The following is a 60948-nucleotide window of genomic DNA, read 5'->3' as shown; positions in this document are numbered from 1 at the left end:
GGATCAAATACTTTTTTCCCCTCACTGTATTTTAGAATAAGGCTGTAACAAAAATGTGTAAAAAGTCAAGGGGTCTGAATACTTTCCGAGAGCATTGTATGTACAGTACTACTCAAACGTTAGGACACAGCACATGCTTTTCCAACAGTCTTGAAGGAGTTCCCACATATGCTGAGCACTTGTTGGCTGCTTTTCCTTCACTCTGCGGTCCATCTCATCCCAAACCATCTCAATTGGGTTGAGGTCGGGGGATTGTGCAGGCCAGGTCATCTGATGCAGCGCTCCATCACTCTCCTTCTTGGTAACATAGCCCTTACACAGCCTGGAGATGTGTTGGGTCATTGTCTTGTTGAAAAACAAATGATAGTCCCACTGAGCCCAAACCAGATGTGATGGCGTATCGCTGCAGAATTCTGTGGTAGCCATGCTGGTTAAGTGTGCCTTGAATTCTAAATATATCACAGACAGTTTCACCAGCAAAGCACCCCCACACCATCACACCACCTCCGTGCTTTACGGTGGGAAATACACATGCAGAGATCATCCGTTCACCCACACCGTGTCTCACGAAGACATGGCGGTTTGAACCAAAAATCTCCAATTTGGACTCCAGACCAAAGGATACATTTCCACCGGTCTAATGTCCATTGCTCGTGTTTCTTGGCCCAAGCAAGTCTCTTCTTCTTATTGGTGTCCTTTAGTAGTGGTTTCTTTGCAGCAATTCGACCATGACGGCCTGATTCAAACAGTCTCCTCTGAACAGTTGATGTTGAGATGTGTCTGTTACTTGAACTCTGTGAAGCATTTATTTGGGCTGCTATTTCTGAGGCTGGTAACTCTAATGAACTTATCCTCTGCAGCAGAGGTAACTCTGGGTCTTCCATTCCTGTGGCGGTCCTCATGAGAGCCAGTTTCATCATAGCGCTTGATGGTTTTTGTGACTGCACTTGAAGAAACTTTAAAAGTTCTTGAAATGTTCCGAATTGACTGACCTTCATGTCGTAAAGTAATGATGGACTGTTGTTTCTCATTGCTTATTTGAGCTGTTCTTGCCGTAATAGGGTTGTCTTCTGTATACCCCCCCTACCTTGTCACAACACAACTGATTGGCTCAAACGCATTAAGAAGGAAATAAATTGCACAAATAAACTTTTAAGAAGGTACACCTGTTAATTGAAATGCATTCCAGGTGACTACTTCATGAAGCTGGATGAGAGAATGCCAAGAGTGTGCAAAGCTGTCATCAAGGCAAAGGGAGGCTATTTGAAGAATCTCAAATATAAAAAATATACTTTGATTTCTTAAAAACTTTTTGGGTTACTACATGATTCCATATGTGTTATTTCATAGTTTTGATATCTTCACTATTATTCTATAATGAAGTTAATATTAAAAATAAATAATTAACCCAGGAAAGAGTAGGTGTTCTAAATCTTTTGACCGGTAGTGTATATTTATTGAACAAAAATATAAATGCAACAATTTCAACGATTTACAGTTCATATAAGCCAACCCTCTTCCTGGAGATCTACTGTCCTGTAGGTTTTCAGTCCAACTCTAATTTAGCATATCTGATTCAGTGTGTTAAGGTCTTGTTGAGCAGCTAATAAGTGGAATCAGGTGTGTTAAATTAGAGCTGGCCTGATAACCCACAGGACGGTACATCTCCAGGAAGAGGGGGGTTGGGCAGCCTTGATATAAGCAAATCAGTCAGTGTAAATAAATTCATTAGGCACTAATCTATGGACTTAACATGACTGGGCAGGGGCACAGCCATTGGTGGGCCTTTTAATATGACTGGGCAGGGGCACAGCCATTGGTGGGCCTTTTAATATGACTGGGCAGGGGCACAGCCATTGGTGGGCCTTTTAATATGACTGGGCAGGGGCACAGCCATTGGTGGGCCTTTTAATATGACTGGGCAGGGGCACAAATTAGTGCACAACATTTGAGAAATAAGCTTTCGTGCGCTTGTAAAAATTCAGGGATCTTTTTTTTCAGCTCATGAAAGATTGGACCAACACTTGCGTTTTATATTTTTAGGAACAAAATATTTCACATTCTTTTTGACTTTACCTAAAATATAATGACATTAGTGATCGTCAAAATGTCAAAAATGTGTGAATGTCTAAATCAGAAAAATTGCCATTTAAAACAGCACGTGTCGGACCCTTTCGACAACAGGGAGATGTTACTGATGTGTCTGTCTCCAATGTAAAAAAAACACAATTACTTTTTAACTTATTTTAGGTTTAAGGAAATGTGTAGGTCGCATTCTGTATCATACCGCTATTAAGGTTATAAATGTAAAACCACCTGGTATCATACCGCTATTAAGGTTATAAATGTAAAACCACCTGGTATCATACAACTATTAAGGTTATAAATGTAAAACCACCTGGTATCATACAACTATTAAGGTTATAAATGTAAAACCACCTGGTATCATACAACTATTAAGGTTATAAATGTAAAACCACCTGGTATCATACCAGGTACAACCGAAAAAGAAAAGCCGCACACTCTAGGAGCTCAGATGCAATAATTGAATATCCTAATAACCAACTGCGAGCAGTGTGGAAAGAGTTTTATCTGTTTAGGAAGCCTGAAAGGTCATGAACGAATACACACAGGGGAAAAGCCTTACCACTGCTCCCATTGTGGAAAGAGTTTTAGCCATTTAGAAAGCCTGGAAAGACATGAGAGGAAACACAGGGGAGAAGTCTTACCACTGCTCCCGTTGTGGAAAGAGTTTTAATCGGTTAGACAACCTGAAAAGACGAGCAAATACACATAGAAGCGAAGCCACACCACTGCTCCCAGTGTGGAAAGACTTTTAACCAGTTAAGAAAGCTGAAAGAACACAAGAGAATTCACACAGGGGAGAAGCCTTACAAATGTTCAGACTGTGGGAAGAGATATTACTCATCACAGTCACATAAAAAGTATGTGAGAATCCACACAGGAGAGAAGAAGCCTTACTTCTCCTAGTGTGTAAATTGATATTTCACATCACATTGACTTAATTACTTCTCCTAGTGTGTAACATTGACTTAATTACTTCTCCTAGTGTGTAAATTGATATTTAACATCGACTTAAAGTTAATCAGAGAACATACACAGTGCTCCCATTGTCTTATATTGTTGACATGAGAATGTGTTTACTTGTTTATACCATATTAAATGTAATTGTACAAAGTATACTCAAAAATATATTTGTATGTGTTTATTAGAAAACATGAATTGAATATGGAGTGTGTCAGTTTGAATATAGAGTAGATCAGATGTGTTTAAATTGTCATTTTTTAAACTCTGACTGTGTGTGTTTATCTGGGTGTGTCATTCCTCCAGCTCTACAGGTAATCAAGTGATATTTGGATGTGATGCATTTGGCTCCATTGTTTACATTTGCATTGTTGGCCCACTGATGATTTAATGAAATGGAAATGTTCACGGACTCTGTAATGGAATTGTTTTATTGTATGTGTCCACATAACTGAGTCCACATAACTGAGTATGTGACTAACCTTGTGAAACTGTCCTATTATAATCTTCTGTTCTTGTGAGTATCATCCTGTGTTAAAAACCAGCTTGCACCTGCGTCCTTGTATAAATAAAGTCCGGCCCAGGAACAGGAAACTATAAAGATATGTGCTCATCACCCAATGCTTTGGAATTCATACTGTCTACACTGCACTGTGTAACGCTGTTATTCTCTCTGAGATCAGAAATAAAGAATCTTGGTTTGACAGGGGGGTTCGGGAGACACTGTGGCCCCATCCGATGATACCCCCAGACAGGGCCAACCAGGCAGGATATAACCCCACCCACTTTGCCAAAGCACAGCCCCCACACCACCAGAGGGATATCAACAGACCACCAACCTACTACCCTGAGACAAGGCTGAGTATAGCCCACGAAGATCTCCTCCACTGCACGAGCCCGAGGGAGCGACAAACCGGACAGGAAGATAATGTCAGTTACTCAACCCAATCAAGTGATGCACCCCTCCTAGGGACGGCATGGAAAGCACCAGTAAGCCAGGGAAACAGCCCCGTAATAGGGTCAGAGGCAGAGAATCCCAATGGAGAGACAGGAACCTAAATCTAAATATTAATATTAAGCTTCTACGTCTGTGTACAGGAAAGTATTATTTGTAAGACGTAGGAGAAAATATATCAGCTTATTGTTAAATTATTACGACATTCTTTGCCAATACGAACGATGTAGTAAATATTGTTTCCAAACTGCGTTACCCACTCCAGTCAGCAGATGGCGATGTGCGTCTCTCAGGTGATGATTCTTGCGTGACGTATAATGGACTGGACAAAACACTTCTTCAGCGACAACCACACGGCTACTCTTTCAACCACCTCGGTAGCTTGCTAGCCAACATAAAACCGAAAGATTGACGCTTTAGACCATGTTTATGTACATTAGCTAATCTCAGTGTCTTAAACACATTTATTTTGACGTAACATTATCTACTGGGTAACTTTAACCTAATTTGCAAACTTGTTAAAGATTGATACTGAGCCTAGCACTAGGCTAGTCGCTAATGCTAACTAGCTAGCTAACTAGCTAACATCCCTGACCATGAGCTCACTAAACTACTCCTCCCCTGCTAAAGAAGAAGAGGTCTGGTGTATGGAGAAAGAAGCTCTGGGGCTGAACATTGCCGTGAAACAAGAAGAGGAGGATGTTACAGTGACAGGAGAGAAAGATCCGTTTGGAGAGGAAGAGGGGATAGAGGCTGTTACAGTGAAAGGAGAGGAAGAAGCTTTCAGAATGATAAAGGAGGAAGAGGAGGCTGTTACACTGAAAGAAGAAGAGGATGTTACAGTGAAAGGAGAGAAAGATCCGTATGGAGTGAAAGAGGAAGAGGGGATAGAGCCTGTCACAGTGGAAGAGGAGGAGGTAGAAGCTTTCAGAATGATAAAGGAGGAAGAGGACGCTGGTATATTGAAAGAAGAAGAGGAGGATGTTATAGTGAAAGAAGAGGAAGAACCTTTTAGAGAGGAAGAGGATGGTATCTCAATAAAGTTGAAGAAGGAAGACGTTTTTGGAGTGAAAGAGCAGGAAGAGGAGACTGGAGATCAGATTAACACCAGTGAGTACTGTCTTAAAAACAGGGGCACACACTCTGCTGTTGTTGAACTAATGTGTGTTTTTAAGGGGCATTCTACTGAAGTTATATACTTCAATATGTTGTTCAGTACTGTATAAATTGTTAAAGGTTCAATCTGCAATTAGTACATATATTTTGAGGACTTTTAAATTAACTTTAATGAATTCGCCATGTGGTCTACATTAAAGTGCACCTCATCTAATATAACAGGCTTTTCAAATTTAATATTGGTGCTTAATTTCTACTTAAAATATCAAATGGACGCAAAAGGCACCCAATTTGTGGAACTACCTTTTAACATTTGCATCAAACAATATTTTATAAAATAATGACTAAAGTGACCGTTTTAGGGCCTGTTTAGATATATGAATGCCTCTTGTAAGACCCTATGATTGCAATAGAAGATAATACGTTTACCATCTGTTTGATGTTCTCGTTCACACAGGAGGGAGACATGACTATCATGGATCCTCTGGGGAGCCTCAACAACATCCTGATGCTGACGAGGCAGAGAAGAGTCTCTCCAGATCAGAACACCAGATGGTACAGCTTGGTCTGGTCTAGCATACAGCTTGCTCTATCGGGGGCTGGTCTGGGTTTCTGTAAAGTACTTTATGACAACAGTGACATCAGCATCCATAATGATATGTGTCTGTGTCCCCTCTTTATGGTTACCAGGACAACGCTAGCCCTTCCTCCCTCCCAGAGTCCCCGTGTCGTACCTCTCCCAGTAGCACCTTACTGCTGGGTCTGAAGAGGTTGTCTGTGCGGCTGGTGGACTGCAGGAAAACAACGGGGCTGAGTGGAACTGTGAGAGGAGGAGAAGAGAAGAAAGGAGCAGATTTGACTCATCAAAGTAAGTGCTGTAGTTTAGTTTGAACAAATAAAATAGATCTGCCCACTGGTATCTGTTACCAGGACAACCAGCAGAGTTCTGTTAGTTGACATGAAGATACACTGGTATCTGTTCCCAGGACAACCAGCAGAGTTCTGTTAGTTGACATGAAGATAGACTGGTATCTGTTACCAGGACAACCAGAGAGTTATGTTAGTTGACATGAAGATAGACTGGTATCTGTTACCAGGACAACCAGTAGAGTTATGTTAGTTGACATGAAGATACACTGGTATCTGTTACCAGGACAACCACCAGATTTCTGTTAGTTGACATGAAGATAGACTGGTATCTGTTACCAGGACAACCACCAGATTTCTGTTAGTTGACATGAAGATAGACTGGTAGATATGGATGTTATGAATATCATAACACTGAAAAAGGATTCTGCCAATGAAAAGAGAGAAACCAATAGACTATATAAAACCTTGATGGAAGTTAGATTTAGAGAGAAAGTTTCAAGATGATCTGATGTATGGTGCATGTTTTACATATACTTTTCCTAAAAACATAATGTACATGTAGGTACAGTTAAAGTGACTATGCATGGATAACGTTACGTATGTATTATTATACATTGTGGTCTAAAGGCAAACAAAACTCAAGATTTTTCCATTTTGAGTCTTAAAGGAGTCTTAAAGGAGGACTGTAGCATCTAATGATGAAACATTATGGAGTCTTAAAGGAGGACTGTAGCATCTAATGATGAAACATTATGGAGTATTAAAGGAGGACTGTAGCATCTAATGATGAAACATTATGGAGTCATAAAGGAGGACTGTAGCATCTAATGATGAAACATTATGGAGTCTTAAAGGAGGACTGTAGCATCTAATGATGAAACATTATGGAGTCTTAAAGGAGGACTGGAGCATCTAATGATGAAACATTATGGAGTCTTAAAGGAGGACTGTAGCATCTAATGATGAAACATTATGGAGTCTTAAAGGAGGACTGGGATGAAAATGGAAAGGAAAGGGGATATCTAGTCAGTCACAGCTGAATGCATTCACCCTAAATGTGTCTTCCTCAATGAACCCAACCCTTCTGAATCAGAGAGGTGCGGGGGCTGCCTTAATCGACGTTCCACGTCATCAGCGTCCGGAGAGCAGTTGTTGTTAGGGGATAACTGCTTTGCTCAAGTGTAGAACGGCAGACCTTTCCACCTTGCGGGCGTGGGGATTTGAACCAGCGACCTTTCGGTTACTGGCCCAACAGTCTTAACCTCTAGTCTACAAATGTTCCAACTTCAATTAATTATTTCTCAATGATGCTTTAAAGGTGACGTTTACCCAAAATCCAGAAACTCTGAAGTGATTCCAATTCCATACTATGAAACCAGTCCAGTGGAGTTTTCCCTCTCTCCCTGTAGTGCTGTACTGAAACAGCTGCAAAAACGTGACTCGTGACGTTGCTGAATGCAGGCCAAGCTCTGCTGCTTTGCCATTTAAACACGTATCACAAAACGATTTTCAATCAATAAAACATATACAAATATGATGATATCATAGTTAATTCATGACATCTGAGCTGAGATGCGTCATGTTTCCATTGATCCTTGAGATGTTTCTAGAACTTACCTGTGGTAAATTCAATTGATTTGACATGATTTGAAAAGGCACACACCTGTCTATAAAAGGTCCCACAGTTGACAGACGCATGTCAGAGCAAAAACCAAACCATGAGTTTGAAGGAATGATCCTTACAGATTGTTTCACGGCAAAACATTTATGCAGCAGTGAAGGTCCCCAAGAACACAGTGGCCAACATCCTTCTTAAAAGGAAGACCTTTGGAACCACCAAGACTCTTCCTAGTGCTGGCCGCCCGGCCAAACTGAGCAATCGGGGGAGAAGGGCCTTGGTCAGGGAGGTGAACAAGAACCTGATGGTCACTCTGACAGAACTCCAGAGTTCCTCTGTGGAGATGAGAGAACCTTCCGGAAGGACAACCATCTCTGTAGCACTCCGTCAATCAGGCCTTTATGGTAGAGTGGCCAGACGGAATCCACTCCTCAGTAAAGAACATGACAGCCCGCTTGGAGTTTGCCAAAAGGCACCTAAAGGATTCTCAGACCATGAGAAACAAGATTCTCTGGTCTGATGAAACCAAGATTGAACTCTTTGCCTGAATGCCAAGCGTCACGTCTGGAGGAAACCTGTCATCATCTCTACGGTGAAGCATGGGGGTGGCAGCATCAAGCTGTGGGGATGTATTTCAGCGGCAGGGACTTGGAGACTAGTCAGGATCGAGGGAAAGATGAACAGAGAAAAGTACAGAGAGATCCTTGATCCAGAGAACTCAACACCTCACTGGGGCAAAGGTTCCCCTTCCAACAGGACAACGAACAAAAGCACATAGCCAAGATAATGCAGGAGTGGCTTCGGGACATTACTTCCTTGAGTGGCCCATTCAGTGCCCGGACTTGAACCCGATCGATCATCTCTGGAGAGACCTGAAAATAGCTGTGAAACAATGCTCCCCATCCAACCTGACAGAGCTTGAGAGGACAAGTGTGCCAAGCTTGTAGCGTCATACCCAAGAAAACTCTAGGGTGTAATCGCTGCTAAAGGTGCTTCAACAAAGTACTGAGTAAAGGTCTCAATATTTACATGAATGTGACATTTAAGGTTTTCTTTTTGAAAACATTTGCTAAAATTCATACAAACCTGTTTTTGCTTTGACATTATGGGGTATTGTGTATAGATTGATGAGGGGGAAATTAAAAATATATCAATTTTAGAATAAGGCCATAACGTAACAAAATGTGTAAAAAGTAAAGGGGTCTGAATACTTTCCGAGCTTTATGTACAGTACTACACAAACGTTTGGACACACCTACTCATTCAAGGCTTTTTCTTTATTTTTTACTGTTTTCTACATTGTAGAATAATAGTGAAGACATCAAAACTATGAAATAACACATGGAATCATATAGTATCCTACAAAGTGTTAAACAAGTCAAATATATTTTATATGGGTTTCTTCAAAGTAGTCACCCTTTGCCTTGATGACAACTTTGCACACTCTTAGCATTCTCTCAACCAGCTTCATGAGGTAGTCACTTGGAATGCTTTTCCAACAGTCTTGAAGGAGTTCCCACAAATGCTGAGGACTGGTTGACTGCTTTTCCTTCACTCTGCGGTCCAACTCATCCCAAACCATCTCAATTGGGGTTGAGGTCGGGTGATTGTGGAGGCCAGGTCATCTGATGCACCACTTCATCCCTCTCCTTCTTCGTTAAATAGCCCTTACACAGCCTGGAGTTGTGTTGGGTCATTGTCCTGTTGAAAAACAAATGATAGTCCCATTAAACCCAAACCAGATGGGATGGCGTATTGATGCAGAATGCTATGGTAGCCATGCTGGTTAAGTGTGCCTTGAATTCTAAATAAATCACAGACAGTGTCACCAGCAAAGCACCCCCGCACCATAACACCTCCTCCATGCTTTACGGTGGGAAATACACATGCGGAGATCATCCGTTCACCCACACCGCGTCTCCCAAAGACACGGCGGTTGGAACCAGAAATCTCCAATTTGGACTCCAGACCAAAGGACACATTTCCACAGGTCTAATGTCCATTGCTCGTGTTTCTTGGCCCAAGCAAGTCTCTTCTTCTTATTGGTGTCCTTTAGTAGTGGTTTCTTTGCAGCAATTCGACCATGACGGTGTGATTCAAACAGTCTCCTCTGAACAGTTGCTGTTGAGATGTGTCTGTTACTTGAACTCTGTGAAGCATTTTATTTGGGCTGCAATTTCTGAGGCTGGTAATTCTAATGAACTTTTCCTCTGCAGCAGAGGTAACACTGGGTCTTCCATTCCTGTGGTGGTCCTCATGAGAGCCAGTTTCATCATAGCACTTGATGGTTTTTGTGACTGCACTTGAAGAAACGTTCAAAGTTATTGAAATGTCCATATTGACTGACCTTCATGTCTTAAAGTAATGATGGACTGTTGTTTCTCTTTGCTTATTTGAGGTGTTCTTGCCGTAATATGGACTTGTTTTTTTACAAAATAGGGCTGTCTTCTGTATACCCCCCCCTACCTTGTCACAACACAACTGATTTGCTCAAACGTATTAAGAAGGAAATAAATTGCACAAATTAACTTTTAAGAAGGCACACCTGTTAATTGAAATGCATTTCAGGTGACTACCTCATGAAGCTGGTTGAGAGAATGCCAATAGTGTGCAAAGTTGTCATCAAGGCAAAGGGTGGCTATTTGAAGAATCTCAAATATAGTGGGGAGAACAAGTATTTCATACACTGCCGATTTTGCAGGTTTTCTTACTTACAAAGCATGTAGAGGTCTGTAATTGTTATCATAGGTACACTTCAACTGTGAGAGACAGAATCTAAAACAAAAATCCAGAAAACCACTTTGTATGATTTTTAAGTAATTAATTTGCATTTTATTGCATGACAAGTATTTGATCACCTACCAACCAGTAATAATTCCGGCTCTCACAGACCTGTTAGTTTTTCTTTAAGAAGCCCTCCTGTTCTCCACTCATTACCTGTATTAACTGCACCTGTTTGAACTCATTACCTGTATAAATGGGGCGGCAGGTAGCTTAGTGGGTAAGAGCGTTGTGCCAGTAACCGAAAGGTCGCTGGTTCTAATCCCCGAGCCGACTAGGTGAAAAATCTGTCGATGTGCCCTTGAGCAAGGCACTTAACCCTAATTGCTCCTGTAAGTCGCTCTGGATAAGAGCGTCTGCTAAATGACAAAAAATAAAATAAATAAATAAAATAAAAGACACCTGTCCACACACTCAATCAAACAGACTCCAACCTCTCCACAATGGCCAAGACCAGAGAGCTGTGTAAGGACATCAGGGATAAAATTGTAGACCTGCACAAGGCTGTGATGGGCTACAGGACAATAGGCAAGCAGCTTGGTGAGAAGGCAACAACTGTTGGCGCAATTATTAGAAAATGGAAGTTCAAGATGACGGTCAATCACCCTCGGTCTGGGGCTCCATGCAATATCTCACCTCGTGGGGCATCAATGATCATGAGGAAGGTGAGGGATCAGCCTAGAACTACACGGCAGGACCTGGTCAATGACCTGAAGAGAGCTGGGGCCACAGTCTCAAAGAAAACCATTAGTAACACACTACGCCGTCATGGATTAAAATCCTGCAGCGCACGCAAGGTCCCCCTGCTCAAGCCAGCGCATGTCCAGGCCGTCTGCCAATGACCATCTGGATGATCCAGAGGAGGAATGGGAGAAGGTCATGTGGTCTGATGAGACAAAAATATAGCTTTTTGGTCTAAACTCCTCTCGCCATGTTTGGAGGAAGAAGAAGGATGAGTACAACCCCAAGAACACCATCCCAACCGTGAAGCATGGAGGTGGAAACATCATTCTTTGGGGATGCTTTTCTGCAAAGGGGACAGGACGACTGCACCGTATTGAGGGGAGGAAGGATGGGGCCATGTATCGCAAGATCTTGGCCAACAACCTCCTTCCCTCAGTAAGAGCATTGAAGATGGGTCGTGGCTGGGTCTTCCAGCATGACAACAACCCGAAACACACAGCCAGGGCAACTAAGGAGTGGCTCCGTAAGAAGCATCTCAAGTTCCTGGAGTGGCCTAGCCAGTCTCCAGACCTGAACCCAATAGAACATCTTTTGGAGGGAGCTGAAAGTCTTTATTGCCCAGCGACAGCCCCGAAACCTGAAGGATCTGGAGAAGGTCTGTATGGAGGAGTGGTCCAAAATCCCTGCTGCAGTGTGTGCAAACCTGGTCAAGACCTACAGGAAACGTATGATCTCTGTAATTGCAAACAAAGGTTTCTGTACCAAATATTAAGCTCTGCTTTTCTGATGTATTAAATACTTATGTCATGCAATAAAATGCAAATTAATTACTTAAAAATCATACAAAGTGATTTTCCGGATTTTTGTTTTAGATTCCGTCTCTCACAGTTGAAGTGTACCTATGATAGAAATTACAGACCTCTACATGCTTTGTAAGTAGGAAAACCTGCAAAATCGGCAGTGTATCAAATACTTGTTCTCCCCACTGTATATAATATATTTGTTTAACACTTTTATGGTTACTACATGATTCCATATGTATTATTTCATAGTTTTGATGTCTTCACTATTATTCTACAATGTAGGAAATAGTCCAAATAAAGAAAGACCCTTGAATAAGTAGGTGTTCTAAAACCTAAACAAAAATATAAACGCAACAACTTCAACGATTTACAGTTCATATAAGCCAGGGCTGCCCAACCCTCTTCCTGTAGGTTTTCAGTCCAACTCTAATTTAGCATATCTGATTCAGCTTGTTAAGGTCTTGTTGAGCAGCTAATAAGTAGAATCAGGTGTGTTAAATTAGAGCTGGACTGATAACCCACAGGACGGTACATCTCCAGGAAGAGGGGGGTTGGGCAGCCTTGATATAAGCAAATCAGTCAATGTAAATAAATTCATTAGGCACTAATCTATGGACTTAACATGACTGGGCAGGGGGCGCAGCCATTGGTGGGCCTGGGAGGGCATAAGCCCACCCACTTGGGAGGCAGGCCCAGCCAATCAGAATACATTTTTTTCCCCACAAAAAGGGCTGTATTACAGAGAGAAATACTCCTCAGTTTCATCAGCTGTCGGGATGGCTGGTCTCAGACGATATGGAGGTCCTGGGCTGGCGTTGTTATACGTGGTCTGCGGTTGTGAGGCCGGTTGGATGCACTGCCAAATTCTCTAAAAAGACGGAGTTACATCTCCTGTGGATATTCCTGCAGTCAGCATGCCAATTGCACACTCCCTCAAAAGTTGAGACATCTGTGGCATTGTGTGACACAACTGCATATTTTAATGGCCTTTTATTGTCCCCAGCACAAGATGCACCCTTGTAATGATCATGTTGTTTAATCAGCTTCTTGATATGCCACACTGTCAGGTGGATGGATTATCTTGGCAAAGGAGAAATGTTCACTAACAAGGATGTAAACAAATTTGTGCACAAGATTTGAGAGAAATAAGCTTTAGTGCTCTTGGATTTCTGGGATCTTTTATTTCAGCTCATGAAACATGGGACCAACACTTTACATGTTGCGTTTATATTTTTAGGAACAAAATATTTCACATTCTTTTTGACTTTATCCAAAATATCATGACATTAGTGATAGTCTAAATCAGAAGAATTGCCATTTAAACAGCAGTGTCGGACTCTTTCGACAACGGGTAGATGTTACTGATGTGCTTTGTGTCTGTCTCCAATGTAAAAAAAAAAAGTTTGGGACTTCCACACAAAATTACTTATTTTAGGTTTAAGGAAATGTGTAGGTCTCATTCTGTATCATACAGCTATTAAGGTTATACATTTACAACCACCTGCACGATAGGAATCCAGAGATGTCTGTGTCTTGAGTGTCCTAGAACTGTGTCGTTTTTGGGTTCTGACTCATAAAACAGAATGAATATAAATGTATCAGTAATTACCAGGAAGCTCTACAACATCATTTGTTTTGAAATCACACCAAGATTGTTTTAATTGATGAAATGTTTCAAAACTGTCCTCAGGTTATTGAGGGATCTGATTTGGATTAAATGTCATAGCAAGGTGGTTTTATCAAGTGGAGGTTTCATTCAGGTCTCTCTTTAAATAAACACTGTCTTTGGCAGGAGAAAAACCAAAGTCGGAGGAACCAGAGACGTCCAAACCAGCAAGACGACACCTCTGCTCCCAGTGTGGAAAGAGTTTTACCAAGTTAGGACGCCTGAAAAGACATGAGAAGGCACACAGAGGAGCAAAGCCACACCATTGCGCCCAGTGTGGAAAGAGTTTTAACCACTTAGGAAACATGAAAGCTCATGAGATAATACACAAAGAGGAGAAGCCTTTCCATTGCTCCCAGTGTGGAAAGAGTTTTAAACGTTTACACACCCTGAAAATACATGAGAAGGCACACACAGGAGCGAAGCCACACCATTGCGCCCAGTGTGGAAAGAGTTTTAACCACTTAGGCAACCTGAAAGCTCATGAGATAATACACAAAGAGGAGAAGCCTTTCCATTGCTCCCAGTGTGGAAAGAGTTTTAAACGATTAGACCACCTGAAATCTCATCAGCAAATACACACAGTGGAGAAGCCTTACCACTGCTCCCATTGTGGAAAGAGTTTTAAACTGTTTGACTACCTGAAATCTCATCAGAAAGTACACACAGTGGAGAAGCCTTACCACTGCTCCCACTGTGGAAAGCGTTTTAACTGGTTAGGAAACATGAAAGCTCATGAGCAAATACACACAGTGGAGAAGTCTTACCACTGCTCCCATTGTGGAAAGAGTTTTAACCGTTTACACACCCTGAAAATACATGAGAAGGCACACACAGGAGCGAAGCCACACCATTGCGCCCAGTGTGGAAAGAGTTTTAACCACTTAGGAAACATGAAAGCTCACGAGAAAATACACACAGTGGAGAAGCCTTACCACTGCTCCCACTGTGGGAAGTCTTTTAACTGTTTACACACCCTGAAAATACATGAGAAGGCACACACAGGAGCTAAGCCACACCATTGCGCCCAGTGTGGAAAGAGTTTTAATGACTTAGGAAACATGAAAGCTCATGAGAAAATACACAAAGAGGAGAAGCCTTACCACTGCTCCCATTGTGGAAAGAGTTTTAAACGGTTAGAGTACCTGAAATCTCATCAGAAAGTACACACATTGGAGAAGCCTTACCACTGTTCCCATTGTGGAAAGAGTTTTAACAGTTTAGGCAACCTGAAAAGACATGAGAGGACACACACAATGGATAAGCCTTACCACTGCTCCCATTGTGGAAAGAGTTTTAACCGGTTAGACAACCTGAAATCTCACCAGAAAGTACACACAGTGGAGAAGCCTTACCACTGCTCCCATTGTGGAAAGAGTTTTAACCGGTTAGGAAACATGAAAGCTCATGAGCGGACACACACAGGAGAGAAGAATTACTTATCCTAGTGTGTAAGTTGATATTTCACATCACATTGACTTAAAGTTAATCAGAGGACATACACAGTGCTCCCATTGTCTTATATTGTTGACTGACTGAGATTGTGTTTACTTGTTTATACCATATGAAATGTGTTTATACAAAGTATACTTAAACATTTATTTGTATGTTTCTATTAGAAAACATGAATTGAACATGGAGTTTGTCAGTTTCAATAAAGAGTAGATCAGATTCCATGTGTTTAAATGGTCCTTTTTTTAAACTCTGACTATGTGTGTGTTTATCTGGGTATGTCATTCCTCCAGCTCCACAGATAATCAAATTATATTTGGATGTGATGCATTTGCTCCATTGTTTATATTGTTGGCCCACTGATGATTTTTCTTTAAGAGGCTCCTCTGTCCTCCACTCGTTACCTGTATTAATGGCACCTGTTTGAACTTATCAGTATAAAAGACACCTGTCCACAACCTCAGTCACACTCCAAACTCCACTATGGCCAAGACCAAAGAGCTGTCAAAGGACACCAGAAACAAAATTGTAGACCTGCACCAGGCTGGGAAGACTGAATCTGCAATAGGTAAGCAGCTTGGTTTGAAGAAATCAACTGTGGGAGCAATTATTAGGAAATGGAAGACATACAAGACCACTGATAATCTCCCTCGGTCTGGGGCTCCACGCAAGATCTCACCCCGTGGGGTCAAAATGATCACAAGAACGGTGAGCAAAAATCCCAGAACCACACGGGGGGACCTAGTGAATTACCTGCAGAGAGCTGGGACCAAAGTAACAAAGCCTACCATCAGTAACACACTACACCGCCAGGGACTCAAATCCTGCAGTGCAAGACGTGTCCCCCTGCTGAAGTTTGCTAGAGTGCATTTGTATGATCCAGAAGAGGATTTGGAGAATGTCATATGGTCAGAAGAAACAAAAAAATATAACTTTTTGGTAAAAACTCAACTCGTCGTGTTTGGAGGACAAAGAATGCTGAGTTGCATCCAAAGAACACCATACCTACTGTGAAGCATGGGGGTGGAAACATCATGCTTTGGGGCTGTTTTTCTGCAAAGGGACCAGGACGACTGATCCGTGTAAAGGAAAGAATGAATGGGGCCATGTATCGTGAGATTTTGAGTGAAAACCTCCTTCCATCAGCAAGGGCATTGAAGATGAAACGTGGCTGGGTCTTTCAGCATGACAATGATCCCAAACACACCGCCCGGGCAACGAAGGAGTTGCTTCGTAAGAAGCATTTCAAGGTCCTGGAGTGGCCTAGCCAGTCTCCAGATCTCAACGCCATAGAAAATCTTTGGAGGGAGTTGAAAGTCTGTGTTGCCCAGCGACAGCTCCAAAACATCACTGCTCTAGAGGAGATCTGCATGGAGGAATGGGCCAAAATACCAGCAACAGTGTGTGAAAACCTTGTGAAGACTTACAGAAAACGTTTGACCTGTGTCATTGCCAACAAAGGGTATATAACAAAGTATTGAGAAATGTTTGTTATTGACCAAATACTTATTTTCCACCATAATTTGCAAATAAATTCATTAAAAATCCTACAATGTGATTTTCTGGATTTTTTTTCTCATTTTGTCTGTCATAGTTGACGTGTACCTATGATGAAAATTACAGGCCTCTCTCATCTTTTTAAGTGGGAGAACTTGCACAATTGGTGGCTGACTAAATACTTTTTCCCCCCACTGTAATTGGTTAAATAAAATTGTGATAAATAAAAAAGTAGCTTTGCAGCTCCTTCAGGGTTATTTTTGCCTCTGATTAATGCCCTCCTTGCCTGGTCCATGAGTTTTGGTGGGTGGCCCTCTCTTGGCAGGTTTGTTGTGGTGCCATATTCTTTCAATTTTTTTTAAAAATGGATTTAATGGTGCTCCGTGGGATGTTCAATGTTTCAGATATTTTTTTACAACCCAATCCTGATCTGTACTTCTCCACAACTTTGTCCCTGACCTGTTTGGAGAGCTCCTTGGTCTTCATGGTGCCACTCTGGGGCCTTTCAGAACAGGTGTATATATAGAGAGATCATGTGACAGATCGTGTGACACTTAGATTGCACACAGGTAGACTTTATTTAACTAATTATGTGACTTCTGAAGGTAATTGGTTGCACCAGATCTTATTTATGGGCTTCATAGCAAAGGGGGTGAATACATATGTACGCACCACTTTTCCGTTATTTCTTTCTTAGACATTTTTGAAACAAGTTATTTTTTTCATTTAACTTCACCAAATTTGGACATTAAATCCAAATAAAAATCAATTTAAATTACAGGTTGTAATGCAACAAAATAGGAAAAACGCCAAGGGGGGTGAATACTTTTGCAAGGCACTGTATATACACTGATTATACCAAACATTTGGAACAACTTCCTAATATTGAGTTGCAACCTCCCCCTTTTCCCTCAGAACAGCCTCAATTCGTCGGGACATGGTCTCTACAAGGTGTGGAAAGCGTTCCACAGGGATGCTGGCCCATGTTGACTCCAATGCTTCCCACAATTGTTTCATGTTGGCTTGATGTCGTTTGGGTGCAGTGGAGGCTCCTCATGAGGAGGAAGGGTAGGACCATCCTTCTGAGTGATTTTCAGAAGAAAAAAAAATTGTAAAACATTTAAAAAGTTCTCCTTTTTAGATAAAACTATACTAAATATAATCATGTCACCAAAAAATTGATTCAAACATACTATTTTGCAATGAAGGTCTACAGTAGCCACAGCAGCACTCTGTAGGGTAGCCCCATGGTATAGCACGGAGGACAGCTAGCGTCCGTCCTCCTCTGGGTACATTGACTTCAACACAAAACCTAGGAAGCTCGTGGTTCTCAAGCCCTTCCATAGACTTACACAGTAATCATGACAACTTCCGGAAGACTCCCTCCAACCTATCAGAGCTCTTGCAGCATGAACTGACATGTTGTCCACCCAATCAAAGGATCAGAGAATGAATCTAGTACTGAAAGCATAAGCTGCAGCTAGCTAGCACTGCAGTGAATATAATGTGGTGAGTAATTGACACAAAGAGAGAAAAATACAATAGTTGAACAGTTTTGAACAAATTCATTTCTTCCAAAATGAAGGAGAAGCAAGAGAGAGAGAGATTTTGTCATTTCTTTTCCACTTTCAGTTTCACTTACTTAGCAAATGCAGCTGGCTAGTTTAATTACTCAAACACCCGGCTCAAACAGAGGGATGCTATGTTAGCTAGCTGGCTATGACTATCCAACACAACACTGGAACTCTTCCAAGTCAAGGTAAGCTTTTGGTTTTATTAATTTATTGCGTCCAGGCCCACCGGTGTAAGTGCTAAACTGCTTACTGACTGTACACTGTAACGTTATTGCATGATTATAGCAGATATACTCATGCGTTAGTTCTATTTTTTATTGTAATAAAAAAAAAAAAAATCTTTATTTAACTAGGCAAGTCAGTTAAGAACAAATTCTTATTTACAATGACGGCCTACACCGGCCAACCCCGGACGACGCTGGGCCAATTGTGCGCCGCCCTATGGGACTTCCAATCACGGCCGGTTGTGATACAGCCTGGAATCGAACCAGGGGGTCTGTAGTGACTTCTCAAGCTTAGACCGCTGCGGCACTCTTGAGCCCATTATTATCTATGTTGACTATGACTTTACTTTAGCTAATATGGTGACAACGATGAAGGCTGTGTGTAGCAGTTATGATATGGTTTGGCTTGGAAAGGTTTTTTCGCATTGTCACATACAGCTGATGTGGTTTGCAATGAAGTCCAGAAGCGAAGGGAAAATGTGAGAGGAGGAGAGCGTATGGATGCAAGAAGGAATACAACGTGGCTGTTATGAAAGTGAACTGTGTTTACGCGAAAGTGAACTGTGTTTACGCGTGATCAGGGATTCTGTTGAAAAACGTTTCTTAAACGGAACAAAACCGGGATAAACTTACCTGAATTTGTCCAATAGAAACTCTCTTGTCACTGTCTGTCACCTCAAATTTTTATCTCGACCTGTGTGCACCTACATTCTAAACTTTCATTCATAGGCTAGGTTGTAGTAACCTCATGATGGGTATAGGGAAAAGTATCATGTAGTAGCATAAACCTATCGCTGTTACATTGAACAGGGTGAATGGAATATGAATGACAGTCATCCAATGTGGTGTAATAGAAATAAGGCCATGCTCATGATTTAGTTTTTTGTCCTCCCTCATCTTAAACGGCACCAACCGCCACTGTTTGGGTGGTGGACCATTCTTGGTACACGTGGGAAACTGCTGAGCTGGAAAAACATAGCAGCGGTGCAGTTCTTGACACAAACAGGTGCGCTTGGCACCTACTACCTTACCCCGTTCAAAGGCACTTAAATATTTTGTCTCCCCCATTCACCCTCTGAATGGCACACATACACAATCCATGTCTCAATTGTCTCAAGGCTTAAACATCCTTCTTTAACCGGTCTCCTCCCCTTCATCTACACTGATTTAAGTGGATTTAACAAGTGACATCAATAGTTGGATCATAGCTTTCAACTGGATTCACCTAGTCAGTCTATGTCATGGAAGGAGAAGGTATTCTTTAATGTTTTGTATGCTCAGTGTATATCACTACAGATAATCAAGTGCTATTTGCATGTGATGCATTTGCTCTATTGTTTACAGGATGATTTGTATCTTATAGAGCGTGGCTTTAAGGGAATAGTATGGTCACATCTAGATAAAAATGAATGTGAAAAATGAACAGAGAATGTGTATTAACACACTACCTATTCATAGAAGTATTTATTAATCAAATTCAATCAATCAAATTTTATTTATAAAGTCCTATTTACATCAGCAGATGTCACAAAGTGCTATACATAAACCCAGCCTAAAACCCCAAACAGCAAGCAATGCAGATGTAGAAGCACGGTGGCTAGGAAAAACTCCCTAGACAGGCAGAAACCTAGGAAGAAACCTAGAGAGGAACCAGGCTCTGAGGGGTGGCCAGTCCCCTTCTGGCTCTGCCTGGTGGAGATTATAACAGTACATGGCCATTAATGCAAGATTTTTCTCCAAGATGTTAAAACGTTCATAGATGACCAGCAGGGTCAAATAATAATCACAGTAGCTGTAGATGTTGCAACAGGTCAGTACATCAGGAGTAAACATCACTTGGCTTTTCATAGCCGGGCATTTAGAGGTTGAAATAGCAGGTGCGGTAGAGACAGAGAGTTGAAAACAGCAGGTCTGGGACAAGGTAGCACGTCCGGTGAACAGGTCAGGGTTCCATAGCCGCAGGCGGAAGAGTGGAAACTGGAGCAGCAGCACGACCAGGTGGACTGGGGACAGCAAGGAGTCATCAGGACAGGTAGTCCTGAGGCATGGTCCTAGGGCTCAGGTCCTCCGGGATGGGAGGGAGAGAGGGAGAGAGAGATAATTAGAGGGAGCATACTTAAATTCACACAGGACACCGGATAAGACAGGAGAATAACACCAGATATAAGAGACTGAACCTAGCCCCCCAGCACATAGACTATTGGAGCATAGATACTGGAGGCTGAGACAGGGAGGTTCGGGAGACACTGTGGCCCCATCCGATGATACCCCCAGACAGTGCCAACCAGGCAGGATATAACCCCACCCACTTTGCCAAAGCACAGCCCCCACACCACCAGAGGGATATCAACAGACCACCAACCTACTACCATGAGACAAGGCTGAGTATAGCCCACAAAGATCTCCTCCACTGCACGAGCCCGAGGGAGCAACAAACCGGACAGGAAGATAATGTCAGTGACTCAACCCACTCAAGTGATGCACCCCTCCTAGGGACGGCATGGAAAGCACCAGTAAGCCAGGGAAACAGCCCCGTAATAGGGTTAGAGGCAGAGAATCCCAATGGAGAGACAGGAACCTAAATCTAAATATTCATATTAAGCTTCTACGTCTGTGTACAGGAAAGTCTTATTTGTAAGACGTAGGAGAAAATATATCAACTTATTGTTAAATTATTACGACATTCTTTGCCAATACGAACGATGTAGTAAATATTGTTTCCAAACTGCGTTACCCACTCCAGTCAGCAGATGGCGATGTGCCTCTTTCAGGTGATGATTCTAGCGTGACGTACAATGGACTGGACGGGACTCTTCTTCAGCAACAACCACACGGCTACTCTTTCAACCACCTCGGTAGCTTGCTAGCCAACATAAAACCGAAAGATTGAGGCTTAAAACCATGTTTATGTACATTAGCTAATCTCAGTGTTTTAAACACATTTATGTTGACGTAACATTATCTACTGGGTAACTTTAACCTAATTTGCAAACGTGTTAAAGATTGATACTGAGCCTAGCACTAGGCTAGTCGCTAATGCTAACTAGCTAGCTAACTAGCTAACATCCCTGACCATGAGCTCACTAAACTACTCCTCCCCTGCTAAAGAAGAGGAGGTCTGCTGTATGGAGAAAGAAGCTCTGGGGCTGAACATTGCCGTGAAACAAGAAGAGGAGGGTGTTACAGTGAAATTAGAGGAAGAAGCTTTCAGAATGATAATGGAGGAAGAGGAGGCTGTTACACTGAAAGAAGAAGAGGGTGTTACAGTGAAAGAAGAGAAAGATCCGTTTGGAGTGAAAGAGGAAGAGGGGATAGAGGCTGTCACAGTGGAAGAGGAGGAGGTAGAAGCTTTCAGAATGATAAAGGAGGAAGAGGATGCTGGTGTATTGAAAGAAGAAGAGGAGGATGTTATAGTGAAAAAAGAGGAAGAACCTTTTAGAGAGGAAGAGGATGGTATCTCAATAAAGGTGAAGAAGGAAGACGTTTTTGGAGTGAAAGAGCAGGAGGAGGAGACAGAAGATCAGATTAACACCAGTGAGTACTGTCTTAAAAACAGGGGCACAAACTATGCAGTTCTTGAACTAATGTGTGGTTTTTAAGGGCCATTCTACTGAAGTTATATACATCAATATGTTGTTCAGTACTGTATAAATTGTTAAAGGTTCAATCTGCAATTAGTACATATATTTTTGGGACTTTTAAATGAGCTTTAATGAATTCTCCATGTGGTCTACATTAAAGTGCACCTCATCTAATATAACAGGCTTTTCAAATTCAATATTGGTGCTTAATTTCTACTTAAAATATCAAATGGACGCAAAAGGCACCCAATTTGTGGAACTACCTTTTCACATTTGCATCATAAACAATATTTTATAAAATCATGATGAAAGTGACCATTTTAGGCCCTGTTTAGATATATTAATGCCTCTTGTAAGACCCTGTGATTGTAATAGACGGTCATAAGTTTACCATCTGTTTGATGTTCTCGTTCACACAGGAGGGAGACATTACTATCATGGATCCTCTGGGGAGCCTCAACAACATCCTGATGCTGACGAGGCAGAGAAGAGTCTCTCCAGATCAGAACCCTTGATGGTACAGCTTGGTCTGGTCTAGCATACAGCTTGCTCTATCGGGGTCTGGGTTTCTGTAAAGCACTTTATGACAACAGTGACATCAGCATCCATAATGATATGTGTCTGTGTCCCCTCTATATGGTTACCAGGACAACGCTAGCCCTTCCTCCCTCCCAGAGTCCCAGTGTCGTACCTCTCCCAGTAGCAGCTTATTGCTGGGTCTGAAGAGGTTGTCTGTGCGGCTGGTGGACTGCAGGAAAACAACGGGGCTGAGTGGAACTGTGAGAGGAGGAGAAGAGAAGAAAGGAGCAAATTTGACTCATCAAAGTAAGTGCTGTAGTTTAGTTTGAACAAATAAAATAGATCTACCCACTGGTATCTGTTACCAGGACAACCAGCAGAGTTCTGTTTGTTGAGATGACAATAAACTGGTACAGTTGAAGTCGGAAGTTTACATACACCTTAGCCAAATACATTTAAACTCAGTTTTTCACAATTCCTGACATTTAATCCTAGAAAAAAATCCCTGTCTTAGGTCAGTTAGGATCACCACTTTATTTTAAGAATGTGAAATGTCCAAATAATAGTAGAGAATGATTTATTTAAGCTTTTATTTCTTTCATCACATTCCCTGTGGGTCAGAAGTTTACATACACTCAATTAGTATTTGGTAGCATTGCCTTTCAATTGTTTAACTTGGGTCAAACGTTTCGGGTAGCCTTCCACAAGCTTCCCACAATAAGTTGGGAAAGTGTAGCTCAGTTGGTAGAGCATGGCGCTTGCAACGCCAGGGTTGTGGGTTCGAGTCCCACGGGGGGCCTGTATGAGAAGAAAAAAAATTTATGCACTCACTAACTGTAAGGTGCTCTGGATAAGAGCGTCTGCTAAATGACTAAAATGTAAAATGTGAATTTTGGCCCATTCCTCCTGACAGAGCTGGTGTAACTGAGTCAGGTTTGTAGCCCTCCTTGCTCGCACACACCGTTTCAGTTCTGCCCACACATTTTCTATAGGATTGAGGTCAGGGCTTTGTGATGGCCACTCCAATACCTTGACTTTGTTGTCCTTAAGCCATTTTGCCACAACTTTGGAAGTATGCTTGGGGTCATTGTCCATTTGGAAGACCGATTTGCGACCAAGCTTTAACTTCCTGACTGATGTATTGAGATGTTGCTTCAATATATCCACATCATTTTCCTTCCTCATGATGCCATCTATTTTCTGAAGTGCGTCCTTCCTGCAGCAAAGCACCCCCACAGCATGATGCTGCCACCCCCGTTCTTCACGGTTTGGATGGTGTTCTTCAGCTTGCAAGTTACCCCCTTTTTCCTCTAAACATAATGATGGTCATTATGGCCAAACAGTTCTATTTTTGTTTCATCAGAACAGAGGACATTTCTCCAAAAACTACGATCTTTGTCCCCATGTGCAATTGCAAACCGTATTCTGGCTTTTTTAGGGCGGTTTTGGAGCAGTGGCTTCTTCCTTGCCGAGCGGCCTTTCAGGTTTTTAATTTTTTAATTTTTTAAATTTTTTTATTTCACCTTTATTTAACCAGGTAAGCCAGTTGAGAACAGGTTCTCATTTACAACTGCGACCTGGCCAAGATAAAGCAAAGCAGTGCAATAAAAACAACACAGAGTTACATATGGGGTAAAAAACATAGTCAAAAATACAACAGAAAATATATATATACAGTGTGTGCAAATGTAGCAAGTTATGGAGGTAAGGCAATAAATAGGCTATAGTGCAAAATAATTACAATAGTATTAACACTGGAATGCTAGATGTGCAAGAGATTATGTGCAAATAGAGATACTGGGGTGCAAAAGAGCAAAATAAATAACAATATAGGGATGAGGTAGTTGGGTGGGCTAATTTCAGATGGGCTGTGTACAGGTGCAGTGATCGGTAAGGTGCTCTGACAACTGATGCTTAAAGTTATTGAGGGAGATAAGAGTCTCCAGCTTCAGAGATTTTTGCAATTCCTTCCAGTCATTGGCAGCAGAGAACTGGAAGGAATGGCGGCCAAAGGAGGTGTTGGCTTTGGGAATGACCAGTGAGATATACCTGCTGGAGCGCAGACTACGGGTGGGTGCTGCTATGGTGACCAATGAGCTAAGATAAGGCGGGGATTTGCCTAGCAGTGATTTATAGATGGCCTGGAGCCAGTGGGTTTGACGACGAACATGTAGTGAGGACCAGCCAACAAGAGCGTACACGTCACAGTGGTGGGTAGTGTATGGGGCTTTGGAGACAAAACGGATGGCACTGTGATAGACTACATCCAATTTGCTGAGTAGAGTGTTGGAGGCTATTTTGTAAATGACATCACCGAAGTCAAGGATCGGTAGGATAGTCCGTTTTACGAGGGCATGTTTGGCAGCATGAGTGAAGGAGGCTTTGTTGCGAAATAGGAAGCCGATTCTAGATTTAACTTTGGATTGGAGATTCTTTATGTGAGTCTGGAAGTTGAGTTTACAGTCTAACCAGACACCTAGGTATTTGTAGTTGTCCACATACTCTAGGTCAGACCCGTCGAGAGTGGTGATTCTAGTCGGGTGGGCGGGTGCCAGCAGCGTTCGATTGAAAAGCATGCATTTAGTTTTACTAGTGTTTAAGAGCAGTTGGAGGCTACTGAAGGAGTGTTGTATGGCATTGAAGCTCGTTTGGAGGTTTGTTAACACAGTGTCCAATGAAAGGCCAGATGTATACAAAATGGTGTCGTCTGCGTAGAGGTGGATCTGAGAGTCACCAGCAGCAAGAGCGACATCATTGATATACACGGAGAAAAGTGTCGGCCCAAGAATTGAACCCTGTGGCATCCCCATAGAGACTGCCATAGGTCCAGACAACAGGCCCTCCGATTTGACACACTGAACTCTATCTGAGAAGTAGTTGGTGAACCAGGCGAGGCAGTCATTTGAGAAACCAAGGCTATTTAGTCTGCCAATAAGAATGCGGTGGTTGACAGAGTCGAAAGCCTTGGCCAGGTCGATGAAGACGGCTGCACAGTACTGTCTATTATCAATCGCGGTTATAATATCGTTTAGGACCTTGAGCGTGGCTGAAGTGCACCCATGACCAGCTCGGAAACCGGATTGCATAGCGGAGAAGGTACGGTGGTATTCGAAATGGTCGGTGATCTGTTTGTTAACTTGGCTTTCAAATACTTTCGAAAGGCAGGGCAGGATGGATATAGGTCTGTAGCAGTTTGGATCTAGGGTGTCACCCCCTTTGAAGAGGGGGATGACCGCGGCAGCTTTCCAATCTCTGGGGATCTCAGACGTTATGAAAGAGAGGTTGAACAGACTAGTAATAGGGGTTGCGACAATTTCGTCGGCTAGTTTTAGAAAGAAAGGGTCCAGATTGTCTAGCCCAGCTGATTTGTAGGGGTCCAGATTTTGCAGCGCTTTCAAAACATCAGCTGTCTGAGTTTGTGTGAAGGAGAAGCGGGGTGGGCATGGGCAAGTTGCAGCAGAGGGTGCAGAGTTGGTGGCCGGGGTAGTGGTAGCCAGATGGAAAGCATGGCCAGCTGTAGCAAAATGCTTGTTGAAATTCTCGATTATTGTAGATTTATCGGTGGTGATAGTGTTTCCTAGCCTCAGTGCAGTGGGCAGCTGGGAGGAAGTGCTCTTATTCTCCATGGACTTTACAGTGTCCCAAAACTTTTTGGAGTTAGTGCTACAGGATGCAAATTTCTGTTTGAAAAAGTTAGCCTTTGCTTTCCTAACTTCCCTGAAAAGTTGCATATCGCGGGGGCTATTTGATGCTAATGCTGTACGCCACAGGATGTTTTTGTGCTGGTCAAGGGTAGTCAAGTCTGAGGAGAACCAGGGGCTATATCGGTTCTTAGTTCTGTATTTTTTGAATGGGGCATGTTTATTTAAGATTGAGAGGAAATTACTTTTAAGGAACAACCAGGCATCCTCTACTGACGGAATGAGATCTATATCCATCCAGGATACCTGGGCCAGGTCAATTAGGAAGGCCTGCTCGCTAAAGTGTTTGACAGTGATGAGGGGTGGTCGTTTGACCGCGGACCCGTTACGGACGCAGGCAATAAGGCAGTGATCGCTGAGATCCTGGTTGAAGACAGCTGAGGTGTATTTAGAGGGTATGTTAGTCAGGATGCTATCTATGAGGGTACCCATGTTTACGGATTTAGGGTTGTACCTGGTAGGTTCGTTGATAATTTGCGTGAGGTTGAGGGCATCTAGTTTGGATTGTAGGATGGCTGGGGGATTAAGCATATCCCAATTTAGGTCACCAAGCAGTACGAACTCTGAGGATAAATGGGGGGCAATCAATTCACATATGGTGTCCAGGGCACAGCTGGGGGCTGAGGGGGGTCTGTAGCAAGCGGCAACAGTGAGAGACTTATTTCTGGAAAGGTGGATTTTTAGAAGTAGAAGCTCAAACTGTTTGGGCACAGACCTGGATAGTATGATAGAGCTCTGCAGGCTATCTCTACAGTAGATTGCAACTCCACCCCCTTTGGCAGTTCTATCTAGACGGAAAATGTTATAGTTGGGGATGGAAATTTCAGAATTTTTGGTGGCCTTCCTGAGCCAGGATTCAGACACTGCTAGAACATCAGGGTTGGCGGAGTGTGCTAACGCAGTGAATAATTCAAACTTAGGAAGTAGACTTCTGATATTTATGTGCAAGAAACCAAGACTTTTGCGATTACAGAAGTCAGCAAATGATAGCGCCTGGGGAGTAGGAGTGATACTGAGGGCTGCAGGGCCTGGGTTAGCCTCTACATCACCGGAGGAACAGAGGAGGACTAGAATAAGGATACGGCTAAAGGCTTTAAGAACTGGTCTTCTAGTGCGTTGGGTACATAGAATAAAGGGGGCAGATTTCCGGGTGTTATAGAAAAGATTCAGGGCATTATGTACAGACAAGGATATGGAAGGATATGAGTAAAGTGGGGGTAAACCTAAGCGTTGGGTAACAATGAAAGAGATAGCATCGCTGGAGGCATCAATTGAGTCGGTCTCCGCGTGTATAGGGGGTGGGACAAAGGAGCTATCTAATGCAGGTTTAGCTGGGCTGGGGGGTCTACAGTGAAATAGCACAATTAGAAATAACCGAAACAACAATATGCTAACCATGTTTGGGCTGAGGCTAAACATAAACAGGATGTAGTACCGTAAAAAGGAACAGTCCAGCAGACATCAGCTGTATAGCTGAGTTATCATAAGGTCCGGTGAACAGCAATAGGATAGTTCGAGTAAGAGGCCACGGCTAGCGTGTGCTAGCGGGCCGGGGCTAGCAGATGGAATCTTCGTGGTTAACGTCATAACCACATCAGACGATTTCGTCGGCAGACCAGTCGTGTAGGATCGGCGGGGCTCCGTGTCAACACTAGGTGGTCCCGTCCGGTTGACAGAGAGGTAGATAGCCGGGAGATGGGCCTAGTAGCGATGAATCCGGAGTTAAAGGTCCAGTGATTCAGTGATTCCGGCGGAAAAACCGATATGTTCTGGGTCGACAACGCGCTGTGCAGACTAGCCGAATATCCGGTGATTCATGTCCAGTGACCAAATCAATCCCGCAGAAAAAAATCCAATGCTCTGGGTGAAATACCGCCAGCTGTGGCTAATAGCAAGTAGCCAGTCAGCTGGCTAGCTAGTTTCAACTGGAGACTCCAGATAAAGGTAAGTCAATAATAGAATCCGTTCCACATTGAGTGAGGCGGGTTGCAGGAAAGTATATTTTGTAGAAGGATGAAAAGTCTGATAGGGAAATATGTACGAAAAATACAAAAAAAACAGGGTATTTACAGGCTATTTACAGACACGACAAAAACAGAACTGCACTACTACGCCATCTTGGATCAGTAAGGTTATGTCGATATAGGACTCATTTTACTATGGATATAGATACTTTTGTACCTGTTTCCTCCAGCATCTTCACAAGGTCCTTTGCTGTTGTTCTGGGATTGATTTGCACTTTTTGCAACTACGTATGTTCATCTCTAGGAGACAGAATGTGTCCTTCCTGAGCGGTATGACGGCTGCGTGGTCCCATGGTGTTTATACTTGTGTACTATTGATTGTGGTACCTTCAGGCGTTTGGAAATTGCTCCCAATGATGAACCAGACTTGTGGAGGTCTACAATTTTTCTTTGAGGTCTTGGCTGATTTCCTTTGATTTTCCCATGATGTCAAACAAAGAGGCACTGAGTTTGAAGGTAGGCCTTGAAATACATCCACAGGTACACCTCCAATTGACGCAAATGATGTCAATTAGCCTATCAGAAGCTTCTAAAGCCATGACATCATTTTCTGGAATTTCCAAGCTGTTTAAAGCACAGTCAACTTAGTGTATGTAAACGTCTGTCCCACTGGAATTGTGATACACTGAATTCTAAGTGAAATAATCTGTCTGTAAACAATTGTTGGAAAAATTACTTGTGTCATGCACAAAGTAGATGTCCTAACCGACTTGCCAAAACTATAGTTTGTTAATAAGAAATTTGTGGAGTGGTTGAAAAACAATTTTTAATGATTCCAACCTAAGTGTATGTAAACTTCCGACCTCAACTGCATATTTCCACCACAGTAGACAGTTCTGTTAGTTGACATGAAGATAGACAGGTATATTTCCACCACAGTAGACAGTTCTGTTAGTTGACATGAAGATAGACTGGTATCTGTTACCAGGACAACCAGCAGAGTTCTGTTAGTTGACATGAAGATAGACTGGTGGATATGGATGTTATGAATATCATAACACTGAAAAAGGATTCTGCCAATGAAAAGAGAGAAACCAATAGACTATATAAAACCTTGATGAAAGTTAGATTTAGAAATAAAGTTTCAAGATGATCTGATGTATGGTGCATGTTTTACATACATTACATTTTAGTCATTTAGCAGACGCTCTTATCCAGAGCGACTTACAGGAGCAATTAGGGTTAAGTGCCTTGCTCAAGGGCACATTTACGTCATTTAGCAGACGCTCTTATCCAGAGCGACTCACCAATTGGTGCGTTCACCCTATAGCCAGTGGGATAACCACTTTACAATTTTGGGGGGGGGGGGGGGGGGGGAGAAGGATTACTTTATCCTATCCCAGGTATTCCTTAAAGAGGTGGGGTTTCAAATGCCTCCGGAAGGTGGTGAGTGACTCCGCTTCCCTGGCGTCGTGAGGGAGCTTGTTCCACCATTGGGGTGCCAGAGCAGCGAACAGTTTTGACTGGGCTGAGCGGGAACTATGCTTCCGCAGAGGAAGGGGAGCCAGCAGGCCAGAGGTGGATGAACGCAATGCCCTCGTTTGGGTGTAGGGACTGATCAGAGCCCGAAGGTACAGAGGTGCCGTTCCCCTCACTGCTCCATAGGCAAGCACCATGGTCTTGTAGCGGATGCGAGCTTCAACTGGAAGCCAGTGGAGTGTGCGGAGGAGGGGGGTGACGTGAGAGAACTTGGGAAGGTTGAACACCAGACGGGCTGCGGCATTCTGGATGAGTTGTAGGGGTTTAATGGCACAGGCAGGGAGGCCAGCCAACAGCGAGTTGCAGTAGTCCAGACGGGAGATGACAAGTGCCTGGATTAGGACCTGTGCCGCTTCCTGTGTAAGGCAGGGTCGTACTCTCCGAATGTTGTAGAGCATGAACCTGCAGGAGCGGGTCACCGCCTTGATGTTGGCGGAGAACGACAGGGTGTTGTCCAGGGTCACGCCTAGGCTCTTCGCACTCTGGGAGGAGGACACAGCGGAGTTGTCAACCGTGATGGCGAGATCATGGAACGGGCAGTCCTTCCCCGGGAGGAAGAGCAGCTCCGTCTTGCCAGGGTTCAGCTTGAGGTGGTGATCCGTCATCCATACTGATATGTCTGCCAGACATGCAGAGATGCGATTCGCCACCTGGTTATCAGAAGGGGGAAAGGAGAAGATTAGTTGTGTATCGTCAGCCTAGCAATGATAGGAGAGGCCATGTGAGGATATGACAGAGCCAAGTGACTTGGTGTATAGGGAGAAAAGGAGAGGGCCTAGAACTGAGCCCTGGGGGACACCAGTGGTGAGAGCACGTGGTGCTGAGACAGCTTCTCGCCACGCCACTTGGTAGGAGCGACCGGTCAGGTAGGACGCAATCCAGGAGTGAGCCGCGCCGGAGATGCCCAGCTCGGAGAGGGTGGAGAGGAGGATCTGATGGTTCACAGTATCAAAGGCAGCAGACAGGTCTAGAAGGACAAGAGCAGAGGAGAGAGAGTTAGCTTTAGCAGTGCGGAGAGCCTCTGTGACACATAGAAGAGCAGTCTCAGTTGAATGACCAGTCCTGAAACCTGACTGGTTTGGATCAAGAAGGTCATTCTGAGAGAGATAGCAAGAGAGTTGGCTAAAGACGGCACGCTCAATAGTTTTGGAAAGAAAAGAAAGAAGGGATACTGGTCTGTAGTTGTTGATTTCAGTGGGATCGAGTGTTGGTTTCTTGAGAAGGGGAGCAACTCTCGCTCTCTTGAAGACGGAAGGGACATGGCCAGCGGTCAAGGATGAGTTGATCAGCGAGGTGAGGTAGGGGAGAAGGTCACCGGAGATGGTCTGGAGAAGAGAGGAGGGGATGGGGTCAAGCGGGCAGGTTGTTGGGCGGCCTGCAGTCACAAGTCGCAGGATTTTATCTGGAGAGAGAGGGGAGAAAGAAGTCAAAGCATAGGGTAGGGCAGTGTGAGTAGGACCAGCAGTGTCATTAGACTTAACAAACGAGGATCGAATGTCGTCAACCTTCTTTTCAAAGTGGTTGACGAAGTCATCCACAGAGAGAGAGGAGGGGGGGGCGGGGGGGGGGAGGATTCAGGAGGGAGGAAAATGTGGCAAAGAGCTTCCTAGGGTTAGAGGCAGATGCTTGGAATTTAGAGTGGTAGAAAGTGGCCTTAGCAGCGGAAACAGATGAAGAAAATGTAGAGAGGAGGGAGTGAAAAGATGCCAGGTCGGCAGGGAGTTTAGTTTTCTTCCATTTCCGCTCCGCTGCCCGGAGCTCTGTTCTGTGAGCTCGCAATGAGTCATCAAGCCACGGAGCTGGAGGGGAGGACCGAGCCGGCCGGGAGGATAGGGGACACAGAGAGTCAAAGGATGCAGAAAGGGAGGAGAGGAGGGTTGAGGAGGCAGAATCAGGAGATTGGAGGGAGAAGGATTGAGCAGAGGGAAGAGATGATAGGATGGAAGAGGAGAGAGTAGTGGGAGAGAGAGAGCGAAGGTTGCGGCGGCGCATTACCATCTGTGTAGGGGCAGAGTGAGTAGTGTGGGAGGAGAGCGAGAGAGAAAAGGAAACAAAGTAGTGGTCGGAGACATGGAGGGGAGTTGCAGTGAGATTAGTAGAAGAGCAGCATCTAGTAAAGATGAGGTCAAGCGTATTGCCTGCCTTGTGAGTAGGGGGGGACGGTGAGTGGGTGAGGTCAAAAGAGGAGAGAAGTGGAAAGAAGGAGGCAGAGAGAAATGAGTCAAATGTGGACATAGGGAGGTTGAAATCCCCCAAAACTGTGAGGGGTGAGCCATCCTCAGGAAAGGAACTTATCAAGGCGTCAAGCTCATTGATGAACTCTCCAAGGGAACCTGGAGGGCGATAGATGACAAGGATATTAAGCTTAAATGGGCTAGTGACTGTGACAGCATGGAATTCAAATGAGGAGATAGACAGATGGGTTAGGGGAAAAATTGAGAATGTCCACTTGGGAGGATTCCTGTGCCACCACCCCTCTGACCAGATGCTCTCGGGGTATGCGAGAACACATGGTCAGATGAGGAGAGAGCAGTAGGAGTAGCAGTGTTTTCAGTGGTAATCCATGTTTCCGTCAGCGCCAGGAAGTCGAGGGACTGGAGATTAGCATAGGCTGGGATGAAGTCAGCTTTGTTGGCAGCAGAACGGCAGTTCCAGAGGCTGCCTGAGACCTGGAACTCCAGGTGTGGGGTGCGTGCAGGGACCACCAGGTTAGAGAGGCAGCAGCCACGCGGTGTGGGGCGTTTTTGTAGCCTGTGCGGAGAGGAGAGAACAGGGATAGGCAGAGGCATAGTTGACAGGCTGCAACAGATGGCTACAATAATGCAGAGGAGATCGGGATGAAATGCACTGAACATCAGGGAAAGGAGAGAGCAGGCCTCCCTCACCAAAAAATAAATAAATATATAACTCTCCCAACTTCCACCTCAGAAACTATGATTGTTTCACTGAACCACCCGAATAAAACTCTCCCAACTTCCACTTTAGAAATTAGAATTGTTGTAAGCTACAGCAGACTGTTATCAGTAGCTGTAATTAAGTACAGCAGCTACCAACCACCTAACGTTAATGCCTCGGATGAGGTTAGAAAAACAGCTGAATGGTAGCAGCTAGCTGGCTCAATCACAGGTACTTTCAAGCATGAAATAACATTGGAAACAGCTAACCACAGTTGCTAAAAGTTACCGGTAGCTACCCTCTAGCTAGCTAGCTTTGTTGGTCCAGGTAGTGGGTAAGCTAGCCTCGTGCTTCGCCTGGGCTCCGCCGAATAAAATCCTTACCTACAATAATTACCTACAATAATAACCTACAATAACTACCGGAGTAAGCTACCTATAATACCAGACTACAATACCTACCTACAAACTAAATACATGGTTTAAGCTTAACTCAACACCATATAAGAAGCCAAGCTTACCTTTCATAACGCAGCAATGATTAAACGTTGGGTAGCTAGCACAAAGATATTGTATTTAGCTACCACAGCCTGCTGGTAGTGTTGGCTAGCTAGCAATGGCTACTGTGTTGACTTTGTTTGAAAAACGGCGTCGCTGTGAGCGAATGTAGCTGGCTAAAAGGATATTGTTTTTAGTTGCTACCGTTGCTAATAGCTACTCGCCAGCTAATCCAGGAGGTGAGTTAGCTAGCAAGCTTCGTGCTACATCCGGCACCGCCGAATACAAAAGTAACCTACAATAACTACACAACAGCTACCCACAACAGCCCTCGATGCCTACCTATACTACTTAATAATATACAGCCCACGATGCCTACCTATAGTACCTAACTACAATCTAAATACATAGTTTAAGCCTTACTCGACAAAGCCCAAGCTATGAATAAAGCCAAACTGGCAGACTGCAATCAGTAGCCGAAGTTAATGATAATGAGGTTAGAAAAAAACAGCTGAAGGTGGCAGCTAGCTGGCTCAATTACAGGTACTCTTAAGCGTGAAATAACATTGGAAACAGCTAACCACAGTTGCTAAAAGATACCGGTAGCTACCCTCTAGCTAGCTAGCTTTGTTGGTCCAGGTAGTGGGTAAGCTAGCCTCGTGCTTCGCCTGGGCTCCGCCGAATAAAATCCTTACCTACAATAATTACCTACAATAATAACCTACAATAACTACCGGAGTAAGCTACCTATAATACCAGACTACAATACCTACCTACAAACTAAATACATGGTTTAAGCTTAACTCAACACCATAAACGAAGCCAAGCTTACCTCTCCTGCTAGAGAAAACACAACCTCTCCCGTCAGCAACACCAACCAAAAAACAACACCAACACCAACACCAACCAAAAAACCTTTCCTAAAAACATTATGGATGTTACATGCCTGGTGCGGGGGCACCGGTTAGTCGAGGTAATTGAGGTAATATGGACATGTAGGTGGAGGTAAAGTGAATATGCATGGATAATAAACAGAGAGTAGCAGCAGTGTAAAAATGGGGGTGGGGTGGGAACAATGCAAATAGTCCAGGTAGCAATTTGATTAACTGTTCAAGAGTCTTATGGCTTGGGGGTAGAAGCTGTTAAGACGCCTTTCTTACCTTGACTTGGTGCTCCGGTACCGCTTGCCGTGCGGTAGGAGAGAGAACAGTGTATGACTAGGGTGGCTGGAGTCCTTTGCAATGTTTTGGGCCTTCCTCTGACACCGCCTGGTATAGAGGTCCTGGATGGCAGGAAGCTTGGCCCCAGTGATGTACTGGGCCGTACGTACTACCCTCTGTAGCCCTCTTCACGACTGTCTTGGTGTGTTTGGACCACGATAGTTTGTTGCTGCCCCACTACAGCCCCGTCAACGAGAAGGGGGGCGTGGCTCGGTCCTCCTTTTTCTGTAGTCCACAATCATCTCCTTTGTCTTGGTCACGTTGAGGGAGAGGTTGTTATCCTGGCACCACACTGCCAGGTCTCTGACCTCCTCCCTATAGGCTGTCTCATCGTTGTCGGTGATCAGGCCTACCACTGTTGTGTCGTCAGCAAACTCAATGATGGTGTTGAAGTCGTGCTTGGCCATGCAGTCATGGATGAAAAGGGAGTACAGGAGGGGACTGATCACACACCCCTGAGTGGCCCCTGTGTTGAGCATCAGCGTGGCAGATGTGTTGTTACCTACCCTTACCACCTGGGGGCGGCCCATCAGGAAGTCCAGGATCCAGTTGCAGAGGGAGGTGTTTAGTCCCAGGTTCCTTAGCTGAGTGATGAGCTTTGAGGGCACTATGGTGTTGAACGCTGAGCTGTAGTCAATGAATAGCATTCTCACGTAGGTGTTCCTTTTGTCCAGGTGGGAAAGGACAGTGTGGAGTGCAATAGAGATTGCACCATCTGTGGATCTTTTGGGGCGGTATGCAAATTGGAGTGGGTCTAGGGTTTCTGGGATAATGGTGTTGATGTGAGCCATGACAAGCCTTTCAAAGCACTTTATTTCTACAGACGTGAGTGCTACGGGTCGGTAGTCATTTAGGCAGGTTACCTTGGCGTTCTTGGGCACAGGGACTATGGTGATCTGCTTGAAACATGTTGGTATTATGGACTCGGTCAGGGACAGGTTGAAAATGTCAGTGAAGACACTTGCCAGTTGGTCAGCGTATGCTCAGAGTATACGTCCTGGTAATCCATCTGGCCCTGCGGTCTTGTGAATGTTGACCTGTTTAAAGGTCTTACTCACATCGGCTGCGGGGAGCGTGATCACACAATCATCCGGAACAGCTGATGCTCTCATGCATGCTTCAGTGTTGCTTGCCTCGAAGCGAGCTTATAAGTTATTTAGCTCGTCTGGTAGGCTCGTGTCACTGGGCAGCTCGCGGCTGTGCTTCCCTTTGTAGTCCGTAATAGTTTGCAAGCCCTGCCACATCCGACGAGCATCGGAGCCGGTGTAGTATAAATCAATCTTAGTCCTGGATTGACACTTTGTCTGTTTGATGCTTCGTCAGAGGTCATTGCGGGATTTCTTATAAACGTCCGGGTTAGAGTCCTGCTCCTTGAAAACGGCAGCTCTACCCTTTAGCTCAGTGCGAATGTTGCCTGTAATCCATTGCTTCTGGTTGGGGTGCGTATGGTCTCTGTGGGGACGACGTCATCGATGCACTTATTGATGAAGCCAGTGACTGATGTGGTGTACTCCTCAATGCTATCGGAATAATCCCCAACATATTCCAGTCTGTGCTAGCAAAACAGTCCTGTAGCTTAGCATCTGTGTCCTCTGACCACTTCCTTATTGAGCGAGTCACTGGTACTTTCTGCTTTAGTTTTTGCTTGTTAGCAGGAATCAGGAGGATGGAGTTATGGTGAGATTTGCCAAATGGAGGGCGAGCGAGAGCTTTGTACGCGTCTCTGTGTGTGGAGTAAAGGTGGTCTAAAGTTTTATTTCATCTGGTTGCACATGTGACATGCTTGTAGAAATGACATAAAACATATGTAAGTTTCCCTGCATTAAAACTATACAGGTGGTTGAGTGCCGTCTTAGTGCCAGCATCGGTTTGTGGTGGTAAACAGACATCTACGAAAAATATAGATGAAAACACTCTTGATAAATAGTGTGGTCTACAGGCAAACAAAACTCAAGATAGTTCAATTTTGAGTCTTAAATGAGGACTGTAGCATCTAATGATGAAACATTATGGAGTCTTAAAGGAGGACTGTAGCATCTAATGATGAAACATTATGGAGTCTTAAAGGAGGACTGTAGCATCTAATGATGAAACATTATGGAGTCTTAAAGGAGGACTGGGATGAAAAGGGAAAGGAAAGGGGATATCTAGTCAGTCACAGCTGAATGCATTCACTCTAAATGTGTCTTCCTCATTTAACCCAACCCATCTGAATCAGAGAGGTGAGGGGGCTGCCTTAATCGACGTTCCACGTCATCCGCGTCCGAGGAGCAGTTGTTGTTGGGGGATAACTGCTTTGCTCAAGTGCAGAACGGCAGACCTTTCCACCTTGCGGGCGTGGGGATTCGAACCAGTGACCTTTCGGTTACTGGCCCAACACTCTTAACCGCTAGTCTACAAATGTTCCAACTTCAATTAATTATTTCTCAATGATGCTTTAAAGGAGACGTTTACCCAAAATCCAGAAACTCTGAAGTGATTCCATACTGTGAAACCAGTCCAGTGGAGTTTGCCCTCTCTCCCTGTAGTGCTGTACTGAAACAGCTTCAAACACGTATCATGTGACGTTGCTGAATGCAGGCCAAGCTCTGCTGCTTGGCCAGTTAATTTGTTATTTTATTAAAGCTATGGCCTTTGGCTTTCACCTAGAATTGTTTATTTATGTCTGAGAAATAAACTTTTTTCAATCAATAAAACATATACAAATATGATGATATCATAGTTAATTCATGACATCTGAATGAACAAACCTTTTCATACTTCAGACCCCTTGACCTTTTCCATATTTTGTTATGTTACAGCCTGATTCTAAAATGAATTAAAAAATAAATGTCCCTCATCAGTCTACACACAATAATCCTTAATGACAAAAACAAAACAGGTTTTTATAAATTTTTGCAAATGTATTAAAAATAAAAAACAGATACCTTCTTTAAATAAGTATTCAGACGCTTTTCTATGAGACTCAAATTGAGCTGAGATGCATCATGTTTCCATTGATCCTTGAGATGTTTCTAGAACTTACCTGTGGTAAATTCAATTGATTTGACATGATTTGGAAAGGCACACACCTGTCTATAAAAGGTCCCACAGTTGACAGACGCATGTCAGAGCAAAAACCAAACCATGAGTTTGAAGGAATGATCCTTACAGATTGTTTCACGGCAAAACATTTCTGCAGCAGTGAAGGTCCCCAAGAACACAGTGGCCAACATCCTTCTTAAAAGGAAGACCTTTGGAACCACCAAGACTCTTCCTAGTGCTGGCCGCCCGGCCAAACAGAGCAATCGGGGGAGAAGGGCCTTGGTCAGGGAGGTGAACAAGAACCTGATGGTCACTCTGACAGAACTCCAGAGTTCCTCTGTGGAGATGAGAGAACCTTCCAGAAGGACAACCATCTCTGTAGCACTCCGTCAATCAGGCCTTTATGGTAGAGTGGCCAGACGGAATCCACTCCTCAGTAAAGCACATGACAGCCCGCTTGGAGTTTGCCAAAAGGCACCTAAAGGATTCTCAGACCATGAGAAACAAGATTCTCTGGTCTGATGAAACCAAGATTGAACTCTTTGCCTGAATGCCAAGCGTCACGTCTGGAGAAAACCTGTCATCATCTCTACGGTGAAGCATGGGGGTGGCAGCATCAAGCTGTGGGGATGTATTTCAGCGGCAGGGACTTGGAGACTAGTCAGGATCGAGGGAAAGATGAACAGAGAAAAGTACAGAGAGATCCTTGATCCAGACATCAACATTATGAAATAACACATGGAATCATGTAGTATCCTACAAAGTGTTAAACAAGTCAAATATATTTTATATGGGTTTCTTCAAAGTAGTCACCCTTTGCCTTGACGACAGCTTTGCACACTCTTGGCATTCTTTCAACCAGCTTCATGAGGTAGTCACCTGGAATGCTTTTCCAACAGTCTTGAAGGAGTTCCCACAAATGCTGAGCACTTGTTGACTGCTTTTCTTTCACTCTGCGGTCCAACTCATCCCAAACCATCTCAATTTGGTTGAGGTCGGGGTATTGTGGAGGCCAGGTCATCTGATGCAGCACTCCATCCCTCTCCTTCTTCGTTAAATAGCCCTTACACAGCCTGGAGGTGTGTTGGGTCATTGTCCTGTTGAAAAACAAATGATAGTCCCATTAAGCCCAAACCAGATGGGATGGCGTATTGCTGCAGAATGCTATGGTAGCCATGCTGGTTAAGTGTGCCTTGAATTCTAAATAAATCAGACGGTGTCACCAGCAAAGCACCATCACCCCTTCTACTCCATGCTTCACGGGGGGGAACCACACATGCGGAGATCATCCGTTCACCTACTCTGCGTCTCACGAAGACACGGCGGTTGGAGCCAAAAATCTCACATTTGGACTCATCAGACCAAAGGACACATTCCCACAGGTCTAATGTCCATTGCTCGTGTTTCTTGGCCCAAGCAAGTCTCTTCTTCTTATTGGTGTCCTTTAGTAGTGGTTTCTTTGCAGCAATTCGACCATGACGGTGTGATTCAAACAGTCTCCTCTGAACAGTTGCTGTTGAGATGTCTGTTACTTGAACTCTGTGAAGCATTTTATTTGGGCTGCAATTTCTGAGGCTGGTAACTCTAATGAACTTTTCCTCTGCAGCAGAGGTAACACTGGGTCTTCCATTCCTGTGGTGGTCCTCATGAGAGCCAGTTTCATCATAGCACTTGATGGTTTTTGTGACTGCACTTGAAGAAACGTTCAAAGTTATTGAAATGTCCGTATTGACTGACTTTCATGTCTTAAAGTAATGATGGACTGTTGTTTCTCTTTGCTTATTTGAGGTGTTCTTGCCGTAATATGGACTTGTTTTTTTACAAAATAGGGCTGTCTTCTGTATACCCCCCCCCTACCTTGTCACAACACAACTGATTTGCTCAAACGTATTAAGAAGGAAATAAATTGCACAAATTAACTTTTAAGAAGGCACACCTGTTAATTTAAATGCATTTCAGGTGACTTGAAGCTGGTTGAGAGAATGCCAATAGTGTGCAAAGCTGTCATCAAGGCAAAGGGTGGCTATTTGAAGAATCTCAAATATAGTGGGGAGAACAAGTATTTGATACACTGCCGATTTTGCAGGTTTTCTTACTTACAAAGCATGTAGAGGTCTGTAATTGTTATCATAGGTACACTTCAACTGTGAGAGACGTAATCTAAAATCACATTGTATGATTTTTAAGTAATTAATTTGCATTTTATTGCATGACATAAGTATTTGATCACCTACCAACCAGTAAGAATTCCGGCTCTCACAGACCTGTTAGTTTTTCTTTAAGAAGCCCTCCTGTTCTCCACTCATTACCTGTATTAACTGCACCTGTTTGAACTCATTACCTGTATAAAAGACACCTGTCCACACACTCAATCAAACAGACTCCAACCTCTCCACAATGGCCAAGACCAGAGAGCTGTGTAAGGACATCAGGGATAAAATTGTAGACCTGCACAAGGCTGTGATGGGCTACAGGACAATAGGCAAGCAGCTTGGTGAGAAGGCAACAACTGCTGGCGCAATTATTAGAAAATGGAAGTTCAAGATGACGGTCAATCACCCTCGGTCTGGGGCTCCATGCAAGATCTCACCTCGTGGGGCATCAATGATCATGAGGAAGGTGAGGGATCAGCCTAGAACTACACGGCAGGACCTGGTCAATGACCTGAAGAGAGCTGGGACCACAGTCTCAAAGAAAACCATTAGTAACACACTACGCCGTCATGGATTAAAATCCTGCAGCGCACGCAAGGTCCCCCTGCTCAAGCCAGCGCATGTCCAGGCCGTCTGCCAATGACCATCTGGATGATCCAGAGGAGGAATGGGAGAAGGTCATGTGGTCTGATGAGACAAAAATATAGCTTTTTGGTCTAAACTCCACTCGCCATGTTTGGAGGAAGAAGAAGGATGAGTACAACCCCAAGAACACCATCCCAACCGTGAAGCATGGAGGTGGAAACATCATTCTTTGGGGATGCTTTTCTGCAAAGGGGACAGGACGACTGCACCGTATTGAAGGGAGGATGGATGGGGCCATGTATCGCGAGATCTTGGCCAACAACCTCCTTCCCTCAGTAAGAGCATTGAAGATGGGTCGTGGCTGGGTCTTCCAGCATGACAACAACCCGAAACACACAGCCAGGGCAACTAAGGAGTGGCTCCGTAAGAAGCATCTCAAGTTCCTGGAGTGGCCTAGCCAGTCTCCAGACCTGAACCCAATAGAACATCTTTTGGAGGGAGCTGAAAGTCTGTATTGCCCAGCGACAGCCCCGAAACCTGAAGGATCTGGAGAAGGTCTGTATGGAGGAGTGGTCCATATCCCTGCTGCAGTGTGTGCAAACCTGTTCAAGACCTACAGGAAACGTATGATCTCTGTAATTGCAAACAAAGGTTTCTGTACCAAATATTAAGTTCTGCTTTTCTGATGTATTAAATACTTATGTCATGCAATAAAATGCAAATGAATTACTTAAAAATCATACAATGTGATTTTCTGGATTTTTGTTTTAGATTCCGTCTCACAGTTGAAGTGTACCTATGATAGAAATTACAGACCTCTACATGCTTTGTAAGTAGGAAAACCTGCAAAATCGTCAGTGTATCAAATACTTGTTCTCCCCACTGTATATAATATATTTGTTTAACACTTTTTTGGTTACTACATGATTCCATATGTATTATTTCATAGTTTTGATGTCTTCACTATTATTCTACAATGTAGGAAATAGTCCAAATAAAGAAAGACCCTTGAATAAGTAGGTGTTCTAAAACCTAAACAAAAATATAAACGCAACAACTTCAACGATTTACAGTTCATATAAGCCAGGGCTGCCCAACCCTCTTCCTGTAGGTTTTCAGTCCAGCTCTAATTTAACACACCTGATTCTACTTATTAGCTGCTCAACAAGACCTTAACAAGCTGAATCAGATATGCTAAATTAGAGTTGGACTGAAAACCTACAGGAAGAGGGTTGGGCAGCCCTGGCTTATATGAACTGTATTGAGCAGCTAATAAGTAGAATCAGGTGTGTTAAATTAGAGCTGGACTGATAACCCACAGGACGGTACATCTCCAGGAAGAGGGGGGTTGGGCAGCCTTGATATAAGCAAATCAGTCAATGTAAATAAATTCATTAGGCACTAATCTATGGACTTAACATGACTGGGCAGGAGCGCAGCCATTGGTGGGCCTGGGAGGGCATAAGCCCACCCACTTGGGAGGCAGGCCCAGCCAATCAGAATAAATTTTTCCCCACAAAAGGGCTGTATTACAGAGAGAAATACTCCTCAGTTTCATCAGCTGTCGGGATGGCTGGTCTCAGACGATATGGAGGTCCTGGGCTGGCGTTGTTATACGTGGTCTGCGGTTGTGAGGCCGGTTGGATGCACTGCCAAATTCTCTAAAAAGACGGAGTTACATCTCCAGTGGATATTCCTGCAGTCAGCATGCCAATTGCACACTCCCTCAAAACTTGAGACATCTGTGGCATTGTGTTGTGACAAAACTGCACATTTTAGAGTGGCCTTTTATTGTCCCCAGCACAAGGTGCACCTGTGTAATGATCATGCTGTTTAATCAGCTTCTTGATATGCCACACTGTCAGGTGGATGAATTATCTTGGCAAAGGAGAAATGTTCACTAACAAGGATGTAAACAAATTTGTGCACAAGATTTGAGAGAAATAAGCTTTAGTGCTCTTGGATTTCTGGGATCTTTTATTTCAGCTCATGAAACATGGGACCAACACTTTACATGTTGCGTTTATATTTTTAGGAACAAAATATTTCACATTCTTTTTGACTTTATCCAAAATATCATGACATTAGTGATAGTCTAAATCAGAAGAATTGCCATTTAAACAGCAGTGTCGGACTCTTTCCACAATGGGGAGATTTTACTGATGTGCTTTGTGTCTGTCTCCAATGTAAAAAAAAAAAAGTTTGGGACTTCCAAACAAAATTACTTATTTTAGGTTAAAGGAAATGTGTAGGTCTCATTCTGTATCATACAGCTATTAAGGTTATACATTTACAACCACCTGCACGATAGGAATCCAGAGATGTCTGTGTCTTGAGTGTCCTAGAACTGTGTCGTTTTTGGGTTCTGACTTATAAAACAGAATGAATAAAAATGTATCAGTAATTACCAGGAAGCTCTACAACATCATTTGTTTTGAAATCACACCAAGATTGTTTTAATTGATGAAATGTTTCAAAACTGTCCTCAGGTTATTGAGGGATCTGATTTGGATTAAATGTCATAGCAAGGTGGTTTTATCAAGTGGAGGTTTCATTCAGGTCTCTCTTTAAATAAACACTGTCTTTGGCAGGAGAAAAACCAAAGTCGGAGGAACCAGAGACGTCCAAACCAGCAAGACGACACTGCTCCCAGTGTGGAAAGAGTTTTACCCGGTTAGAGAACCTGAAAATACATGAGAAGGCACACAGAGGAGCAAAGCCACACCATTGCGCCCAGTGTGGAAAGAGTTTTAACCACTTAGGAAACATGAAAGCTCATGAGATAATACACAAAGAGGAGAAGCCTTTCCATTGCTCCCAGTGTGGAAAGAGTTTTAAACGTTTACACACCCTGAAAATACATGAGAAGGCACACACAGGAGCGAAGCCACACCATTGCGCCCAGTGTGGAAAGAGTTTTAATGACTTAGGAAACATGAAAGCTCATGAGACAATACACAAAGAGGAGAAGCCTTACCACTGCTCCCATTGTGGAAAGAGTTTTAAACGGTTAGACTACCTGAAATCTCATCAGAAAGTACACACATTGGAGAAGTCTTACCACTGCTCCCATTGTGGAAAGAGTTTTAAACTGTTAGACTACCTGAAATCTCATCAGAAAGTACACACAGTGGAGAAGCCTTACCACTGCTCCCATTGTGGAAAGCGTTTTAACCGGTTAGGAAGCATGAAAGCTCATGAGCAAATACACACAGTGGAGAAGTCTTACCACTGCTCCCATTGTGGAAAGAGTTTTAACCGTTTACACACCCTGAAAATACATGAGAAGGCACACACAGGAGCGAAGCCACACCATTGCGCCCAGTGTGGAAAGAGTTTTAATGACTTAGGAAACATGAAAGCTCATGAGAAAATACACAAAGAGGAGAAGCCTTACCACTGCTCCCATTGTGGAAAGAGTTTTAAACGGTTAGACTACCTGAAATCTCATCAGAAAGTACACAGTGTGGAGAAGCCTTACCACTGCTCCCATTGTGGAAAGAGTTTTAACATTTTAGGCAACCTGAAAAGACACGAGAGGACACACACAATGGATAAGCCTTACCACTGCTCCCATTGTGGAAAGAGTTTTAAACTGTTAGACTACCTGAAATCTCACCAGAAAGTACACAGTGTGGAGAAGCCTTACCACTGCTCCCATTGTGGAAAGAGTTTTAACCGGTTAGGAAACATGAAAAGTCATGAGCGGACACACACAGGAGAGAAGAATTACTTATCCTAGTGTGTAAGTTGATATTTCACATCACATTGACTTAAAGTTAATCAGAGGACATACACAGTGCTCCCATTGTCTTATATTGTTGACTGACTGAGATTGTGTTTATTTGTTTATACCATATGAAATGTGTTTATACAAAGTATACTTAAACATTTATTTGTATGTTTCTATTAGAAAACATGAATTGAACATGGAGTTTGTCAGTTTCAATATAGAGTAGATCAGATTCCATGTGTTTAAATGGTCCTTGTTTTAAACTCTGACTATGTGTGTGTTTATCTGGGTATGTCATTCCTCCAGCACTACAGGTAATCAAGTGATATTTGGATGTGATGCATTTGGCTCCATTGTTTACATTTGCATTGTTGGCCCACTGATGATTTAATGAAATGGAAATGTTCACGGACTCTGTAATGGAATTGTTTAATTGTATGTGTCCACATAACTGAGTATGTGACTAACCTTGTGAAACTGTCCTATTATAAACTTCTGTTCTTGGGAGTATCATCCTGTGTTGCAAACAAGCTTCCACCTGCGTTCTTGTATAAATAAAGTCCTGTCTACACTGCGATGTGTAACTCTGTTATTCTCTCTGAGATCAGAAATAAAGAATCTTGGTTTGACTTAGACTCCAGCAGATCCTTATTTTATAATATCCACCACAATTTGGCACCCCAGACAGGACTGACGTGTCGTTGACCGGCTGCTACTGAGGCTCCCAGTGTAAACTGCCTGCGGAGGCTCCCAGTGTAAACTGCCTGCGGAGGCTCCCAGTGTAAACTGCCTGCGGAGGCTCCCTGCGCTGTGAGTCTCGGGTAAATTCCTCCTCGTCCAAGGAGGGAATGGAGAGACCGCGTAAATTGTTGGTCAGCGATCACTCAGTCGTTGTTATAGTCCCACTAAGCGCAAACCAGATGGGATGGCGTATTGCTGCAGAACGCTGTAGTAGCCATGCTGGTTAAGTGCGCCTTGAATTCTAAATAAATAAACGACAGTGTCACGATCACACCTCCTCCTCCATGTGAGACAGAGCAGGAAGAGTTGGCAATAGGTTGTGTGTATGAAGGAATTTTGGGTGTGGTAGCTGATGTGAACTTAACCATTGAACAGCAACAGTTTTTCTCTGTGCACCAAACAGTTCCCCATATCTCTATCTCCGAAATAGAGGGAAACCAAATGGGAAGAATTTTGTGCATGGGGCGTGAGGTTGGCAACAGACTGGGAGGCTCAGCCAGACGGGAGAGAATTATCCTCTGTGATTGGGGGATCACAGCACGCCGTGCACAGAGGGGACAATGAAGTCCCTGTTCCTGTTTCCTGTTGCGCCTAACCAGCCCTCGCCCTGACAGCTGTTGTCTCAGGTTCCAGACCGTTCATGGACAAAGGATAAATATGACATAGGGGAGATGAGAGGAGCAACGCCTGTGACCGTCTCTCCTAAAGGCTCATATCGGCCCCACAAAGCACAGTACCCCTTGCGTAAGGAGGAGGCGGAGGCAGGAATTGGCAAAATCCTGACCTCTCTGCTGAGCAGGGGGGCTGTTGTCACCTGTACGTCATCACCTGGCAACACGCCAATTTGACCTGTTAGGAAAGCATCTGGTGAATGGAGAATGGTACAAGATCTTAGAGCTGTTAACGAGGCAGTGTATGCCATGGCTCCAGTTAGAGCTGTTAACGAGGCAGTGTATGCCATGGCCCCAGTTAGAGCTGTTAACGAGGCAGTGTATGCCATGGCTCCAGTTAGAGCTGTTAACGAGGCAGTGTATGCCATGGCTCCAGTTAGAGCTGTTAACGAGGCAGTGTATGCCATGGCTCCAGTTAGAGCTGTTAACGAGGCAGTGTATGCCATGGCCCCAGTTAGAGCTGTTAACGAGGCAGTGTATGCCATGGCCCCAGTTAGAGCTGTTAACGAGGCAGTGTATGCCATGGCTCCAGTTAGAGCTGTTAACGATGCAGTGTATGCCATGGCCCCAGTTAGAGCTGTTAACAAGGCAGTGTATGCCATGGCCCCAGTTAGAGCTGTTAACGATGCAGTGTATGCCATGGCCCCAGTTAGAGCTGTTAACGAGGCAGTGTATGCCATGGCTCCAGTTAGAGCTGTTAACGAGGCAGTGTGTGCCATGGCCCCAGTTAGAGCTGTTAACGAGGCAGTGTATGCCATGGCCCCAGTTAGAGCTGTTAACGAGGCAGTGTATGCCATGGCTCCAGTTAGAGCTGTTAACGAGGCAGTGTATGCCATGGCTCCAGTTAGAGCTGTTAACGAGGCAGTGTATGCCATGGCTCCAGTTAGAGCTGGTAACGATGCAGTGTATGCCATGGCCCCAGTTAGAGCTGTTAACGAGGCAGTGTATGCCATGGCCCCAGTTAGAGCTGTTAACGATGCAGTGTATGCCATGGCCCCAGTTAGAGCTGTTAACGAGGCAGTGTATGCCATGGCTCCAGTTAGAGCTGTTAACGAGGCAGTGTATGCCATGGCCCCAGTTAGAGCTGTTAACGAGGCAGTGTATGCCATGGCTCCAGTTAGAGCTGTTAACGAGGCAGTGTATGCCATGGCTCCAGTTGTGCCAAACCCCTAAAAATTGTGAAGAAGCGCAAATTTGGCTTAAACAGGCACTCTCGTTGATGCATTTTTTAAATTTTAAATTTTAGTCATTTAGCAGACGCTCTTATCCAGAGCGACTTACAGGAGCAATTAGGGTTAAGTGCCTTGCTCAAGGGCACATTTACGTCATTTAGCAGACGCTCTTATCCAGAGCGACTTACAAATTGGTGCATTCACCCTATAGCCAGTGGGATAACCACTTTACAATTTTAATTTTAATTTTAATTTATTTTTTTTTTTGGGGGGGGGGGGGTAGAAGGATTACTTTATCCTATCCCAGGTGTTCCTTAAAGAGGTGGGGTTTCAAATGTCTCCGGAAGGTGGTGAGTGACTCCGCTGTCCTGGCGTCGTGAGGGAGCTTGGTCCACCATTGGGGTGCCAGAGCAGCGAACAGTTTTGACTGGGCTGAGCGGGAGCTATGCTTCCGCAGAGGAAGGGGAGCCAGCAGGCCAGAGGTGGATGAACGCAATGCCCTCGATTGGGTGTAGGGACTGATCAGAGCCTGAAGGTACGGAGGTGCCGTTCCCCTCACTGCTCCATAGGCAAGCACCATGGTCTTGTAACGGATGCGAGCTTCAACTGGAAGCCAGTGGAGTGTGCGGAGGAGGGGGGTGACGTGAGAGAACTTGGGAAGGTTGAACACCAGACGGGCTGCGGCATTCTGGATGAGTTGTAGGGGTTTAATGGCACAGGCAGGGAGCCCAGCCAACAGCGAGTTGCAGTAATCCAGACGGGAGATGACAAGTGCCTGGATTAGGACCTGTGCCGCTTCCTGTGTAAGGCAGGGTCGTACTCTCCGAATGTTGTAGAGCATGAACCTGCAGGATCGGGTCACCGCCTTGATGTTAGCGGAGAACGACAGGGTGTTGTCCAGGGTCACGCCAAGGCTCTTCGCACTCTGGGAGGAGGACACAACGGAGTTGTCAACCGTGATGGCGAGATCATGGAACGGGCAGTCCTTCCCTGGGAGGAAGAGCAGCTCCGTCTTGCCAGGGTTCAGCTTGAGGTGGTGATCCGTCATCCATACTGATATGTCTGCCAGACATGCAGAGATGCGATTCGCCACCTGGTTATCAGAAGGGGGAAAGGAGAAGATTAGTTGTGTATCGTCAGCGTAGCAATGATAGGAGAGGCCATGTGAGGATATGACAGAGCCAAGTGACTTGGTGTATAGGGAGAATAGGAGAGGGCCTAGAACTGAGCCCTGGGGGACACCAGTGGTGAGAGCACGTGGTGCGGAGACATCTTCTCGCCACGCCACTTGGTAGGAGCGACCGGTCAGGTAGGACGCAATCCAGGAGTGAGCCGCGCCGGAGATGCCCAGCTCGGAGAGGGTGGAGAGGAGGATCTGATGGTTCACAGTATCAAAGGCAGCAGACAGGTCTAGAAGGACAAGAGCAGAGGAGATAGAGTTAGCTTTAGCAGTGCGGAGAGCCTCCGTGACACAGAGAAGAGCAGTCTCAGTTGAATGACCAGTCCTGAAACCTGACTGGTTTGGATCAAGAAGGTCATTCTGAGAGAGATAGCAAGAGAGTTGGCTAAAGACGGCACGCTCAATAGTTTTGGAAAGAAAAGAAAGAAGGGATACTGGTCTGTAGTTGTTGACATCAGTGGGATCGAGTGTTGGTTTTTTGAGAAGGGGTGCAACTCTCGCTCTCTTGAAGACGGAAGGGACATAGCCAGCGGTCAAGGATGAGTTGATCAGCGAGGTGAGGTAGGGGAGAAGGTCACCGGAGATGGTCTGGAGAAGAGAGGAGGGGATGGGGTCAAGCGGGCAGGTTGTTGGGCGGCCTGCAGTCACAAGTCGCAGGATTTTATCTGGAGAGAGAGGGGAGAAAGAAGTCAAAGCATAGGGTAGGGCAGTGTGAGTAGGACCAGCAGTGTCATTAGACTTAACAAACGAGGATCGGATGTCGTCAACCTTCTTTTCAAAGTGGTTGACGAAGTCATCCACAGAGAGAGAGGAGGGGGGGGGGGGGATTCAGCAGGGAGGAGAATGTGGCAAAGAGCTTCCTAGGGTTAGTTTAGTTTTCTTCCATTTCCGCTCCGCTGCCCGGAGCTCTGTTCTGTGAGCTCGCAATGAGTCATCAAGCCACGGAGCTGGAGGGGAGGACCGAGCCGGCCGGGAGGATAGGGGACACAGAGAGTCAAAGGATGCAGAAAGGGAGGAGAGGAGGGTTGAGGAGGCAGAATCGGGAGATTGGAGGGAGAAGGATTGAGCAGAGGGAAGAGATGATAGGATGGAAGAGGAGAGAGTAGTGGGAGAGAGAGAGCGAAGGTTGCGGCGGCGCATTACCATCTGTGTAGGGGCAGAGTGAGTAGTGTTGGAGGAGAGCGAGAGAGAAAAGGACACAAAGTAGTGGTCGGAGACATGGAGGGGAGTTGCAGTGAGATTAGTAGAAGAGCAGCATCTAGTAAAGATGAGGTCAAGCGTATTGCCTGCCTTGTGAGTAGGGGGTGACGGTGAGAGGGTGAGGTCAAAAGAGGAGAGGAGTGGAAAGAAGGAGGCAGAGAGAAATGAGTCAAATGTAGACGTAGGGAGGTTGAAATCCCCCAGAACTGTGAGGGGTGAGCCATCCTCAGGAAAGGAGCTCATCAAGGCGTCAAGCTCATTGATGAACTCTCCAAGGGAACCTGGAGGGCGATAGATGACAAGGATATTAAGCTTAAATGGGCTAGTGACTGTGACAGCATGGAATTCAAATGAGGAGATAGACAGATGGGTTAGGGGAAAAATTTAGAATGTCCACTTGGGAGAGATGAGGATTCCTGTGCCACCACCCCTCTGACCAGATGCTCTCGGGGTATGCGAGAACACATGGTCAGATGAGGAGAGAGCAGTAGGAGTAGCAGTGTTTTCAGTGGTAATCCATGTTTCCGTCAGCGCCAGGAAGTCGAGGGAATGGAGGTTAGCATAGGCTGGGATGAAGTCAGCTTTGTTGGCAGCAGAACGGCAGTTCCAGAGGCTGCCTGAGACCTGGAACTCCAGGTGTGGGGTGCGTGCAGGGACCACCAGGTTAGAGAGGCAGCAGCCACGCGGTGTGAGGCGTTTGTGTAGCCTGTGCGGAGAGGAGAGAACAGGGATAGGCAGAGGCATAGTTGACAGGCTGTAGCAAATGGCTACAATAATGCAGAGGAGATCGGAATGAAATGAACTAAACATCAGGGAAAGGAGAGAGTAGGGCCTCCCTCACCAAAACTTCCACCTCAGAAACTATAATTGTTTCACTGAACCACCCGAATAAAAAACTCTCCCAACTTCCACTTTAGAAATTAGAATTGTTGTGAACTACAGCGGTTCGATGTTTCAAGGAATAGACTCAACTTACTTTATTCAGCTAGCTAAATATGACACCATAGCTAACTAGCATGCTAGCATCCAATAACATACAGTTTAGCACCAATACTTGGTTACAACAAACTACCAGTAGTGTGATAACACACTAAACAGATAATTCGTGTGTTAATGAATTACGTTGGCTAGCTAGCACAAATATATTGTATTTAGCTGCTACAGTACAGTTAGCTGGTCGTGTTGGCTAGCTAGCAATGGCTGCTGTGTTGACTTTGTTTGGAAAACGTCTAGCTAGCTAGCTTCGTGCTACCTACAATAACTACCCACAATAACTACCCACAACAGCCCACGATGCCTGACTATGACGCCATAGCTAACTAGCATGCTAGCATCCAGTAACACACAGTTTAGCACCAATACTTGGTTACAACAAACTACCAAAAGTGTGTTAACACACTAAACAGATAATTCGTGTCCGTGTGTAGTTCCTATCATAACGCAGCAATAATTAAACGTTGGCTAGCTAGCACAAATATATTGTATTTAGCTGCTACAGTACAGTTAGCTAGTCGTGTTGGCTAGCTAGCAATGGCTACTGTGTTGACTTTGTTTGAAAAACGGCTAGCTAGCTAGCTAGCTTCGTGCTACTCCCGGCATAGCCGAATACAATGCTAACCTACAATAACTACCCACAACAGCCCGCGATGCCTACCTACAATACCTAACTACGATCTAAATACATAATTAAGCCTTACTCAACAAAGCCCAAGCTATGTATAAAGCCAAACTTACCCGACGCCAGCTGATATTTGTCTTCTGCAATCAGTAGGTGTAATTAAGTACAGTAGCTACTAACTACCTAACGTTGATGCCTCAGATGAGGTTAGAAAAACGGCTGAAATGGTAGGTAGCTAGCTGGCTTAATTACAGGTACTCTTAAGCGTGAAATAACATTGGAAACAGCTATCCACCGTTGCTAAACGTTACCAGTAGCTACCCGCTAGCTAGCTAGCCTCGTGCTTCGCCGGGCTCCGCCGTAAACAATACTTACCTACAATAGTTACCTACAGAAACCTACAATAACTACCTAAATAACTACCTAAATAAACTACCTACAATACCTAACTACAACTACCTACCTACAATCAAATACATGGTTTAAGCTTTACTCAACGCCATAAAAGAAGCCAAGCTTACCTCCTGCTAGAGAAAACACAACCTCTCCCGTCCTCAGCAGTATACACTGATAGATATGCTAAATGCAAAACGTTCTCTATATGAAAGTAAACTGACGGCTGTAGCATTCTGAAACATTTTTTAGGACCAGGAATGTGAACTTGCACACCATGTCGGCTTGTTTTACTTACTGTAAAAAACACTGTGTGCTGATGTAAGTCAGTGTTCTTTCAACATAAGCAAAGGGACCTTCAGGTGCATTCAATCAGCTTCACTCATGCCTTGTTTGGGGTTACCTGATCACTCAAAACCTTTCCAAAATAATGGGTTTATGTCAGCAGTACTGACACAAACTGTGGGTGGTAAGATGAGACCTGTTGGTTTCTACTCTAAACGTCTCCATACTGTTGGTTTCTACTGTAAACGTCTCGATACTGTTGGTTTCTACTCTAAACGTCTCCATACTGTTGTGCGTGCACTGCTCCCTTGCCTCCGCTCTGTGGCGACACCAACGGAGGCAGTGTTGGCCTGTGTTGACATTGTAGCTATGCAGCCCTTAACTGTCATGTGCCTCATTAGTGTCTTCTCCCTTATCTCACAGGCGAGGACAGCACATCTCACCCCCGCAAGGCCGCCACATTGGCAGAACGTGTTACTTACAATGTCTCATGTTACTCTGAAACGCTGCACTGTCTTAAACCCTACAACCTTACTCCCCACAGTGTGACGGTGATGCACATAACTGCAGTGAGGTGGTTGACCTCTTGTGTAAACCACGCCCTGATCTCCTGTGCCAATTCCTAACAGTGATCTACACACTGTGGGTGAAATCCCTGTCAAGGAGACTGGGTGCATTGACCAGATCCACACACTGGGTGGAATCCCTGTCAAGGAGACTGGGTGCATTGACCAGATCCACACACTGGGTGGAATCCCTGTCAAGGAGACTGGGAGCATTGACCAGATCCACACACTGGGTGAAATCCCTGTCAAGGAGACTGGGTGCATTGACCAGATCCACACACTGTGGGTGGAATCCCTGTCAAGGAGACTGGGCGCATTGACCAGATCCACACACTGGGTGGAATCCCTGTCAAGGAGACTGGGCGCATTGACCAGATCCACACACTGGGTGGAATCCCTGTCAAGGAGACTGGGAGCATTGACCAGATCCACACACTGTGGGTGGAATCCCTGTCAAGGAGTCTGGGAACATTGACCAGATCCACACACTGGGTGGAATCCCTGTCAAGGAGACTGGGAGCATTGACCAGATCCACACACTGTGGGTGGAATCCCTGTCAAGGAGACTGGGAGCATTGACCAGATCCACACTGTGGGTGGAATCCCTGTCAAGGAGACTGGGCGCATTGACCAGATCCACACTGTGGGTGAAATCCCTGTCAAGGAGACTGGGAGCATTGACCAGATCCACACACTGGGTGAAATCCCTGTCAAGGAGACTGGGTGCATTGACCAGATCCACACACTGGGTGGAATCCCTGTCAAGGAGACTGGGCGCATTGACCAGATCCACACACTGGGTGGAATCCCTGTCAAGGAGACTGGGAGCATTGACCAGATCCACACACTGGGTGAAATCCCTGTCAAGGAGACTGGGTGCATTGACCAGATCCACACACTGTGGGTGGAATCCCTGTCAAGGAGACTGGGCGCATTGACCAGATCCACACACTGGGTGGAATCCCTGTCAAGGAGACTGGGCACATTGACCAGATCCACACACTGGGTGGAATCCCTGTCAAGGAGACTGGGAGCATTGACCAGATCCACACACTGTGGGTGGAATCCCTGTCAAGGAGACTGGGCGCATTGACCAGATCCACACACTGGGTGGAATCCCTGTCAAGGAGACTGGGCGCATTGACCAGATCCACACACTGTGGGTGGAATCCCTGTCAAGGAGTCTGGGAACATTGACCAGATCCACACACTGGGTGGAATCCCTGTCAAGGAGACTGGGAGCATTGACCAGATCCACACACTGTGGGTGGAATCCCTGTCAAGGAGACTGGGAGCATTGACCAGATCCACACTGTGGGTGGAATCCCTGTCAAGGAGACTGGGCGCATTAACCAGATCCACACTGTGGGTGAAATCCCTGTCAAGGAGACTGGGAGCATTGACCAGATCCACACACTGGGTGAAATCCCTGTCAAGGAGACTGGGTGCATTGACCAGATCCACACACTGTGGGTGGAATCCCTGTCAAGGAGACTGGGCGCATTGACCAGATCCACACACTGGGTGGAATCCCTGTCAAGGAGACTGGGCGCATTGACCAGATCCACACACTGGGTGGAATCCCTGTCAAGGAGACTGGGAGCATTGACCAGATCCACACACTGGGTGGAATCCCTGTCAAGGAGACTGGGCGCATTGACCAGATCCACACACTGTGGGTGGAATCCCTGTCAAGGAGACTGGGAACATTGACCAGATCCACACACTGGGTGGAATCCCTGTCAAGGAGACTGGGAGCATTGACCAGATCCACACACTGTGGGTGGAATCCCTGTCAAGGAGACTGGGTGCATTGACCAGATCCACACACTGTGGGTGGAATCCCTGTCAAGGAGACTGGGCGCATTGACCAGATCCACACACTGGGTGGAATCCCTGTCAAGGAGACTGGGCGCATTGACCAGATCCACACACTGGGTGGAATCCCTGTCAAGGAGACTGGGCGCATTGACCAGATCCACACACTGTGGGTGGAATCCCTGTCAAGGAGACTGGGCGCATTGACCAGATCCACACACTGGGTGGAATCCCTGTCAAGGAGACTGGGCGCATTGACCAGATCCACACACTGTGGGTGGAATCCCTGTCAAGGAGACTGGGAACATTGACCAGATCCACACACTGGGTGGAATCCCTGTCAAGGAGACTGGGAGCATTGACCAGATCCACACACTGTGGGTGGAATCCCTGTCAAGGAGACTGGGAGCATTGACCAGATCCACACTGTGGGTGGAATCCCTGTCAAGGAGACTGGGCGCATTGACCAGATCCACACTGTGGGTGAAATCCCTGTCAAGGAGACTGGGCGCATTGACCAGATCCACACACTGTGGGTGGAATCCCTGTCAAGGAGACTGGACGCATTGACCAGATCCACACACTGTGGGTGAAATCCCTGTCAAGGATACTGGGAACATTGACCAGATCCACACTGTGGGTGGAATCCCTGTCAAGGAGACTGGGCGCATTGACCAGATCCACACACTGTGGGTGGAATTCCTGTCAAGGAGACTGGGAACATTGACCAGATCCACACTGTGGGTGGAATCCCTGTCAAGGAGACTGGGCGCATTGACCAGATCCACACACTGTGGGTGGAATCCCTGTCAAGGAGACTGGACGCATTGACCAGATCCACACACTGTGGGTGAAATCCCTGTCAAGGAGACTGGAAACATTGACCAGATCCACACTGTGGGTGGAATCCCTGTCAAGGAGACTGGGCGCATTGACCAGATCCACACACTGTGGGTGGAATTCCTGTCAAGGAGACTGGGGGCATTGACCAGATCCACACTGTGGGTGGAATCCCTGTCAAGGAGACTGGGCGCATTGACCAGATCCACACACTGTGGGTGAAATCCCTGTCAAGGAGACTGGGCGCATTGACCAGATCCACACACTGTGGGTGAAATCCCTGTCAAGGAGACTGGGGGCATTGACCAGATCCACACACTGGGTGGAATCCCTGTCAAGGAGATTGGGCGCATTGACCAGATCCACACACTGTGGGTGGAATCCCTGTCAAGGAGACTGGGCGCATTGACCAGATCCACACACTGTGGGTGAAATCCCTGTCAAGGAGACTGGGCGCATTGACCTAATCCACACACTGTGGGTGGAATCCCTGTCAAGGAGACTGGGCGCATTGACCAGATCCACACACTGGGGGTGGAATCCCTGTCAAGGAGACTGGGCGCATTGACCAGATCCACACACTGGGTGGAATCCCTGTCAAGGAGACTGGGCGCATTGACCAGATCCACACACTGTGGGTGAAATCCCTGTCAAGGAGACTGGGAGCATTGACCAGATCCACACACTGTGGGTGGAATCCCTGTCAAGGAGACTGGGCGCATTGACCAGATCCACACACTGTGGGTGGAATCCCTGTCAAGGAGACTGGGAGCATTGACCAGATCCACACTGTGTGTGGAATCCCTGTCAAGGAGACTGGGAACATTGACCAGATCCACACACTGTGGGTGAAATCCCTGTCAAGGAGACTGGGAGCATTGACCAGATCCACACACTGTGGGTGGAATCCCTGTCAAGGAGACTGGGTGCATTGACCAGATCCACACACTGTGGGTGGAATCCCTGTTAAGGAGACTGGGTGCATTGACCAGATCCACACACTGTGGGTGGAATCCCTGTCAAGGAGACTGGGTGCATTGACCAGATCCACACACTGTGGGTGGAATCCCTGTCAAGGAGACTGGGGGCATTGACCAGATCCACACACTGGGTGGAATCCCTGTCAAGGAGATGGGCGCATTGACCAGATCCACACACTGTGGGTGAAATCCCTGTCAAGGAGACTGGGGGCATTGACCAGATCCACACACTGTGGGTGAAATCCCTGTCAAGGAGACTGGGAGCATTGACCAGATCCACACACTGTGGGTGGAATCCCTGTCAAGGAGACTGGGGGCATTGACCAGATCCACACTGTGGGTGGAATCCCTGTCAAGGAGACTGGGAGCATTGACCAGATCCACACACTGGGTGGAATCCCTGTCAAGGAGCCTGGGAGCATTGACCAGATCCACACACTGGGTGGAATCCCTGTCAAGGAGACTGGGTGCATTGACCAGATCCACACACTGTGGGTGGAATCCCTGTCAAGGAGACTGGGAGCATTGACCAGATCCACACACTGGGTGGAATCCCTGTCAAGGAGACTGGGAGCATTGACCAGATCCACACACTGGGTGGAATCCCTGTCAGCACATTCCTGCAGCGACTGTTGAAGGCGCTGGCGTTCTAACTAAGGCAACATCGCTCGGGCAAACACTTGGTTTCTAAATCTACTAGACCTGTAGGCATACAGCTGAACATTTTTAGGGCATTTAAGGTTTCAAAAGACTGACTCAGCATATTTTGTTTTCTTTTTGTTTTAGTGAATTGTTGGATTCAGTGGTTAAAATGGGTATTTTTGTACAAATGGTTGTAACTGCTGCCTACATGGGTTATGGCTCATTGCAGAGTCTCAGTTATCAAAAACAATCTCCTCTCCTTTCCCCAGAGATACCTCTAAACCCTACGTTGACTGGTGGTGCAGCAGCTTTTATCTTTCAGAGGGATCTGATTGTTACCATTTGTCTCCTGATGGTGCAGCAGCTTTTATCTTTCAGAGGGATCTGATTGTTACCATTTGACTCCTGATGGTGCGGCAGCTTTTATCTTTCAGAGGGATCTGATTGTGCTACCATTTGCCTCCTACTGTGACATGCTCATGAAACTCTTTCTCATCTACAGGGTTTGGTCTGGCTAAAAACTGGGTTTGTTGTATCAGATGACTGTAGTTTGGATCATTTTAAATCATCTAAAGTGTAGAGAGATTTTGGGAAGCAACAAATCAAGGTGTTTTATTGTTCTTCTGCTTTTGGTGTCAGGAAACATTCAGCCAAACCCAGGTCCACTGGCTATGGATGAACTTCCCACTCCAAATGATTTGGTGTCAGGAAACATTCAGCCAAACCCAGGTCCACTGGCTATGGAGGAACTTCCCACTCCAAATAATTTGTTGTCAGGAAACATTCAGCCAAACCCAGGTCCACTGGCTATGGAGGAACGTCCCACTCCAAATGATTTGAAAACTAGATCAGGGTTGGGACTGTGTCATGAGAATCGTATTAATGTAAGGAGTATGATGGTGAAAATAGACATGATAAAAGTCTGGGTTCACTCTGCTGACCCAGATGTCTTAGTTCTGTCCGAGACCTGGCATAAGACGTCTGTTCTAAATCAGTCTATAGGCTTGGATGGTTATAATGTTTATCGATGTGACCGAAGAAGAAAGGGGGGGTAGTATAGCCATCTATATTAAAGACAGATATGTGGCTACTGAACTAAGGTCTTTATCTAAACCAAAACAGTTTGAGTTTTTAGCATTGAAACTGCAGTTATCAAAAGCTGTGAACTTAGATTCAATAGGATGTTATTGGCCTCCATCTGCAAAAGTAGAATCCCTGGATTCTCTGGCTGAACTGATGCGTGGTTGGGGGGAAAATGAAATGGTCCTTATGGGCGATTTAAACTGGGACTGGTTATCTCCAAACTCAGAGGCCATAAGAGGACTGTGCAATACACTGAATTCTACTCAAATTATAAATGCAGTCACAAGACTCAATCCAAAAGACATCTCTACGTCAACACTTATTGATGTTATTCTAACTAACAATCCGCATAAATACTCGCCCGTTGGTATTTTCCCTAATGATTTAAGTGATCATTGTGCAGTTGCTTGCATTAGAGACGCCAACATTTTACACTGTTCTGTGAGCAGGCATTTATGCATGAACTTTATGCATGCAACTGGGGTAGGATTGTGCTTATTCCAGACATCAAAGAGGCATTCTCCTATTTTAAATCCATGTTTTCTACTATCTGTGATAAACACTCCCTCTCAAAAAGTACCGGGTAAGAGGTAGAGACAATCCCTGGTTTACAGGGGAAGTATCTGATTGGATCCATAAACTAAATACACAATGGGCCAAAGCCAGAAAGGGTAATTCCCAGGCTGAATGGCAGTTATTCAGGCCACTGAGAAATAAGTGCCCCTTGTTAAAACAGAAATGCAGATCTAGCTTCTATTACAAATCTACCAAGTCAAACCTCAATTACCCAACGAAATGATGGAAAACCATTAAATCCATGAATGCTAACACAGACTCCTCTGGTCTTCCGCTGAAATTGACCTCGAATTCAATGCTTGTGACTGACAAGAATAAACTGCTTGACATGTTGAATGAGCATTTTGCTAAAGCTGGGCATTTATTTGATAATGAACTCCTTCCTAACATCTGGAATGAGGCAGTGAATGAAACTGCCACATGCTGGCCTGTGGTTCATCTATTTCATTTGACAGAGATTGAGCTTTCAGAAGTTGTAAAGTCACTCAAATCTATTGATATTAAGAAATTATTTGCCAATACGAACGATGTAGTAAATATTGTTTCCAAACTGCGTTACCCACTCCAGTCAGCAGATGGCGATGTGCGTCTTTCAGGTGATGATTATTGCGTGACGTATAATGGACTGGACGGGACTCTTCTTCAGCAACAACCACACGGCTACTCTTTCAACCATCTCAGTAGCTTGCTAGCCAACATAAAACCGAAAGATTACAGCTTTAGACCATGTTTATGTACATTAGCTAATCTCAGTGTTTTAAACACATTTCTTTTGACGTAACATTATCTACTGGGTAACTTTAACCTAATTTGCAAACTTGTTAAAGATTGATACTGAGCCTAGCACTAGGCTAGTCGCTAATGCTAACTAGCTAGCTAACTAGCTTACATCCCCGACCATGAGCTCACTAAACTACTCCTCCCCTGCTAAAGAAGAGGAGTATGTTACAGTGAAAGGAGAGGAAGAAGCTTTCAGAATGATAAAGGAGGAAGAGGAGGATATTACACTGAAAGAAGAAGAGGAGGATGTTACAGTGAAAGGAGAGAAAGATCCGTTTGGAGTGAAAGAGGAAGAGGGGATAGAGCCTGTCACAGTGGAAGAGGAGGAGGTAGAAGCTTTCAGAATGATAAAGGAGGAAGAGGACGCTGGTGTATTGAAAGAAGAAGAGGAGGATGTTATAGTGAAAAAAGAGGAAGAACCTTTTAGAGAGGAAGAGGATGGTATCTCAATAAAGGTGAAGAAGGAAGACATTTTTGGCGTGAAAGAGCAGGAGGAGGAGACAGAAGATCAGATTAACACCAGTGAGTACTGTCTTAAAAACAGGGGCACAAACTATACAGTTCTGAACTAATGTATTGTGTGGTTTTTAAGGGGCATTCTACTGAAGTTATATACTTCAATATGTTGTTCAGTACTGTATAAATTGTTAAAGGTTCAATCTGCAATTGGTACATATATTTTTTTGACTTTTAAATGAGCTTTAATGAATTCTCCATGTGGTCTACATTAAAGTGCACCTCATCTAATATAACAGGCTTTTAAAATTCAATATTGGTGCTTAATTTCTACTTAAAATATCAAATGGACGCAAAAGGCACCCAATTTGTGGAACTATCTTTTCACATTTGCATCATAAACAATATTTTATAAAATCATGATGAAAGTGACCGTTTTAGGCCCTGTTTAGATATATGAATGCCTCTTGTAAGACCCTATGATTGCAATAGAAGATAATAAGTTGACCATCTGTTTGATGTTCTCGTTCACACAGGAGAGAGACATGACTATCATGGATCCTCTGGGGAGCCTCAACAACATCCTGATGCTGACGAGGCAGAGAAGAGTCTCTCCAGATCAGAACACCAGATGGTACAGCTTGGTCTGGTCTAGCATACAGCTTGCTCTATCGGGGTCTGGGTTTCTGTAAAGCACTTTATGACAACAGTGACATCAGCATCCATAATGATATGTGTCTGTGTCCCCTCTATATGGTTACCAGGACAACGCTAGCCCTTCCTCCCTCCCAGAGTCCCTGTGTCGTACCTCTCCCAGTAGCACCTTACTGCTGGGTCTGAAGAGGTTGTCTGTGCGGCTGGTGGACTGCAGGAAAACAACGGGGCTGAGTGGAACTGTGAGAGGAGGAGAAGAGAAGAAAGGAGCAGATTTGACTCATCAAAGTAAGCGCTGTAGTTTAGTTTGAACAAATAAAATAGATCTGCCCACTGGTATTTGTTACCAGGACAACCAGCAGAGTTCTGTTAGTTGACATGAAGATAGACTGGTATATTTCCACCACAGTAGACAGTTCTGTTAGTTGACATGAAGATAGACTGGTGGATATGGATGTTATGAATATCATAACACTGAAAAATGATTCTGCCAATGAAAAGAGAGAAACCAATAGACTATATAAAACCTTGGCAATTTTTTGGGGCCTTCCTTAAATGAGTTCAATTTTGAGTCTTAAAGGAGGACTGTAGCATCTAATGATGAAACATTATGGAGTCTTAAAGGAGGACTGTAGCATCTGATGATGAAACATTATGGAGTCTTAAAGGAAGACTGGAGCATCTAATGATGAAACATTATGGAGTCTTAAAGGAGGCCTGGAGCATCTGATGACGAAACATTATGGAGTCTTAAAGGAGGACTGGAGCATCTAATGATGAAACATTATGGAGTCTTAAAGGAGGACTGTAGCATCTAATGATGAAACATTATGGAGTATTAAAGGAGGACTGTAGCATCTAATGATGAAACATTATGGAGTCTTAAAGGAGGACTGTAGCATCTAATGATGAAACATTATGGAGTCTTAAAGGAGGACTGGGATGAAAAGGGAAAGGAAAGGGGATATCTAGTCAGTCACAGCTGAATGCATTCACCCTAAATGTGTCTTCCTCATTGAACCCAACACCTCTGAATCAGAGAGGTGCGGGGACTGCCTTAATCGACGTTCCACGTCATCAGTGTCCGGGGAGCAGTTGTTGTTGGGGGTTAACTGCTTTGCTCAAGTGCAGAACGGCAGACCTTTCCACCTTGCGGGCGTGGGGATTCGAACCAGAGACCTTTCAGTTACTGGCCCAACACTCTTAACCACTAGTCTACAACTATTCCAACTTCAATTAATTATTTCTCAATGATGCTTTAAAGGAGAAGTTTACCCAAAATCCAGAAACTCTGAAGTGATTCCATACTGTGAAACTAGTCCAGTGGAGTTTGTCCTCTCTCCCTGTAGTGCTGTACTGAAACAGCTGCAAACACGTATCACGTGACGTTGCTGAATGCGGGCCAAGCTCTGCTACTTTGCCAGTTAATTTGTTATTTTATTAAAGCTATGGCCTTTGGCTTTCACCTGGAATTGTTTATTTATGTCTGAGGAAAAAAACGATTTTCAACCCATAAAACATATATAAATATGATGATATCATAGTGAATTCATGACATCTGAATGAACAAGCCTTTTCATACTTTATAATATGGCTA

The 60948-nt window shown here is 44.7% G+C and overlaps 3 protein-coding genes across 3 annotated transcripts in view; all 3 read left to right on the top strand.

Moving 5' to 3' along the window:
* The first annotated feature begins 4333 nt into the window (after positions 1-4333).
* Positions 4334-15524, top strand: LOC311122627 (uncharacterized protein). Its single transcript, XM_084196969.1, has 4 exons — positions 4334-5110; positions 5574-5671; positions 5807-5984; positions 13665-15524. Exons 1-4 carry the CDS (start codon positions 4597-4599, stop codon positions 14984-14986), a joined length of 2112 nt encoding a protein of 703 aa, XP_084053095.1. The 5' UTR covers positions 4334-4596; the 3' UTR covers positions 14987-15524.
* A 5569-nt stretch (positions 15525-21093) lies between these two features.
* Positions 21094-44322, top strand: LOC311122625 (uncharacterized protein). The gene is made up of 4 exons (XM_084196966.1): positions 21094-21819; positions 22286-22383; positions 22514-22691; positions 42555-44322. Exons 1-4 carry the CDS (start codon positions 21360-21362, stop codon positions 43703-43705), a joined length of 1887 nt encoding a protein of 628 aa, XP_084053092.1. The 5' UTR covers positions 21094-21359; the 3' UTR covers positions 43706-44322.
* Positions 44323-58092: 13770 nt separating this feature from the next.
* The window catches only part of LOC311122624 (uncharacterized protein), a 13161-nt gene continuing 10305 nt past the window's right edge, over positions 58093-60948 (top strand). The window contains exons 1-3 of the mRNA XM_084196965.1: positions 58093-58763; positions 59234-59331; positions 59462-59639. Coding sequence (XP_084053091.1) covers positions 58361-58763; positions 59234-59331; positions 59462-59639 — 679 coding nt within the window. The 5' untranslated portion in view covers positions 58093-58360. The remainder of the gene's footprint in view (positions 58764-59233; positions 59332-59461; positions 59640-60948) is intronic.

Source organism: Coregonus lavaretus, assembly GCF_964263955.1.
Source record: "Coregonus lavaretus genome assembly, contig: HAP1_SCAFFOLD_774, whole genome shotgun sequence".
Taxonomy (NCBI): Eukaryota; Metazoa; Chordata; class Actinopteri; order Salmoniformes; family Salmonidae; genus Coregonus; species Coregonus lavaretus.
The sequence above is the reverse complement of the archived record's forward strand: the minus strand, read 5'-3'. Positions and strand labels throughout refer to the sequence as shown.

Excerpts from the sequence above, each read along its gene's own strand:
- LOC311122625 (XM_084196966.1), top strand. The coding sequence starts at position 21,360 with ATGAGCTCACTAAACTACTCCTCCCCTGCTAAAGAAGAGGAGGTCTGC. Across the intron at positions 21,820-22,285 it reads AGAAGATCAGATTAACACCA|GAGGGAGACATTACTATCAT; the intron begins GTGAGTACTGTC and ends TCGTTCACACAG. Across the intron at positions 22,384-22,513 it reads CCAGATCAGAACCCTTGATG|GACAACGCTAGCCCTTCCTC; the intron begins GTACAGCTTGGT and ends TATGGTTACCAG.
- LOC311122627 (XM_084196969.1), top strand. The coding sequence starts at position 4,597 with ATGAGCTCACTAAACTACTCCTCCCCTGCTAAAGAAGAAGAGGTCTGG. Across the intron at positions 5,672-5,806 it reads CCAGATCAGAACACCAGATG|GACAACGCTAGCCCTTCCTC; the intron begins GTACAGCTTGGT and ends TATGGTTACCAG. Across the intron at positions 5,985-13,664 it reads AGCAGATTTGACTCATCAAA|GAGAAAAACCAAAGTCGGAG; the intron begins GTAAGTGCTGTA and ends TGTCTTTGGCAG.